General features: G+C 45.5%; 3 protein-coding genes across 3 annotated transcripts; 1 reads left to right on the top strand and 2 right to left on the bottom strand.

The window, feature by feature from the left end:
- Positions 1-20,992: 20,992 nt before the first annotated feature.
- On the bottom strand, positions 20,993-22,421 carry LOC123120164 (uncharacterized). Its single transcript, XM_044540191.1, has one exon. It carries the CDS (start codon positions 22,371-22,373, stop codon positions 21,435-21,437), a length of 939 nt encoding a protein of 312 aa, XP_044396126.1. The 5' UTR covers positions 22,374-22,421; the 3' UTR covers positions 20,993-21,434.
- Positions 22,422-33,922: 11,501 nt separating this feature from the next.
- LOC123046696 (vacuolar protein sorting-associated protein 52 A) lies at positions 33,923-54,828 on the bottom strand. Its single transcript, XM_044470112.1, has 19 exons — positions 54,758-54,828; positions 54,449-54,506; positions 53,902-53,997; positions 52,927-53,028; positions 49,477-49,560; positions 49,150-49,230; positions 46,323-46,466; positions 46,062-46,153; positions 45,346-45,427; positions 44,191-44,373; positions 43,892-44,007; positions 43,760-43,818; positions 39,212-39,312; positions 36,439-36,489; positions 36,177-36,356; positions 35,205-35,339; positions 35,046-35,120; positions 34,429-34,486; positions 33,923-34,336 (listed from the first exon to the last, which is right to left on the bottom strand). The coding sequence occupies exons 1-19, from the start codon at positions 54,826-54,828 to the stop codon at positions 34,035-34,037; spliced, it is 2,070 nt and encodes a 689-aa protein (XP_044326047.1). The 3' UTR covers positions 33,923-34,034.
- Positions 37,113-39,178, top strand: LOC123046687 (formin-like protein 16). The gene is made up of 2 exons (XM_044470101.1): positions 37,113-38,395; positions 38,679-39,178. The coding sequence occupies exons 1-2, from the start codon at positions 37,497-37,499 to the stop codon at positions 38,746-38,748; spliced, it is 969 nt and encodes a 322-aa protein (XP_044326036.1). The 5' UTR covers positions 37,113-37,496; the 3' UTR covers positions 38,749-39,178.
- Positions 54,829-72,089: the final 17,261 nt, after the last annotated feature.

Consider the following 72,089-nt stretch of genomic DNA (forward strand, 5'->3'; position numbering starts at 1 on the left):
CATCAGCATCATGGCTGGAGGTAGCGGTACTACCGCTCCCTTGAGCAATACTACTGCACGCCACAGAGGCTTTAGCACTTGGTTGCCTTCAAATCATAGAGACATGGATAAACGGATGATGCTCCATCAAAGTGAAGGAAAGGTGGTGCAAAGGAACATATGTGTACGTGTTGATTCCACCCTAATCTTTCCGAAGTGGACCCCCTCTTAATAGTACAGCTTTCCTACGACTCAAATCCATGGAAAAAGAAACGTAAAGAACAACCGTCTTCGATAGGCTCCGAGGGGCACCGAATCGTCTTGTGCCTAGACTTGAGATATCTAAAATGCTCAATGCACACGATTAGTCCGCAAATGCATTGTCATCAATCATCAAAACCACTTAGGGAGAAATATGCCCTTACAGAGGCGGCATGCTCGAGGCGGCAAGCAGAAGGGCAGCGGTGGCTCCTGGTCGGCATGCGCTCCCGACTGGTGAGCTCGAGGCGGCGAGCTGCAGCCAGCAAGAAGAAGGGAAGTGGTGGCTCCACCCCATGTCGGGACGAGCAGAGGACGAGCATGCAGAGGAGTGGCGGTGGCCGGTGGCGGCAAGCTGCATGGAGTGGTTGCAGCGGCGAGCTCGAGGTAGGACGAGCAGAGGGAGCGGAGCGAGTCGGAAGATTCATGTGGCAGTTGGTCTTCGCGCGTCGTCTCCAGATTGTCCAGCGCACTATATGCCGCACACCAAATATCCCGCGTGAGATGCAGAAATTCCCAGCGCGCTGGATGGATTTTGCACCGTGCTGGATTTTGTAGCGTCTATTGGAGAGCTTTTTTCCTCCCCCGCGCTAAATTAGCGGTTTTTTCAGCACGGGCTACTTTTAGCGCCTTTGTTGGATATGCTCTAAGGAAGTGGAGATCTGAAAGTGCAACTATCCCTGGGTGGTTTTGGTAATTGCTAACAACATATAACTCATTGAGCTAATGCTACTTAAAGATAAACATTTCAGGAAAGCTCAATGATTGGCATGGATGAGAAAAGTGGATCCTTCAAAATTATAAGGACAAAGAATTGGCTCAAGCACAAAGCTCGGGACTCTACATCTTCTCATTTAAGTGATCCAAGATCATATTGAGTCCATAGGAAAAGCCAATACTATTAAGAGGGGATGAGGTGTTGCCTAATGGCTTGCTTACCCAAAGTTCTTAGTGATATGCTCCAAAAGCCCTCAACTACTTTCTCACATCCACATATGTCCCAAACCAAAAGTCAAACTCGGCCCCACTGAAACTTTATATCTGGCGCCACCGAGTTCAGATGACATAGCCACTGCCAGAAACCCTAGTCTTTTCGTTCCCACCGATAGGATCTCGATCTCACTGAGATGGGATTGTAATCTCTTTGTTTCCCTTTGTAACATTTCGATCCAACCGAGATGAGCGATCGGTCCCACCGAGATTGCAATGTAAACTCTATGTTTCCCTTTAGTAATGTTTCGGTCCAACCGAGATGAGCGAATTGGTCCCACCAAGTTTGCCTGACCACCTCTCTGTTAGTCCATTACCAAAATCGGTCTCACCGAGATTACGTTATGACCTAACCCTAACAAAATCGATCCCACCGAGTTGACATGTCGGTCCCACTGAAACTAACATTCACATTTTGAACTAAATCGGTCTGACCGAGTTTCATGATTCGGTCCCACCGAGTTTGGTGATTTGTGTGTAACGGTTAGATTTTGTGTAGAGGCTATTTATACCCCTCCACCCACTCTTCATTCATGGAGAGAGCCATCAGAACATGCCTACACTTCCAACATACATTTTTTGAGAGAGAACCACCTACACTTGTGTTGAGGTTAAGATATTCCACTCCAACCACATAAATCTTGATCTCTAGCCTTTCCCAAGTTGCTTTCCACTCAAATCATCTTTCCACCAAATCCAAATCCTGTGATAGAGAGTTGAGTGTTGGGGAGACTATCATTTGAAGCACAAGAGCAAGGAGTTCATCATCAACACACCATTTATTACCTCTTGGAGAGTGGTGTCTCCTAGATTGATTAGGTGTCACTTGGGAGCCTCCGTCAAGATTGTGGACTTGAACCAAGGAGTTTGTAAGGGCAAGGAGATCGCCTACTTCGTGAAGATCTACCCGAGTGAGGCAAGTCCTTCGTGGGCGACGGCCATGGTGGGATAGACAAGGTTGCTTCTTCGTGGACCCTACGTGGGTGGAGCCCTCTGTGGACTCGCGCAACCATTACCCTTCGTGGGTTGAAGTCTCAATCAATGTGGATGTATGATAGCACCACCTATCGGAATCACGCCAAAAATCTCCGTGTCTTCAATTGCGTTTACACACTCCAAACTCCTCCCTTTACCTTCACATGCAATTGTTTTACTTTCCGCTGCTATACTCTTAGAATTGCATGTGTAGGTTGATTGCTTGACTTGTGCTAAGTTGCTAAAATCTGCCTAGAACTAAAATTGGGAAAAGGCTAGATTTTTATTTGGTCAAGTAGTCTAATCACCCCCCTCTAGACATAATTTCGATCCTACAAGTGGTATCAGAGCTTTGGTCTCCATTTGCTTTGATTTCCATAGATTTTGGTGGTCATAGCCTTGGTTTCACAACCTAGGAGAGTATGGCGTCTAGCGAGGGAAATTACCACCGTAGAGGTCCTTGCTTTGATGGTACAAATTTTGCTAGTTGGAAGCATAAGATGAAAATGCATATTCTTGGACATAACCCCACCGTTTGCGCTATTGTGTGTATTGGCTTGCAAGGTGAATTCTTCGATGGGAGAGAACCAAATCGTGAAGCTACCGCGGAAGAGTTGAAGATGTTGCAATACAATGCTCAAGCTTGTGATATTATCTTCAACAGATTATGCCCTGAAGAATTCAACAAAATTAGCCGTCTTGAGAATGCAAAGGAAATTTGGGATACTTTGATTGATATGCACGAAGGTACCGAATCTGTCAAGGAATCCAAATTGGATGTGCTTCAAAGTCAACTTGACAAGTTCAAAATGAAGGATGGTGAAGGCGTCGCTGAAATGTACTCTAGGCTTGCTCTCATCACAAATGAGATTGCCGGCTTAGGAAGTGAAGAGATGACCTATAGATTCATCATCAAGAAGATCTTAAGAGCCTTGGATGGAAAATATGATACCGTGTGCACATTGATCCAAATGATGCCCAATTACAAAGATCTCAAGCCAACGGAAGTAATTGGAAGAATTGTTGCTCATGAGATGTCACTCAAGGATAAGGAAGAGCTTCACAACAAGTCAAGTGGTGCTTACAAAGCCACGTGTGATGCTCCCACATCATCAAGTGAGAAGCAAATCTTCAATGAAGAATTGAGTCTAATGATTAAGAACTTCAACAAGTTCTACAAAAGTAGAATCAAGGAAAGAAGTTCCAAGTCAAGGTCCTACAATGACAGAAGATCTTCTAGTCGTGAGCGTAATTGCTACAATTGTGGAAGACCCGGACACTACTCCAATGAATGTACAACCTCCTACAAAAGAAGAGAAGATTCTCCCAAGAGAAGGAGTAGAAGAGAAGAATCACCATCAAGAGAGAGAATGAGTAGAGATGATCGTTATGAACGAAGACCCTCTCGGAGAAGCAAGGACTCGGAAAGAAAGGACAAGTCATCAAGGAGCTACACAAAAAGAAGACATCAAGCTCATGTTGGTGAATGGGTATTCGGTTCCGACTCCGACAATCACTCCGAAAGAAGTTATCACTCCGACTCCGAATATACTCAAGATGGAGGTGTTGCCGGACTAACACTTGTGACAACCAACTCCTTTGACATATTTGACTCACCAAATGAAGGAATTGGGAGATGCTTCATGGCTAAAGGTACAAAGGTAACACACCCCGAGTATGTTGATTTCAATAGTGATGAAGATATTTGCTAGGAGATGATGATTTACTTGTTGACAACTCGAGTTATGAAAACTATGATGAGCTTGCTATTAATCATGATAATCAAGATAAAACGAATGACGATGATAAGAAGGAGATTGAGTGCCTAACTAAAGAACTAAACACTCTTAAGTTAGCTCATGAAACTACCTTGGAAGATCATCAAGAACTTTTAAAGATTCATGATAAGCTACGCTTTGAAAAGCTCAACCTTGAGCAAGAACATGAGTTTTTAAAGGCAATCAATGATGATCTTCGCAAGAAAAGTTATTCTTACATTGCCAAGCATTTACTCTTGTCTACTTACATGCCACAAGTTAAATCTAGCAACAAGAACAAGAAAGATTCTTCATCTAGTAATAACAACAATCATGCTAAATCCAATGTTGTTGCTTCTAGTAGCTCTCTTGATTCCACTAATGATTATCTTAGCCAAGTTACACTTGAACAATAAAATAGCTTATTGAAGGGAATTATAGTAAAGGTGTTTACAAGAGCCTTGCCAGAAGTAAGCAATTTTAGGAAATTGTACGCAAGCAAGGAAGACACCGGAAGAATCAAGGTGTTGGTTTTGAACGAAAGTTCAATGCCAATGGAGTTGAGTGGGAAGAAGATCAATACCCCAAGACGAAGTTTGTTCCTCAACAAGAGAAGTATGATCCTACTTCTTTCAAAGGAACACAATCCCAAGATGATCTTCCACCACAAGACCACAAGGTAAAAGGCAAGGGCAAGCTTCAAGAGGAGATTGATGCATTTGAAGAAGCTCCCAAAGCCTTGGTCAAGTGGGTTCCCAAGACTACATCAAGTTCTACTTCATCAAGTACGACTACAACTCCAAGGATTCCCATCAAGATGGTGTGGATCCCGAAGAAGAAGAACTAGAGAGTTCTTGAGGGTGACTCCGCCAACATACTTCACTCGTATCATTTTGGCAAGGACAAGTACAAACAACTTTCATATCTTGCACTAGTTCAAGGAGTCACAAACCCTCTTCTTGGTAAGACAAGGGACAAGGTAACCTAATGCTTCCATGGACATCATCTTGTGTACATGTCACTCTATGTCTATGGATATCCTTGTTTGTTCCTTGTGGGACTAACCAATGTAGGTATTGAAAGTGCAACTCACTCCAAAGGATTGCTCCGAATGATCTACATCAACATTGAGCATCCACATCTTCAACACCTACATGAAGTCATCATCGACAAAACCCAAGGATAGTTGATCCCTCTTAGGGGGATATCACATCTAGGGGGAGCTTTACCCTAATCAATTGAGCTAAAGCAATTCTAATGGTGTGAGTACAATAATGCTCTATGTAAAAGTGGTAACCCCACTTGTGCTTAAACGATAAGTATGACCTATGATCAAATGTTCTCATTTGACTCCTAAGTCAATATACTCATCTATAGATGACCTAGTCATCGTCAATTGCTTGATAGATGCTAGAGTGTTTGTGCATGCTTTGTCACATATTTATTTTGCCATCTTATTGTGTGAGCATGTTGGTTGCATATTTTACTCATTCGGGGACATCCATTTGTTGCTTTGATTGTTTGGCCTTTTCTCTTTTGCCAAATGGATGGACAAGAATGCCTAAGAACTCCCTCTAGCTATCTATGATTTTCTCGTCTCAAACTCTATTCATGCTACATCACAAAGTTTGATCAAGTTAGATTCGAACCACTCTGTGTGAGGAGCACTCGGAGTTCCCGATTCGTCATAGACTTAAACTTCCAAAACCTCTTTGTGCATTTCGGTCTGACCGATTCATCCTTTTCGGTCCTACCGAGATCACTTAGTTGATCTAGGTTTTCAATCTCGGTAAAACCGATTAGAACCTTTCGATCACACCGAGTTGCAGTAATTGCCTGTAGTTTTGCATCTCGGTGCCACCGAGTTGTTCCACTCGGTCACACCGACAGGGTCAGGTTATATATACTGACGGGCCAAAATTTGGAAAATTTTCCGAAACCCTTCGCCCGCGCATAACCTACTCTCCCTCCTCGGGTCTCCGGATCATCCTCTCACCGTCAGCGACCTCCCGCAGCTGGTCTCCGCCGCTGTCAACGGCAATCTGCCCCGCCGTTGCCGCCGTAACAAGTTCGCCGCCGAACTAGGGTACGAACTTGATCTTTGTGCTAATCCATAACTCTGATTCTTAGCACATTGCTTTGCCGTGATTCTTGCCACGAATGAAATCATCCTGTCCAGCGAAAACGCCCCGTAGATTAGGTTTGATTTGAAAATTTAGGGTTAGGTCTCCGCCGAACTCATCTCGGACCGACCGAGTTGTGGAAATCGGTCTCACTGATTTGGCTTAGGCCATTGCACATGCGTTTTCGGTCTGACCGAAAATTGCAAATCGGTGTGATCGAGTTCAATTCTCTATGAAACCCTAGCAGTCTCGGTGCCACCGAACTGTGACTCGGTCTGACCGAGTTCACTAGTTTAGGTCCCAAAAGCTGCTTCGGTATCACCGAGTTTACAAATCGGTAGATCCGAAATGCTTTCTGTGAAGAACTAAAACTAAGTTTTTGGGTCAATTATTTTGCAAAACTCCTATACTTTGTGATGCTCATCTTCTCTACCTCATCTATAATCCATTCACAGGGTCTGCTGATAGTTTGCCTGCAAGATGTCTGATCAAAGTGATAGCCAGAACAAGTCTGAGGAGCAGGTTCAACTGAGTGAGGGCACTAATCCCTCTACTTCTTCTGATGATGGCAGCAGGAGCACACCAAGAAACTTGCCAAAGGCAGCTACCAGGACAAGGAAGAAGAAAACTTCTGATTTAGAGGATGAAGATTATGTGGCTGTTGAGGATGAGGCTACTTCAAGGAAAAAGATGCTGAAGAAAGAGTATGACACAGTTGCATCTGTTGGGTTTCGTAGTAATTTCAAAAAAATTCCTACGCACACGCAAGATCATGTGATGCATAGCAATGAGAGGAGAGAGTGTTGTCTACGTACCCACGCAGACCGACTGCGGAAGCATTGACACAACGTAGAGGAAGTAGTCATACGTCTTCGCAATCCAACCGATCAAGCACCGAAACAGCGGCACCTCCGAGTTCGAGCACACGTTCAGCTCGATGACGATCCCCGGACTCTGATCCAGCAAAGTGTCGGGGAAGAGTTCCGTCAGCACGACGGCGTGGTGACGATCTGATGTACTACAGCAGCAGGGCTTCGCCTAAACTCCGCTATAGTATTATCGAGGACTATGGTGCCTCTGCCTCAGTATATAAAGGACTAGAGGGGGGAGGCTGGCCGGCCAAGGTGTGGCGCGCCAGGAGAGTCCTACTCCCTCTGGGAGTAGGATTCCCCCCCCCCCCCAATCCTAGTTGGAATAGGACTCCCTGAGGGGGGGGAAAGAGAGAGAGGGGGCCGGCCACCTCTCCTAGTCCTAATAGGACTAGGGGAAGGGGGGAGGCGCACAGCCACCTTGGTCTGCCCCTTTCTCCTTTCCACTAAAGCCCACTAAGGCCCATATAGCTCCCGGGGGGTTCCGGTAAAATCCCGATTTCACCCGGAACACTTCCGATATCCAAACATAGGCTTCCAATATATCAATCTTTATGTCTCGACCATTTCGAGCTCCTCGTCATGTCCGTGATCACATCCGGGACTCCGAACAACCTTCGGTATATCAAAATGCATAAACTCATAATATAACTGTCATCGTAACCTTAAGCGTGCAGACCCTACGGGTTCGAGAACAATGTAGACATGACCGAGACACGTCTCCGGTCAATAACCAATAGCGGGACCTGGATGCCCATATTGGCTCCTACATAGTCTATGAAGATCTTTATCGGTCAGACCGCATAACAACATACGTTGTTCCCTTTGTCATCGGTATGTTACTTGCCCGAGATTCGATCGTCGGTATCCAATACCTAGTTCAATCTCGTTACCGGCAAGTCTCTTTACTCGTTCTGTAAATACATCATCCTGCAACTAACTCATTAGTTGCAATGCTTACAAGGCTTATGTGATGTGCATTACCGAGAGGGCCCAGAGATACCTCTCCGACAATCAGAGTGACAAATCCTAATCTCGAAATACGCCAACCCAACATCTACCTTTGGAGACACCTGTAATGCTCCTTTATAATCACCCAGTTACGTTGTGACATTTGGTAGCACCCAAAGTGTTCCTCCGGCAAACGGGAGTTGCATAATCTCATAGTCATAGGAACATGTATAAGTCATGAAGAAAGCAATAGCAACATACTAAACGATCGGGTGCTAAGCTAATGGAATGGGTCATGTCAATCAGATCATTCTCTTAATGATGTGACCCCGTTAATCAAATAACAACTCATTGTTCATGGTTAGGAAACATAACCATCTTTGATTAACGAGCTAGTCAAGTAGAGGCATACTAGTGACACTTTGTTTGTCTATGTATTCACACATGTATTATGTTTCCGGTTAATACAATTCTAGCATGAATAATAAACCTTTATCGTGATTATAAGGAAATAAATAATAACTTTATTATTGCCTCTAGGGCATATTTCCTTCAGTCTCCCACTTGCACTAGAGTCAATAATCTAGATTACACCGTAATGATTCTAACACCCATGGAGCCTTGGTGCTGATCATGTTTTGCTCATGGTAGAGGCTTAGTCAACGGGTCTGCAACATTCAGATCCGTATGTATCTTGCAAATCTCTATGTCTCCCACCTGGACTAGATCCCGGATGGAATTGAAGCATCTCTTGATGTGCTTGGTTCTCTTGTGAAATCTGGATTCCTTTGCCAAGGCAATTGCACCAGTATTGTCACAAAAGATTTTCATTGGACCCGATGCACTAGGTATGACACCTAGATCGGATATGAACTCCTTCATCCAGACTCCTTCGTTCGCTGCTTTTGAAGCAGCTATGTACTTCGCTTCACATGTAGATCCCGCTACGACGCTTTGTTTAGAACTGCACCAACTGACAGCTCCACCGTTTAATGTAAACACGTATCTGGTTTACGATTTAGAATCGTCCAGATCAGTGTCAAAGCTTGCATCAACGTAACCTTTTATGATGAGCTCTTTGTCACCTCCATATACGAGAAACATATCCTTAGTCCTTTTCAGGTATTTCAGGATGTTCTTGACCGTTGTCCAGTGATCCACTCCTGGATTACTTTGGTACCTCCCTGCTAGACTTATAGCAAGGCACACATCAGGTCTGGTACACAGCATTGCATACATGATAGATCCTATCGCTGATGCATAGGGAACATCTTTCATATTCTCTCTATCTTCTGCAGTGGTCGGGCATTGAGTCTTACTCAATTTCACACCTTGTAACACGGGCAAGAATCCTTTCTTTGCTTGATCCATTTTGAACTTCTTCAAAATTTTGTCAAGGTATGTTGTTTATGGAAGTCCAATTAAGCGTTTTGATCTATCTCTATAGATCTTTATGCCTAATATGTAAGCAGCTTCACCGAGGTATTTCATTGAAAAACTCTTATTCAAGTATCCCTTTATGCTATCCAGAAATTCTATATCATTTCCAATCACTAATATGTCATCCACATATAATATCAGAAATGCTATAGAGCTCCCACTCACTTTCTTGTAAATACAGGCTTCACCGAAAGTCTGTATAAAACCAAATGCTTTGATCACACTATCAAAGCGTTTATTCCAACTCTGAGAGGCTTGCACCAGTCCATAAATGGATCGCTGGAGCTTGCACACTTTGTTAGCTCCCTTTGGATCGACAAAACCTTCTGGTTGCATCATATACAACTCTTCTTCCAGAAATCCATTCAGGAATGCAGTTTTGACATCCATCTGCCAAATTTCATAATCATAAAATGCGGCAATTGCTAACATGATTCGGACAAACTTAAGCATCACTACAGGTGAGAAGGTCTCATCGTAGTCAATCCCTTGAACTTGTCGAAAACCTTTTGTGACAAGTCGAGCTTTGTAGACAGTAACATTACCGTCAGCGTCAGTCTTCTTCTTGAAGATCCATTTATTCTCAATTGCTTGTCGATCATCGGGCAAGTCAACCAAAGTCCATACTTTGTTCTCATACATGGATCCCATCTCAGATTTCATGGCTTCAAGCCATTTTGCAGAATCTGGGCTTACCATTGCTTCTTCATAGTTCGTAGGTTCATCATGATCTAGTAGCATGACTTCCAGAACAGGATTACCGTACCACTCTGGCGCGGATCTCACTCTGGTTGATCTACGAGGTTCAGTAGTATCTTGATCTGAAGTTTTATGATCATTATCATTAGCTTCCTCACTAACTGGTGTAGGTGTCACTGAAACAGTTTTCTGTGATGTACTACTTTCCAATAAGGGAGCAGGTACAGTTACCTCGTCAAGTTCTACTTTCCTCCCACTCACTTCTTTCGAGAGAAACTCCTTCTCTAGAAAGTTTCCGAATTTAGCAACAAAAGTCTTGCCTTCGGATCTGTGATAGAAGGTGTATCCAATAGTTTCCTTTGGATATCCTATGAGGACACATTTCTCCGATTTGGGTTCGAGCTTATCAGGTTGAAGCTTTTTCACATAAGCATCGCAGCCCCAAACTTTCAGAAACGACAACTTTGGTTTCTTGCCAAACCACAGTTCATAAGGCATCGTCTCAACGGATTTTGATGGTGCCCTATTTAACGTGAATGCGGCCGTCTCTAGAGCGTATCCCCAAAACAATAGCGGTAAATCAGTAAGAGACATCATAGATCGCACCATATCTAGTAAAGTACGATTACGACGTTCGGACACACCATTACGCTGAGGTGTTCCGGGTGGCGTGAGTTGCGAAACTATTCCACAATTTTTCAAATGTACACCAAACTCGTAACTCAAATATTCTCCTCCATGATCAGATCGTAGAAACTTTATTTTCTTGTTACGATGATTTTCAACTTCACTCTGAAATTCCTTGAACTTTTCAAATGTTTCAGACTTATGTTTCATTAAGTAGATATACCCATATCTGCTTAAATCATCTGTGAAGGTGAGAAAATAATGATATCCGCCACGAGCCTCAATATTCATCGGACCACATACATCTGTATGTATGATTTCCAACAAATCTGTTGCTCTCTCCATAGTACCGGAGAACGGTGTTTTGGTCATCTTGCCCATGAGGCACGGTTCGCAAGTACCAAGTGATTCATAATCAAGTGGTTCCAAAAGTCCATCAGAATGAAGTTTCTTCATGCGCTTTACACCGATATGACCTAAACGGCAGTGCCACAAATAAGTTGCACTCTCATTATCAACTCTGCATCTTTTGGCTTCAACATTATGAATATGTGTGTTACTACTATCGAGATTCAACAAGAACAGACCACTCTTCAAGGGTGCATGACCATAAAAGATATTACTCATATAAATAGAACAACCATTATTCTCTGATTTAAATGAATAACCGTCTCGCATCAAACAAGATCCAGATATAATGTTCATGCTTAACGTTGGCACCAAATAACAATTATTTAGGTCTAATACTAATCCCGAAGGTAGATGTAGAGGTAGCGTGCCGACTGCGATCACATCGACTTTGGAACCGTTTCCCACGCGCATCGTCACCTCGTCCTTAACCAATCTTCGCTTAATCCGTAGTCCCTGTTTCGAGTTGCAAATATTAGCAATAGAACCAGTATCAAATACCCAGGTGCTACTGCGAGCATTAGTAAGGTACACATCAATAACATGTATATCACATATACCTTTGTTCACCTGGCCATCCTTCTTATCCGCCAAATACTTGGGGTAGTTCCACTTCCAGTGACCAGTCTGCTTGCAATAGAAGCACTCAGTTTCAGGCTTAGGTCCAGGTTTGGGTTTCTTCTCTTGAGTAGCAACTTGTTTGCCGTTCTTTTTGAAGTTCCCCTTCTTCTTCCCTTTGCGCTTTTTCTTGAAACTAGTGGTCTTGTTGACCATCAACACTTGATGCTCCTTCTTGATTTCTACCTCCGCAGCTTTCAGCATCGCGAAGAGCTCGGGAATAGTCTTGTTCATCCCTTGCATATTATAGTTCATCACGAAGCTCTTGTAGCTTGGTGGCAGTGATTGAAGAATTATGTCAATGACGCAATCATCTGGAAGATTAACTCCCAATTGAATCAAGTGATTATTATACCCAGACATTTTGAGTATATGCTCACTGACAGAACTGTTCTCTTCCATCTTGCAGCTATAGAACTTATTGGAGACTTCATATCTCTCAATCCGGGCATTTGCTTGAAATATTAACTTCAACTCCTGGAACATCTCATATGCTCCATGACGTTCAATACGTCGTTGAAGTCCCGATTCTAAGCCGTAAAGCATGGCACACTGAACTATCAAGTAGTCATCAGCTTTGCTCTGCCAGACGTTCATAACATCCGGCGTTGCTCCTGCAACAGGCCTGGCACCCAGCGGTGCTTCCAGGATGTAATTCTTCTGTGCAGCAATGAGGATAATCCTCAAGTTACGGACCCAGTCCGTGTAATTGCTACCATCATCTTTCAACTTTGCTTTCTCAAGGAACGCATTAAAATTCAACGGAACAACAGCACGAGCCATCTATCTACAATCAAACATAAACAAGCAAGATACTAATCAGGTACTAAGTTTCATGATAAATTTAAGTTCAGTTAATCAAATTAATTAAAGAACTCCCACTTAGATAGACATCCCTCTAATCCTCTAAGTGATTACGTGATCCAAATCAACTAAACCATAACCGATCATCACGTGAGATGGAGTAGTTTTCAATGGTGAACATCGTTATGTTGATCATATCTACTATATGATTCACGCTCGACCTTTCGGTCTCCGTGTTCCGAGGCCATATCTGTATATGCTTGGCTCGTCAAGTATAACCTGAGTATTCCGCTTGTGCAACTGTTTTGCACCCGTTGTATTTGAACGTAGAACCTATCACACCCGATCATCACGTGGTGTCTCAGCACGAAGAACTTTCGCAACGGTGCATACTCAGGGAGAACACTTCTTGATAATTTAGTGAGAGATCATCTTATAATGCTACCGTCAATCAAAGCAAGATAAGATGCATAAAAGGATAAACATCACATGCAATCAATATAAGTGATATGATATGGCCATCATCATCTTGTGCTTGTGATCTCCATCTCCGAAGCACCATCGTCACCGGCGTGACACCTTGATCTCCATCGTAGCATCGTTGTCGTCTCGCCAAGCTTATGCTTCTACGACTATCACTACCGCTTAGTAATAAGGTAAAGCATTACATTGCGATTGCATTGCATACAATAAAGCGACAACCATATGGCTCCTGCCAGTTGCCGATAACTCGGTTACAAAACATGATCATCTCATACAATAAAATTCAGCATCATGTCTTGACCATATCACATCACAACATGCCCTGCAAAAACAAGTTAGACGTCCTCTACTTTGTTGTTGCAAGTTTTACGTGGCTGCTACGGGCTTAAGCAAGAACCAATCTCACCTACGCATCAAAACCACAACGATAGTTTGTCAAATAGACTCCGTTTTAACCTTCGCAAGGACCGGGCGTAGCCACACTTGGTTCAACTAAAGTTGGAGAGACAGTCGCCCGCAAGCCACCTATGTGCAAAGCACGTCGGGGGAACCGGTCTCGCGTAAGCGTACACGTAATGTTGGTCCGGGTCGTCTCGTCCAACAATGCCGCCGAACCAAAAGTATGACATGCTGGTAGGCAGTATGACTTATATCGCCCACAACTCATTTGTGTTCTACTCGTGCATATAACATCAACATAAATAACCTAGGCTCGGATGCCACTGTTGGGTTTCGTAGTAATTTCAAAAAAAATTCCTACGCACACGCAAGATCATGTGATGCATAGCAACGAGAGGAGAGAGTGTTGTCTACGTACCCACGTAGACCGACTGCGGAAGCGTTGACACAATGTAGGGGAAGTAGTCGTACGTCTTCGCAATCCAACCGATCAAGCACCGAAACAACGGCACCTCCGAGTTCGAGCACACGTTCAGCTCGATGACGATCCCCGGACTCCGATCCAGCAAAGTGTCGGGGAAGAGTTCCATCAGCACGACGGTGTGGTGACGATCTTGATTTACTACAGCAGCAGGGCTTCGCCTAAACTCCGCTACAGTATTATCGAGGACTATGGTGGCTGGGGGCACCGCACACGGCTAAGGAATAGATCACGTGGATCAACTTGTGTGTTTCTGGGGTGCCTCTACCTCAGTATATAAAGGACTAGAGGGGGGAGGCTGGCCGGCCAAGGTGTGGCGCGCCAGGAGAGTCCTACTCCCTCTGGGAGTAGGATTCCCCCCCCCCCAATCCTAGTTGGAATAGGACTCCTTGAGGGGGGAAAGAGAGAGAGGGGGCCGGCCACCTCTCCTAGTCCTAATAGGACTAGGGGAAGGGGGAGGCGCACAGCCACCTTGGGCTGCCCCTTTCTCCTTTCCACTAAAGCCCACTAAGGCCCATATAGCTCCCGGGGGGTTCCGGTAACCTCCCGGTACTCCGGTAAAATCCCGATTTCACCCGGAACACTTCCGATATCCAAACATAGGCTTCCAATATATCAATCTTTATGTCTCGACCATTTCGAGACTCCTCGTCATGTCCGTGATCACATCCGGGACTCCGAACAACCTTCGGTATATCAACATGCATAAACTCATAATATAACTGTCATCGTAACCTTAAGCGTGCGGACCCTACGGGTTCGAGAACAATGTAGACATGACCGAGACACGTCTCCGGTCAATAACCAATAGCGGGACCTGGATGCCCATATTGGCTCCTACATATTCTACGAAGATCTTTATCGGTCAGACCGCATAACAACATACGTTGTTCCCTTTGTCATCGGTATGTTACTTGCCCGAGATTCGATCGTCGGTATCCAATACCTAGTTCAATCTCGTTACCGGCAAGTCTCTTTACTCGTTCTGTAAATACATCATCCTGCAACTAACTCATTAGTTGCAATGCTTGCAAGGCTTATGTGATGTGCATTACCGAGAGGGCCCAGAGATACCTCTCCGACAATCGGAGTGACAAATCCTAATCTCGAAATACGCCAACCCAACATCTACCTTTGGAGACACCTGTAATGCTCCTTTATAATCACCCAGTTACATTGTGACGTTTGGTAGCACCCAAAGTGTTCCTCCGGCAAACGGGAGTTGCATAATCTCATAGTCATAGGAACATGTATAAGTCATGAAGAAAGCAATAGCAACATACTAAACGATCGGGTGCTAAGCTAATGGAATGGGTCATGTCAATCAGATCATTCTCTTAATGATGTGACCCCGTTAATCAAATAACAACTCCTTGTTCATGGTTAGGAAACATAACCATCTTTGATTAACGAGCTAGTCAAGTAGAGGCATACTAGTGAAACTTTGTTTGTCTATGTATTCACACATGTATTATGTTTCCGGTTAATACAATTCTAGCATGAATAATAAACCTTTATCATGATTATAAGGAAATAAATAATAACTTTATTATTGCCTCTAGGGCATATTTCCTTCAGCATCAACTAAGCCTGGCTTGCACAAGAAGCCCCCTGCCAAGAGGGTTCCAACCTTAAAGGTTAGAGCCTCAACTGCTGAAACCTCCAAGCAAACTGAAGAGGCTATTGGAGAAGGACAGAAAAGGAAGGAAATGGTCAAGAAGACCATTGCCAGAGTGCTTGACAGATCATCAATAATGAGAGGCTTAGATGAAGAGGAAGAGGATGTTGCACCAGTTCCTAAGGCTCAAAAGCACATGGGAGATGCAATCAGATCAGGGGTTATTCCATCTAAGCCCAAAGCTTCTCCCAAGGATACTACTCCATCTCAGAAGCCTAAACCCAAGAGAAGCACTAGAAACATTCCTGCTGAGGAGAAAAACAAGGCCCCGGTGCCTGAAGCTGCTGAAGAAGAAGAAGATGACTCAGTTGTGTTGAGAAAGCTGAAGCCTAAGATCCCTGACCATAATGATGCTCACCCTGTGGCAGAAAACATGAAAATCAGGAAGGATGCAGGACTGAGGTTATGGAGACAGTCTGATCCATATGATGTCAAGAGGAGGACTGCTGTGGACTACAGGTTTCACACCAAGGAAGAACAAGATTTTTATGAGACAGTGTTGCTTGAGAAGAAGCCCATTGTGTGTGACATGAAATGGGTTGACTGGGAGTACATCCAAGAGAATGAAGATCACTATCCAGGTGTATATGACAGCTTCAAGGCATGTGGAGTTGATGTCTTTGTGGCCCAGAAGCTCACCAAGTGGAACGATGAGTTGATCATGCAGTTTTACTCCACTGCCCACTTCTACCCAGATGGAAAGATCATTTGGATGTCCGAAGGTACAAGGTACCAGTCTTCTGTTGATGAATGGGCTCACTTGATCAATGCCCCTGCAGAGCATGAAGATGACTTGGATGTATATGCTGAGAAGAAGAAAGACCACAACACAATGGCCAACATGTACAAAGAGATCCCAGATGCTGCTTTGGATACTCACAAGTTTGGATCTGTCCACTACTTGTTGTCTGGTCTGCCTACTATAAATTGGATCCTCAGACACACACTGCTACCCAAGTTAGGTGATCACAAGATGATCAGAGGACATACCATCAACTTGCTACATTTGTTTGATGTGCCTCAAAAATTCAAAGTCATGAGTCTGATTGTGGAGACAATCAAAAGGACAGCAGCTGATCAGAAGAGGAGTTGTGGGTATGCCCCACACGTTCAGGAGCTCGTCAACTCAAAGATGGGCACAGGCAAGTATCTTTTGGATAAGGAGCACCTGCCCATCTACCCTGATTTTGAAGACAATACTATTGTCATGAATGAAAATGAACCATCTTCAGCTCAAGCACATGAGAAGAGAGAGAGAAGGCAAGGGCAGAGAAAGCTGCAAGGATGCCAACTGCTGAAGAGGCATCTCAAGTATTCCTGAAGAGCAAGCAAGATCAGCTTGGATATCCGATTCAAGCTACACTGAGGATTGAGAAGGGCTTGGCCACCCTGACTCAGAATCAGGAGAGCTTGGAGAGGATCGTTGAGCAGAAGTTCTATGATCTGGATGTCAAGGTAACTGAGATCCAAACTGCAGTTGAGCAGCTTTAGGAGGAAGCATAGGAGAAGAAGGACAAATCAACTACTGATGCTTTCAAGCGTGTGCCACGAGGTACAATGTCTGTTGCAGTGCCAGTCTCAGATACTCGAGCTTCAGTGTCAGCACCAGCAGCCACAGCTCCAGTGCCACCTCTAGCACCCACTCCATTAGCTCCAACTACTTCATCGGAAGCCTTCGTCCTTGGAGTTCTCTCTACACCACCTCCCGAAGATCAAGCCTGAGAGTTGCTTAGCACTATGCATTTTTGAACTTTTTGGTAACTTGTTGCCAAAGGGGGAGAAAAATGTATAGATCATAAGCTTCGAGAGAGAGAGTGTTGTTCTTTTTATCTCTCTTGCTATTTTGGTTGAACTTCTTTATTGAGTGCTTGTGTGAGATACTTTATGTCCTTGTGAGATACTTGTTGATCATGTGTTTGATCATATGCTACCCTTAATGCTTGGTTGAATGATGCTATCTCTTATATCCTTATATGATCATTCACTTGCTTGGTGATGAGTGCATGCTTTTAATCTCTATCATTTTGAGCGCTCCACCAAGATGTATGTGACATGGAAGAGTAACCCATGATCCTAATCGATTGTGCATTTGCATTCACAAGCAAATTTTAAATAATGCACAAATTTAGGGGGAGCTCTTACTTATCACATACTTCTCAAAGCGACAATGTTTTTTTCAATCTTATTTATCATTTGTTGAAGCTTTGATCTATATGTTGTCATCAATTACCAAAGAGGGGGAGATTGAAAGTGCAACTATCCCTGGGTGGTTTTGGTAATTCCTAACAACATATAACTCATTGAGCTAATGCTACTTAAAGATAAACATTTCAGGAAAGCTCAATGATTGGCATGGCATGGATGAGAAAAGTGGATCCCTCAAAATTCTAAGGACAAAGAATTGGCTCAAGCACAAAGCTCAGGACTCTACATCTTTTCATTTAAGTGATCCAAGATCACATTGAGTTCATAGGAAAAGCCAATACTATTAAGAGGGGATGAGGTGTTGCCTAATGGCTTAATTGCTCAAAGTGCTTAGTGATATGCTCCAAAAGCCCTCAACTACTTTCTCACATCCACATATGTCCCAAACCAAAAGTCAAACTCGGCCCCACCGAAACTTTCTATCCGGCGCCATCGAGTTTAGTTGACATAGCCACTGCCAGAAACCCTAGTCTTTTCGGTCTCACCGATAGGGATCTCGGTCTCACCGAGATGGGATTGTAATCTCTTTGTTTCCCTTCGTAACGTTTCGGTCCAACCGAGATGAGAGATTGGTCCCACCGAGATTGCAATGTAAACTCTATGTTTCCCTTTCATAACGTTTCGGTCCAACCGAGATGAGCGAATCGGTCCCACCGAGTTTGCCTGACCAACTCTCTGTTAGTCCATTACCAAAATCGGTCTCACCGAGATTACGTTATGCCCTAACCCTAACAAAATCGGTCTACCCAGTTGACATGTCGGTCCCACAGAAAATCCTAACGTTCACATTTTGAACTAAATCGGTCTGACCGAGTTTCATGATTCGGTCCCACCGAGTTTGGTAATTTGTGTGTAACAGTTAGATTTTGTGTGGGGGCTATTTATACCCCTCCACCCACTCTTCATTCGTGGAGAGAGCCATCAGGACATGCCTACACTTCCAACATACATTTTCTGAGAGAGAACCACCTACAATTGTATTGAGATCAAGATATTCCACTCCAGCCACATAAATCTTGATCTCTAGCCTTCCCCAAGTTGCTTTCCACTCAAATAATCTTTCCACCAAATCCAAATCATGTGAGAGAGAGTTGAGTGTTGGGGAGACTAACATTTGAAGCACAAGAGCAAGGAGTTCATCATCAACACACCATTTATTACCTCTTGGAGAGTGGTGTCTCCTAGATTGGTTAGGTGTCACTTGAGAGCCTTCGTCAAGATTGTGGAGTTGAACCAAGGAGTTTGTAAGGGCAAGGAGATCGCCTACTTTGTGAAGATCTACCCGAATGAGGCAAGTCCTTCGTGCACGACGGCCATGGTGGGATAGACAAGGTTGCTTCTTCGTGGACCCTTCGTGGGTGGAGCCCTCCGTGGACTCGCGCAACTGTTACCCTTCGTGGGTTGAAGTCTCCATCAACGTGGGTGTATGATAGCACCACCTATCGGAACCACGCCAAAAATCTCTGTGTCTCCAATTGCGTTTGCACACTCCAAACTCCTCCCTTTACCTTCATATGCAATTGTTTTACTTTTCGCTGCTATACTCTTAGAATTGCATGTGTAGGTTGATTGCTTGACTTGTGCTAAGTTGCTAAAATCTGCCTAGAACTAAAATTGGGAAAAGGCTAGATTTTTATGTGGTCAAGTAGTCTAATCACACCCCCCCCCCTCCCTCTAGACATACTTTCGATCCTACAAGAGCTCGATGGATCCAAGTGTCCAAGCTCTGAGACTTTAGTGGCGCATCCTGGGATCAGAGCACTTTCTCTATCATTCTGAAGGCAGAGCACTACACCGGCGATGTCGCGGTTAGCTCACCGTCCCCTTGTTTTGCACACTGTCAACCATTGCCTTCTAACAACTAATAACACTTGTGCTTCTATCTTAGGACCGCCCCAAGGGCGCTGAGTTCCTCAACACACCCATCCGAAACTACAACCAGATGCAACACATCTTCTCCTTCGGCCTGGCAACTGGCAAGCAATGCCATCGGCTCCAGCAGACGCATCAAAGACGGATCTGGACAAGGTATGATCCTAAGCATTGTTGCCACCATAGCTATGGTCGAAGTGCCGAAGAACTCAGCAAGCCTAACTAAGGAAAAGAATATCTCCGAAGGCCGAAAGACGGTGGAGGTATCTCCAATGTGAAGCAGTGCTCGCATATGTCGGCTTCTGCTAGTTTCAGTGATATCAAAACATGTATGGTGATTCATGATGACCAAATCCGACCGCGACTAGGGAACGTTGCATGGAGAGAGAAAAAAGTGTTGACCAAAAAAGGAAATATGAAAAGCACATGATTGAAATGTCATGACATCTTGAATCGTAAAGCAAACAAAAATATAAGGAACGTTCCGAAGAACCTTTGGACGATCCGCGGAGAAAAAATATAAAATTTCTAAGATTGTGTGTTACTTGATTAGGAAGAGAATCCAGAGAGAAAGACATAAGATGCACTGGAACTTTAAAGAAAAATCCATTTGGCCTGACCTCATGTTTGGATTCCTCCAAAATCAGGGCCTCTATAGTTCATAGGAGAAGTGGAGGAAACTATAAGTATGTGTTTTCCCCTTTGGTACTACCATTCGTCAATTTGATTCAAAGTAATGGAGTAAATGAAAAAGGAGGAAACATTTCTTTGATCACAGTTTTAAAGAAAAACGCGAGAATTTACAATCTACTCAGACCTCCTTTAGTAATTCGTACGTAAAGGTCTAATAATATCCTAATTATATATTTTCATATGGTTTGACTTTACTTTGATTGTGCTTATTAAGATCAACATGCTTTTCTATTTTTGTGGACCAAATACCCAAGTTTCAAGATTCCCGCATTTTACAATCCTCTTTTTGTGCATGCACTCCTATTATATTCTTGTCTTTTTTCTTCTCATGATCCAATTTGAATTTCACGATCCAAATAGGCTGGCCGCAACTCTTATGCAACGAGGTTTGCAATCCTACGATCAGGGATAGTTAGAAAATTTCCTTACGATTTTAATCCTTTACTCCCTTCAATCAATATTAATTATTATTGATACGGTACAAAGTTATACTAAATCAGTGAAATCCAAAATCCACTTGATGCAAGAGGCCCTTAATCTCAAGCATGCTCACATCTACCTATTCAGCTATCAAGCACACATCCTTTGTGATGAACAAGGCAAGTGAGATGAATTTTCTTGTGGATTTCCTACGAAATTCTTGCGCTACGGACAGGGGTCTCCGAGAATTTGAAACAGCAAAATTGAGCAAAAGAACAAAGAAACGGCTACCGCTCTTCATTTATTTAGAGGTTAAAGTAACTTACATGTAGCGTTGATTCCTCACTCACTCAACCATGATCCTACGTACATACGGATTTAATCTACAACGACCGAAGCTGCAGGACGCGGTGCATGACCAGACCAGTACTGCTTCAGTGTGCTACGTAGCTAGACAGCCATGGCCGGATCCTCCCCCTGTACCTACGTAGTCCTTCCATCGTTCCTTCTAGGCATGCAATGGCGGCAGGCATCTTTGTCTCTTGATGATTATGCTAGTACGGCTAGCTAGCTGACCAACTTCTGTACAGTCTTCCTTCCGTACATGCATGGACGCGTGCATCCATCCATCCTGTGGATGGATTAGCACGTACGTACGCTACGCGTGCATAGGCGATGTGCGATGCATGTCGTGCTGGCCGGCGACTAGACGCGGATGGGAGCAGGGCGGCGGCGGTCGCGCTCCATGGCCTGCCGCTGCTCGGACTCCTGCCGCTGCATGCGCAGGTGCTCGTGCTGCCTCCGGATGAAGCTCTCGGCGCGGCGGAGGAGTTCGTCCTGCGCCATCCCCAGCACGTCCCTGGTGCGCCACCCCTGCCTCTCCGCCACCGGGGACGACGCCGCGGCCGGGTGCGGCGGGGAGGGCGGGACCATCGTGGCTGACTTACGCATCTCCCTCCGCGCGACCACGGCCTTGTCGGCCGCGCGCCGCATGCGCGGCAGCTCCTCGCCGCCCCACGTCTCGCTCTTCCGCACGGCCACCGGCCGCGCCGCGCCGCTCCTCACGATGGACTGCCACGCCGTGTCCATAGACACGTCGTCCACGCCAACGGCCTTGGCCTCGGTCGCGGCGGCCGAGGGCCTCGGCTTCTCCTCCTCGATGTGTTCCTTCTTGCCCTTGGGCTTGGCCTCCGCCACGGCGCCTCCCACCGTGACCGTGCCCTCGCCGGCGAGTTTCTTCCGCACGCGGGGGCGGTCGACCGGCCTCTTAGCCGTTCTCGCTTCCCGCGGCCGGCTCGTCGAGACCGGCGCCGGCGGCGCGACGACGTCATCAGGAGCGGCAGCAAAGACGTCGTGTTCCAACGGAGGGAAGAGCATGCCGCCCATGGCAGCGGATACGTCGCTGGCCGTGGACGAGAGTCCGGCCGCGACGGCTGTTCCGCGGTGGCGGCAGGAGGAAAGGAGCCAGACGACGATGACGTTGGCGGCGATCCACAGGAAGCAGGGAGGGGAGAAGAGGAAAACGGCGGGGAGAGGCGCCACGGAGACGAAGGAGTTTGCGCCGGCCGTGGCCGCCAGAACCGCCACGACCACGGCGACCGCCGCCGCCTTGAGGAAGGAGCAGTTCATCTCGGGCAAGAGCATACTAGACCGCGAGAGGGGGGAGGATGGCTCTCGATGGCGTGCAAGGAGGGGGGGAGCGATGAATGTGTGGGTCGAGTCGCTTATATAGCCGGGGCGGGAGAAGGAGCTGAGGTACTGACGGACTGACCTCTCTCAAAAGCATAAAGCGCACGCTAAAGATATTTTCATCTTTTCTTTATCTTTAAACAAGATATTTTCATCTTCTCAGCCTCAACTGGTAGAGTAATTTCCAAAGTAAATAAGTTTCGAGGAAAAGAACAAAATAAGGAATATCCAACGTTGCACCCGGCCGGTGTGAATACGCTCCGCTCGTGCTGCGACCGTTCTTACCTGAGTGGAACAGGCTACAGCTTAACATATATAGTACTACTACTAACTTGAAAGTAACCCACATAATGCAGGTACTAAATGGTTTGATTAAGGAGGAAGAGAGCAGGTTTAACCGCAGTTGATAGTAGGGCGCGGAGTCCGGTCGTCTCGCGAGGTCAGTCAATCAAACACCCATATACTATCAACTACTAACAGTGCATAGTATGGTGGATGAATACAATATGCAGCACGCATGCCGTGTTTTCGCTGTGAATCATTATTGAGTACTGAACCAGTCGTCGATCCCTTGTACAGAGCGAGTATAACTGCATTTTCTACAGACCATATATACGAAGAAATGGAGACAAGCATGCATGATTCAGCCAAGGGTGGAGCTGGAAATAGGGCGCCATATACACATACGTCAGCTGCATGACGGTGTGTCAATACTCAATACCCACCCACTTGGGTTTTAGTTTTGGTTTTGGTTGGTTGAGACCGCATTATCGCTGCTTGTTTTTTGAGGTATCTATGATGGTTAACACAAGAGATACCCATGACTTGTCCTAAAACAGAGGTACCCATGACTTACGGGCCCTGGGTCTTCTTTAGCGCCAGCATCCTGTGCACCGTGTCATCGTATCACACACACACACCAAGAAAGAAAGCTACTCCCTCTGTAAAGAAATATAAAAGCGTTTAGTGTTAGAAATATTAGCACTTTTCCAATTAGACTTATCCACAAGTAAGCAGTAAGCATGGCATAAAAGGTATGCATCTCATAGCAATACCTAAGCATACTGGCACATACAAAACATAAAATCGAACATTCTATGAGCAGCACATATACGGCTAGTATAAGTACGAGTAAACGAGGGATGAACAGATCATACCCTCCGGTTGGCCAGGCCAACGCGGCGGCTGCAGTGGCAGCCTCGGCGTCGTCCGTGGCCTTCTTCTTAGCGGCGGCGTCGTCGGCCATGGTGTCGATGCCGAGGAAGTAGTGGAAGTAGAGGCGAACAGAGTTGGGGACGGATCGGGAGCAGTCGCGTCGAGACGCTTCCCAAAAACCTTATTGTCGTTCTCCCGGGCAGGATCTCGAACGACAAGGTTCCGGAGGCACCTGTTCTCCCGACCAGCCGTGCACTCGGTCGTCGGGATGGGATCGCCGGAGGCAGCACAGAGTGAGGAACAGTAGATGACGGCTAGGTCACGCGAGAGGGAGTGAGTGAACCGAACTTGGTTACTTCACTGGCCAGAGCCTTCTTATATAGTCCGTAAGGAAGAAAGTCGTGGGCCTTGCGGAGGGCCATGACCGAGTCGACCCACTTCCGGCAAGGGAGTCATTGTTCCCGGCAAGCGTCGCACCCCGGCAAGGGGTCGACGAATCCCGGCAACGCAAGTGAGCCCACATTCCAACGTCTTGGACAATGGCTCACATGTTAGCGGCTCGTTAATTAATCCCTGATTAATTAATTCATTCCTGAGTGGCAAAAATAAGCTTCGGCTCGGCTCATTCCCGCAACCCGCGCGCGTCATGACGAGGCGAAGCGTGGCGAGGCGGGCGGCGGAGGAGGAGGAGCGCGCGTGTACCACTCCTTTTTTCAAGCTCCCAATGGCAAGTGGTAGAGCAGTCCTTATAAAGGGGTCTCAACTCTCCTCAACTAGCAAGGTGGGACTAAACTTCCCACCACCTGCCATCTCATACATGGGCCTCAAGATTAACCAGGGATTAGTGTCTTATATGGGCCTAAGCCCATCCATAATCCAACAATCCCTCACCAAATCTCAAGGCACATAAGTTTGTCAACTGTTCCAAACAATGTTTGATATACCAGAATTTTCAGTGGAGACTGTTAAGTTGAACTTCCACCTAGAGCAACAGGATTAGACTTATTCACAACTGAACAATGGACTATGCCTTGAATTGTCAGTTTGGCGTGCAGAAGTTTCGCCTATTGTCAGCTGATACATGGCTGCCGAAGGCTAAACCCCACGGGTGGAGCTTATTAGTCATACTCCGTACCTTCTCATGAGCTTACTAGAGATTACCCAATCTCATAGACTGTGACCAGCAGTCGGGCTCACATAGGTGTGTTCCTCCAAAGAATGCTCTGTAGGTTAGCATCTTGCTTACACAAGCTTTGGAACACATTAAAACAAAAGTCAGCCTGCCTTACAGAATTGAGAGTATTGTGCATCTCCAACGGAGTGGGTTAATTAAGGATACTCTCCTCAGTTGACCGCTGGATTGTTTTCCCAGGTCCTAATTCACGGGATCTCCGATCACAAGGTTGGGTTACCTCCATGGCAACTTACGTGGGTCTCATACTCATCTCCCTCGATGCATTTTCTATCACAATCCATGATAGACATTTCGTAAAAGGGTTTGCCAGATTCTTAGCCGTCTGGATATAATCCAACGCTATTACTCCGGAGTTTCTTGATTTTCTGACAGATTTCAATCTTCTTCTTATGTGCTTTGTGGATTTCATGTTGTCCTTTGAACTCTTAGCCTTGGCAATCACAGTTTGATTGTCACAGTTCATAAGGACAGTCGGCACTGGTTTATCAACCACTGGCAAATCCATCAAAAGCTCTCGAAGCCATTCTGCTTCGACGCATGATGTGTCTAATGTTGTGAGTTCTGCTTCCATAGTCGATCTGGTTAAGATCGTCTGCTTGCAAGACTTCCAGGAAACAGCACCACCACCAAGTGTGAAGACATGTCCACTAGTGGCTTTCATCTCATCAGCATCAGATATCCAATTCGAATCACTATACCCCTCAAGTACCGTCGGGTACCCAGAATAGTGAATTCCATAGTTCGCAGTACCTTGCAAATAACGCATCACTCGCTCAACAGCATGCCAATGCACATCTCCCGGATTGGAAACAAACCGGCTCAGTTTGCACACAGCAAATGAGATGTCAGGACGAGTAGCACGTGCTAGGTACATCAGTGAACCAACCACTTGAGAATATCTCAATTGATCTACAGCCGTGCCTTCGAACTTTCGAATCTGCACGCTGGGATCATATGGTGTTGCAGAAGGTTTACAGTCCGAATATCCAAAATTGCTCAAAATCTTCTCAACATAGTGGGATTGCAAAAGTGTAATTCCACCCTCAGAATTTCTCAGTAGCTTGATGTTCAAGATAACATCAGCCACACCTAGGTCTTTCATCTCAAAGTTGTGAGATAGAAAAGACTTGACCTCCTCAATGACCTTGAGGTGGGTCCCAAATATCAGTATGTCATCGACATACAAACACAGTATAACTCCTTCGCCCCCACCATAGCGATAGTATACACATTTGTCAGCTTCGTTCACAACAAAGCCAGCAGATGTCAGAGTAGTGTTGAACTTCTCATGCCATTGCTTAGGCACTTGTTTCAGGCCATACAAAGATTTCACTAGCTTACACACCTTTCTTTCCTGACCATTTACTACAAAGCCATCCGGCTGTTGCATGTAAATTTCCTCGTCTAGCTCTCCGTTAAGGAAAGCCGTCTTAACGCCCATCTGATGAACGAGAAGACCATGCGAGGCAGCCAAAGAGAGTAACACTCGAATGGTTGTCAGTCTAGCCACAGGTGAATAAGTGTCAAAGAAATCCTCTTCTTCTTTCTGGGTATAACCCTTGGCCACAAGCCTAGCCTTGTACTTCTCAACAGTACCATCGGGCCTAAGCTTCCTTTTGAACACCCACTTACATCCTAATGGTCGACAACCATAAGGACGATCAGTGATCTCCCATGTCCCATTAGCCAAGATGGAATCCATCTCACTACGGACCGCATCCTTCCAGTAGTCAGCATCCGGAGATGCATAAGCTTCTGAAATGGAGCTGGGAGTATCATCATCCACGAGGTACACGAGGAAATCATCACCAAAGGACTTTGCAGTCCTCTGTCTCTTGCTCCTAACAGGAGCTTCTCGTCATCCTCCGTGGAACTCTTATCACTTTTATGTTCATAATATTCCATCGGAATAGCAGGTTCAGGAGTCTCATCAGATTCCAGTCTAGAATTGCTTTGCATATCTCTCATGGGGAAAATATCCTCAAAGAATGTAGCATCCCTAGACTCTATAATTGTACCGACCTTCTGGTCAGGTACCTCAGATTTCACCACTAGAAATCTATAGCCAACGCTATGCTTGGCATAGCCAAGAAAAACACAGTCCACGGTCTTTGGTCCCAACTTGCGCTTTTTGATTATCGGCACATTGACTTTCGCCAAACAGCCCCAAGTGCGCAAGTAAGAGAGTGTAGTTCTTTTCTTTTCCCATTGCTCATAGGGAGTAGTCTCATTATCCTTTGTGGGAACTTTATTCAGGACATGACAAGATGTCAATACAGCCTCCCCCACCATGCCTTGGATAAACCCGATGTATCTAACATGGCGTTAACCAAATCAGTTAGAGTACGGTTTTTCCGTTCGGCAACCCCGTTTGACTGGGGTGAGTAGGGAGGCGTCCTCTCATGAATAATACCATGTTCCGCACAGAATAAATCAAACTCATTAGAAAAGTACTCTCCACCACGATCAGACCGGACTCGTTTTATTTTCTTCTCAAGTTGGTTCTCAACTTCAGCCTTATAGACTTTAAAGTAGTGTAGAGCCTCATCCTTAGTATTTAACAAATACACATAGCAGAATCTAGTGGAATCATCAATCAGAGTCATGAAGTATTTCTTTCCACCTTTAGTCAACACACCATTCATCTCACAGAGATCTGAATGTATGAGCTCTAGAGGTGCCAGGTGTCTCTCCTTCGCAGGCTTGTGAGGCTTACGAGGTTGCTTAGCTTGCACACACGCATGGCACTTAGAGCCTTTGGCTAAAGTGAAACTCGGGATTAAATCCATCTTAGCTAGCCGCGTCATACAACCGAAATTTATGTGACAAAGACGTGAATGCCAAACCTCAGATTCGTTCACATTAGAATGAATTTGGTTCACGACTTTATTACAGAAATCCTCCAGGGAAAGGCGGAACAAACCACCACAATCATATCCTTTTCCAACAAATAGTCCATACCGAGATACGACTACTTTGTTAGACTCAAATACTAACTTAAACCCTTCTTTACATAGAAGGGAGCCACTAACGAGATTCTTCTTTATGGCGGGGACATGCTGCACGTTCTTCAGTTGCACGATCTTTCCCGAAGTAAACTTCAGATCTACCGTGCCAACACCATGAACAGAAGCATGCGAGCCATTCCCCATCAGGACGGAACAATCTCGTGCGACCTGGTAGGAAGAAAACAAAGACACATCAGCACACACATGAATATTGGCCCCAGTGTCAATCCACCAATCGGTGGACTGACAAACTGAAAGTATGGTAAACAGATTACCATACCCAGATGCCGCATCATTGTTGCTCAGAGTGACATTCACAGACTTGGAGTCCTGTGCTGGCTTCTTGTACTTGTTTGGGCACTTGTTTGCCCAATGTTCATCTGAACCACAAGTAAAGCAGCCATCTCTCTTTTTGTCTTTCTTCTTACCCTTCTTCTTAAAGGTAGTATTCTGCTGGACAGAGTTCTTTCCCTTGAACTTGTGGAAGTTCTTCTGCACCACATTGGCGCTAGAAGAACCCTCTGCCCCTTTCACGTGTGAGTCCTTTGCTCTCGAGTTCTGCTCAACACTGAGATGACCAATGACATCCTCAACAGAGAATTCACGTCTCAAGTGCTTGAGAGAAGTAGCAAAGTTCCTCCAACTAGGAGGGAGTTTTGCAATAATGCAACCCGCGACAAACTTGTCCGGTAACTCACACTTCAGGAGCTCCAGCTCCTTAGCAATGCACTGTATCTCATGAGCCTGGTCCAATACAGAACGGTTATCAACCATCCTGTAATCATGGAACTGCTCCATGGCATACAGCTCACTGTCAGCATCAGTTGCTCCGAATTTGACTTCCAGCGCATCCCACAAGTTTTTGGCAATCCCCATATGAATACAGGCGTCGACTAACTTGTCTCCAATCACACTCAGAACTGCTCCCAGAAAGATTGTGGTTGCCTCTCTAAACGCCTTCTCCTGTTCAGGAGCAATCGTTTCTGTGAGGGACACACCACCAACCCAGAACACGTTCATCACTGTGAGCCACAAGGTGGTCCTAGTCTGCCAACGCTTAAAATGCGTCCCGATAAACTTTTCCGGTTTCAGAGTAGCAGCAAAGCCTTAAATCGAAAAATGCCTAAAATAAGGTTTTTGGATTGTTGAAAATATTAGTACTTTTCCGATTAGACTTATCCACAAGTAAGCAGTAAGCATGGCATAAAAGGTATGCATCTCATAGCAATACCTAAGCATACTAGCATGTACAGAACATAGAATCGAACCTTCTATGAGCAGCACATATACGGCTAGCATAAGTACGAGTAAACGAGGGATGAACAGATCATACCCTCCGATTGGCCAGGCCAACGCGGCGGCTGCAGCGGCAGCCTCGACGTCGTCCGTGGCCTTCTTCTTAGCGGCGGCGGCGGCAGCCATGGTGTCGATGCCGAGGAAGTAGTGGAAGCAGAGGCGAACAGAGTTGGGGACGGACCGGAGCAGTCGCGTCGAGACGCTCCCCAAAAACCTTATTGCCGTTCTCCCGGACAGGATCTCGAACGATATAGTCCGTAAGGAAGAAAGTCGTGGGCCTTGCGGAGGCCCACGACCGAGTCGACCCACTCCCGGCAAGGGAGTCGTTGTTCCCGCGCGCGCGTCGTGACGAGGCGAGGCGAGGCGAGGCGAGGCGGGCAGCGGAGGAGGAGGAGCGCGCGTGTACCACTCCTCTTCCCAAGCTCCCAATGGCAAGTGGTAGAGCATCCCTTATAAAGGGGTCTAAATTTCCCACCAACTGCCATCTCATACATGAGCCTTAAGATTAACCAGGGATTAGTGTCTTATATGGACCTAAGCCCATTCATAATCCAACATTTAGATCACTACTTTAGTAATCTAAACACTTTTATATTTGTTTACGAAGGGAGTATATACTGATTCCCTAAGTAAGTGCTAAGGAAAAGACACAAACAAAAACCGACATATAGACCATACGAACACTAATCCAGTAGACCATGATGACCCAGTTTATCCAGCCGTTTTTTGGTATATTTTACCCAAAACAAGCTTTTGTTTCTATGTTAGTGTGTATTTAGTTTAATTATTAACCGAGCTGTTTCTAACATGGTGGTCAAAAAATGTGTAAAATAAGGACGAGGCAACCGCAAACTGAACTTAAGAAGTCGCAGCACGCTAACAGTAGCTTCATCAGAAGAATAACAGCGGGGGTTTATTCCACGGCACCTACCTTTTATGCACCCACCAACATGCCTTGTCCGATCCTGCCTTTTATCAATCGGTCGGTCAGTCAGTCAATTGAGACCCAAGGCTGGAGCAGCAACAAGCACACACCGGACGGACGGACGCTGCCTGCGTCGTCGTTGTCGTCGTCGTCGTCGTCGCTTGCTTATCTTAATCTTAATGATGGGTTTGCAAGTCTAGGTCAGCTCGCTCGTTGCTTATCCGTATGCCGGCGCGGGGGAGCGGGGCCCGCCCGTGCTCCCCGAGCACCCACTACCCTGTCTATCTAGTCTACTATATCTAGAAGAAAAAAGAAAGGAAATTAAAGCGCATTCTCGAGGAAAAGCGCATGCAGACGCAATAGACATGTTCCTCCGAGGCTCCGACGAGACGTCCGCCTCGCCACGGGCTCGCAATCCATTGGTCGGAGCAGTTGGGCGCACATGGCTCGCTCGACCCACCTCTCCCGCTAACAGACGAGCCATGCCGCAATCCGTAATCCAGCGGCTTGATTTCGTGCCTCTGCTTTTGCTTTGCTTGCATGGATGCGCAGAAAGCCAGAGAGCAGTCGTACTATAGTAGTGGCAGCAGGAGTATCCAACTGCACAGAGGCTCGGAACCTGGATGCTAAACTGTTTTCTGCTGCTATGTGAGTTTGCTTACACAAGCAGCACTCATGCATACACTTTCTTCTTGCTAGGGGAATCTTGGCCTTTCGCAATAGTGTAGTGTAGTATACATGTTGTTAGCAAACCGCACATACGTTACGACGTTACGTACTGGCTGATGTATTTATGCTCAAGGATCGGCAAATCAAACTCTTCTCCCATTTTACATCAGCTAGACAACATGACAGTGTGTATCTGAAGCTTTTTTCCACCTCCAACACCATAATCGACTGCTACAAGGTCACAATGCAAAGATACTACTGATACAAGTGGTTTAGTGTGCTGTGGAGAAGACACTGCTAGAAATCTCCTCCTTCATAATAGATCTCCCTCCGTTCCTAAATATATAAGTCTTTTTAGATATAGATATTTCTACTCTCTCCGTTCCTAAATATAAGTCTTTCTAGAGATTCCAACAAATGACTACATACGGAGCAAAATGGATGAATTTACACTATAAAATATGTCTACATATATCCGTATGTTGTACTCAATTTGAAATATCTAAAAAGACTTGTATATTTAGGAGCGGAGGGAGATCTATTATGAAGGACGAGATTTGCAAGTACCTCCATCCGTCCGGTCCGACTCTCTTTCACTCCCAGCCGACTATGGCAGGCAGCTGGTGTCTTCCTGGATGGTTTGATATATTCAGTCCACCAGCACCCAAGCAAGCAAACTGGAAAGATAAAAACACAGAGATGGCTAGCCACCAAAACCAAAATGGACAGGCCCCCACGAGGGATGGCCTATCACCAACAACCGCCACCGTCGTACCGGCTGTCTGATGGATGGACGGACGGACGGACGGACGGCGAGGAAAGGATCATGCTCCAGCCGCCCCTCTCTAGCCCAGTGGAGAGGAGTGGTGGGGTCTTTCGCAATGCATGCACCACACCGGCATCTCACTCTCGGAACCTGTCGCAATTTCTGGTTGCTTACAGACCATCTTGTGACAGGCCTTATTTACCTTTACATCCCTCTTAATATATAGGCATAGAGCAGCCAATTCCTCAAAAAAGAAAGATGTGACCATACCTCAAGTAAACAAAAGCAGACCAGTTCGCTCAAAAAAAAAAAGGCAAAACAGCTGAATTGTTGTATGCGGAAAATTGTATACTGTTTCATGCGAATTTCCCAGCCACTGAATCGCCTGGAGCTGCAGCTTTGCAGATAGGCGGACAACGCAGTGCACGAGAATCCGAGTCAGGATGGCACTGGCTGTAGCTGTCTATCTCTGTCCAGTCCACTATGTTCCTCCTGATTCTGCATGAATCGTACAATCGCCACTGTACCACAATAAGTCTGATATCACCATGGCTTAAGAATAGAATAGTCACGTCCATCTTTTGATCCAAAAGAGATCTTGGAGGATCGCGTGAGATCAATGGATAGCATGGATTGGACGATCAAGATGGGGACATGAAGGATGGTTTCTCACCACTTCCATAAGGCGGATTTTGTTTTTCCCTTATGTTTAGCTAGATTGGAACGGTGCTCAAAGGCTGATAAATCTGGGTCCCCGGCTCTGATCCACAACTTCGTCGCCTGCAATAGCGCTGTCATCAGTGACTGTTAACGACTCTATTACAGTACCACTTTTGTGGACATTTATCATGCTGATAGAGACTGTTTGATTCACTGCCAAATTTTACTTTCCACGGTATGCGCTTGGTCCACCATCAAAGTTGTGTTGTGCCGTACCTTCCTAGCCATAAAATCTGCCTGTCATACTCCTTTCCCCTCACTTCTCGACTAAATTGTGGTGGAAGCATTCTTATCCAAAATAAGTTTGGTGTCATGCACTCTGCCACGATTAGGCGGCAAAGAGTAGTAGCCCACCACACACCCATGGAACTGGAGAAGACGGTAAGGGTTAGTAGGCACTTAATCTAGTATAGGCCTTTGTGCTATGCAACTAGGGCATCTGTCTAGTATCCGTGCATATAGCTGAACAATTGAGAAACACATGGTGTCTAACCACAGAAACAGCTTCAATCTTAGAAACCAAGAAATCCTAGCTTTTGTTTATTCTAACTCTAATCAAGCAAAAATTAGAAGTAACACGAACCAAGCAGAAGTTTGATAATGGATGAATGACAGAAAGTAATAGGGTGGAAACTTAAAAACCCTACAATGTGGAATCATAAGTCACAGTGATGTAACATTAAGCTTTAGTATTTCAATAGTACTTTATACTCATAACAAACTTCAATCCTTCAACTGTTCGTCGCACACATATTGGTGAAATCATAGCAGCAGCGCTCCTTGGTTATTTTGTGATTTATTTAGTCCAATGTGCAATTATGTAGTTTACCACACATAGTTACAAAATAAATATTGAAGATGCAGAAGAAATAGCATGCAATCGATTTCTGCCAATTTGCAAGCAGGAGCTACATGCACAGGGCTGCCCTTTTTTTCAAGCAATCTTAATTTAAATACTGAATTTATTGCATTTAGTTAACATAAGCCGATAAAAATGGTTTCACATAAGCATATTGAATTTCAATTGGATCACCTCCAGCTAGGAAGCTACAGACCTACAACAGTTCCATTATAACATTATCTAAATCCAAAAAAGAAAATGTAAGTGCCTGCGGAAAAGTAGGGAAAAGATAAGATAAGGCACTTACCTTCACCAATCGACAATGATACGTCAACTGAAACTAGTGGAAATGTAAGCCCAAGGGTATCGCACCAAATACCTTGTCCCCTAGATAGCTGGAGCCAGGATTTGATGGACCCTGTATCACACTATGGTAGTTCAATCATACAAGCAAGCTTCAAGTAATGAGAAGTATATATCAGAAGACTGTACATAAGCTTGATTTTGTTTCACATTTTCCTGTGACCAATCATAAAAGAATAAATTCATAATTAAAACAGGAGAATCTATTATGCTATTAATGAAGTAGAAGAGCAAATTTAATAAAAAAAAATCTTACCCGTCATTTTAACTTTGATCTGTACCTACAGCAATGATTTCTCTTCATGAAAAACTGATATAACTACAGCCCCAGTAAGTAAAACAAATTCAGGAATAAACTGTGACTAGGACATAATTGACGAGTATCATTTTGTCCACAACTTTCAGCAACAGTATATCCAATAAAATAAGCTATAATAAAAAATACATAATATCCAAATTTGCACTATTGCCTAATGTTGAAATCCAACTACAAATGACATTATTTGGTAGAAGGATTAAAAAATATCAACACTGATGTATTTTTCAGCTCTTTATTGCTTGACAGAGCACAAGTTCCTCTCCAGCTTTGATACTGAGAGTCCATCCACAATCATTTATTTGAGCCTCAATTACACAGAGGCGTAGGATATGTGCGTGGCTGCCATGCTATTCAAGTAACTAGAGTGTTCTTGAATATTTCCTGATTTCGTATGAAATCGAGGTGATAGAAACCAGATTCCTGTTCAAAGAAGATCCACCTGGGATCATCTTCACACATTCTGAGAGTCTGTTGTAGTCATTAAGCAACTGAGCCATTGCTGCTTTTAGAATCGCCATACCAGACACAAAGTTACTGCAACAAGTTACAACTTCATTGTGCATGAGCTCTAGAGCAGTTCTCCACTTCACGGCGAAGTTCTTCACAACCAGCTCAACATCAGCAATTTTTGGGCACTCAGTGTAAGAAATTAGGTCTTCGGCTGCAAAAGTGATAGTCATTTTCTGCATATTCCCAATTTCCCATGAGTAACAAAAATAACATACTTCGGCAATATAGTTTTGTCCAACTTACAAATGTGGTTCTTCACAAATTTAATTAAATCGCCAAAATACTCCATGAGCAATTCATCCTGTAAACCAGCAAAGGTCAAGAAAGTCAAAAGCTATCCATGGGTGTAAATTCAGTCGATCCATTTCCATTTGAGAAAAGAGGCATTATAAATCTGCTGTCTTTATCTTGATAAGGAAACTAACGGCCTAACCATATTCATCTGCCATCTGCTAAGCTGGCGATTTTTTTAAATAATTTGGCATATGATATGCAATGATGATATGCAACCTTCTATAACATTGATCGGATCTTAGCGGACAGACCGATACATCAAAAGCAAAAGTCATGAAGACACTGAGATTAGTTCTATGCCATATTATGTGCATGACTTTTTGATGACACTATTAATTTGATTTTGCAGAATTTTATTTGAGTGTATCATGAAGGCTACAATCAGCCATTTAGTGATTGACACTGAAATCATGTCTAAATGAGATCCCACTGTAGTTCAGACTCCAGCCGGGTTCCACTGTAGTTCCCTAAAATCATGTCAAAATGAGATCCCACCAAAAGTCAAGAAATGCTCTAACATTTAATTTTTTACACCGCGGTTGGCATGGGGTGATAGGACATTTTACCACAAATGAAACCAGGTTACTTTCCAGCTTCTCTTCAAAATATCTCCGCAGTTCTTTTGCTTCTTCACCAGCTTCCTGAAATACATAGGCATGGTAAACCCCAATAGGCTGAAAGGAGCACAAGATGAATAGTTATTTGCATGAAAGCACAAACCTAACCTTCAGGATAGAGATGGCCATGTCACAATTATTCAAAAGAAACAGGTGTTGCAGTTTCTGAGTTGCAAACTTTTCGGCAAATCTAACAAGTAGATCATCAACAGCTAAACGCAACCGTTTCAAGCTCATATCAAGCTACATAAATGATATTAGATATACTATAAGAAAAACATTAAAACAAATCAGGGTATTTTACTGAACCAACAAAGCTATTGGGAGAAAAACAGACACTGGCAAGATGATATTGCTAAAGCAGGAACAGAAATGCTGCTTTCCCTTAAAGACTGTTACAGTATATGTGGATTGCACTAACCCTTTCCATCAGTTCGGAATTTTGGTTGCGTTGGCTAGTGCATGAAGCTTAACATGGTATCAGAGCTAAGGTCTTGAGTTCAAGTCCTTGTTTGTGCAATTTATCTAAAAATTGCCGATGCCCCCCTTTGTGTCCACGTATAGGCCTCTTGAGTCATACGTGAGTTTCGCGCGCCGTCGCTCTCTTCCGGTTGCACGTGTTGACTTGTCTTCCCCGTCACACGTGAGAGGGGGTGTTACAGTATATGTGGATTGCACTAACCCTTTCCATCAGTTCGGACTTTTGGTTGCGTTGGCTAGTGCATGAAGCTTAACAAAGACGTCTTCCATGGTATAAATGATTTTATTGGAACGAAATGCATGTACTTAAGTACATCATATGCACCAACAATCATGAGAAGTCCATGAAATATATATTTTGAATGACGCTACTTAGTTAATCCAAAATTCAATAGAATGGGACACAGGTGCATGATTAAATAAGTGCAAATAGGTGATCAGGGCCATTGACTACAAACATACTGTAGAATATAGATATAGCGCTTTCCAATAAAAATCAAAACATTTATTTGTTTAGAAACACAGCAGATTTGCATTCAAAAATGAAATAAGCTAATGCTAGCAGAATCTGATGCTGGCTATTTATGTAACTGAACTAACCTGACCATCTCCACATTCAGCATTAAGTTGAATAAGAGATGCTGTGAACTCCATGTAGCACCTTACAATGTGGTGTGGATGGGTCCCATCCACCCATGACATTTTCGCATCACATTGGTACAAGCTTTGAATATACATGTCAAACACTATCTTGAAACGTGGCCAGAGATAGATGAGAGCCTGAAGAGAAAAGGACGGGATGCAATTTATTAAGAACAGAGTTAACGGGGCATTCAGAATAAATTGATGCCTCATCACAAACCTTATCCAAATATGTATCTAGACAAGGAAGCCGCCTGTTGGACATAACCAGCTGAAATGACAAAATAAGGGGAAAACAATTTTTGTTATCTTATTTTGCAAACATTTGACGGAGGTATGACACAGTAGATTAACAGGCAAAATCTATTTCATTGAGAAGAACCAACCTGCAACATAAGCACCACTGATGTAGTTTTTAAAGCACCTAAATTTGTGCTATTATAGCTAGGATGTCTGTTGTTATTGTGTCTTACTTGAAACAACTACTTACCGAAAAAGGCTTTCGCCCCGCTTTATATATAAAGCACCGATCAACAAGCACCCAGTACAAACGCACACCACCGCAACACACGCACACACCCAGGGCAGGATACATAGGTGCTGAGCGCAGCAACACCACCCCTAGCACTACCACCACGAAGAGATGAAGCTACGTATGACGAACCATGTGCTCCAAGGCGGCGCCTTCAGGAAGGGTACGACACCGGAGAGCCGCCACTGCCCGATCCAAGGATCAGAGTTTCCCCTGGTGCCGCATGACAGGCAATGAGAGCCGCGACGACGCCTTCAAGAAGGGAACAATCTTCGCCGCCGCCGGTCCGTCCAAAGATAGAACAGGTTTTCACCTCGGCCAACACTCACCGCCACCGAACGCCGCACCCCGGCAACCACGCCGCCCACACGGCCATGGTGACCGGGCAGCACCAAGGCACGGGCTCTGCCCAAGAGCACCGCGCTACCACCACCAGGGCCGCCGCAACGGCATCCAAGATCTTGACACCACCTCACCCAAAACCCACCGCAACCCCAACGAAAGAGACGAGCGGAAGGTCCCACCTTTCGCACCCCCGGGCAGCCCCCGGCGCCAAGACCCAATAGGCTGGCCAGAACTGGCATCCACCGACCCGTCATGCTGCCCCGAGCGCGAGACGAGCTCCGTCCTGCTGCACCATGCACGAGATGAGCTCGATCCTGCAGCACCGGGCGCGAGACAAGCGGTGGACCGTAGCTGGGAGAGGACCAGCCCTTTGATGGGAGTAGCGCCCGGGCAATGAGGAGATGGGGCGAAGGCTGAGACGATCCGAACGCAGACGAGCCGACGCCGGAGAAGCCGGCCGCTGCCGCGGGCAGATCCGTCGTGCCACCATGAAGCCGCCACGACACCGGGAGGCCACCACCACCGCACCTCCCCACGCCGCCGCCCACAGCCGGAGCAACGGCCACGCCCGACCGCTACCCTACCCGCGTCACCCGGCGAGCTCCAAGCGCCGGAGCCGCCGAGCACGCACAATTGGGTGCCACGCGCCGTCGGCCGACCCCCAACGCCAGATCCGGCCAGCACACATCGCCACCACCGCCACCAACCACGCCGTTGTTACCTCCGTCGAACCGCACGGAGGTCCCAGCCGACCGCAGCCCAAGCCAACCGAAGCCGGCACCAAGGAGCAACAAAAGCCACCGCCAGATGCAGTCGGCCGCCGCCCCCGCCACCACCACGCCTCCCCTATCCCCACCAGCAGCAGGGAGGAGACGATCGTGGGCCTTGTTGCCCGCAGCCCCGGCCAGCCAACGGCCGTCGGCGCCAGACCCGGCCAGATCTGGACGCGGACGACCCCCGCGCCACCACCCAAAGGACGCCGCCCCGCAGCCACCGCGCGTCGACAAGGAGCTAGAGCGCCGCCACCCGCTGCCAAGCAGAGGAACGGCCGCCCCGCCCGCCCGCCAACTCGCCGCCAGGCCCCGCGGCAGCCTGACGCCCCCGCGCGCCGTTCGGACCCTCGTCCTGCGCCGCACGCGGCGAGAGGGAAGAGCGCCCCGCCGCCACCTATGTCGGCTGGGCTTTGCCCGGCAGCGCCGAGCGGCGGCGGCGGGGGAGGAAGGCCGGAAGGGGAGGCCCGAGCTGCGGCGGCTAGGGTTTGCCCCCGAGGACCCGAGACTTCTTTTTTTTCTTCTTGCAGGTATTGTATATCAAATAACTACTTTCACTCTGGAGTATAGATCTACATTAAATTCTGAAGGATAGCAGAATAGTATACCTCGTTAAAAGTTAAATGTCTCAACTTTGACAAAAGTTGGTTTCATATCACCAAAGAAAGCAAAGTTCATATTCCTGGTAAGAACGATAATGTTGAAATTACTACCAGTTATGCATTTATTTATGAGTGTCTAGGTTGTACTTGAGTATTTTTTTTTCTTAGCCATGAGATCTCCATGATCCCCTATTAATTCCAGGTTTAACAGGAAAATTATGTGGATGGAAATTCATGTACTCTCAACTCTCAAGGTGAAAAAACACTCGAGTACCTATTAGCACCATTTATTTACATATAATGCAATCGTCGATTTTTCTGTTATCTTTAGATTGAATAGTGTTGGGGGTTGTCTGGACTCCAGGTTTTGTGTTGACCAAATTTTCATATGTGAGGGCATTGCTTCGTGCTCCCACCAATGTCATCTAAGAATTGGGTGTCTGATAGTTGGTATGGAAAAACAAATGTAAGGGTTCTGTTATTTCTTTAATTGATTCCAAAGTGGTTTGCTTTAGCGAAAATAGTTCTGAACAAATAATGAAATATGGAAATGTGGATGTCGCCAGACATGCATCATCATTAAACCGAGTATACATGTGGCTTGCCTTGTGCTATTGGACGTATGTGATTGGTCAATTTATTTTGTTTTACTCACTCCTTGTCCGTATTGTGCGGGAAGAAAAAACGGAGACATAAGTTCTGTTTTCCTCCCTAGCAAAGGGAAAATAGCAAATACCTTCCTACCTGGTGCTTTTTAGTTATGCAGATCATGAGCATCAGGCATATTGCATCATGACTATTTGCAAGAGTAAGCTTCATGTTTTCATCAATTACTGCAAAAGGTCCTGAAAATTACAAGGATAAAGAAGGTTGTGAGGTTTTGCAACATCATCTGAAGCATATGCCTTATGAATTATGATGCTCCACATTAAATTTGGGCTGTTAGCAATAGGCGGCTAAATAGTAACTCATGTGGCTCCTGTGATAGAAGCATCGACTTCCACCGGTGATGTGCAGATTGGCACACCGGCACCGGCTCAGATCCGCCGAGGTGGACATCAGAATAAGAGGAGCAGCTAAAGGTGTATTCACGGAAGCGAGCGTCGGCTAAGATCTGTACTGTGCCAAGGTGGACAGGAAAGCAAGAGGAGTAGCTAAAGGTGTATTCACAAAAGCGAGGTGAGGGTGTTGCACATCAGGGGAGCAACTAGATCAGCCACAGGAGTCAGTGGCCTTAAGGAGAACTACTCAAGCAACAACAGGGATACCAGAGAAGAGGTATGGATTTGATGTCAGTGATATTTGAAATTATGTTTCCTATGAAGCATTATCTCCAGCTCACAAAGCATGTGTTGCTTCTCTTTAGTCTGTGTCAATTCGGACTAACTGGAATAAGGTAAAGGAGGACTCAAAGTGGCGGGTGGAAGAGCTAGAGACTTTGTGTAAGAACAAGACATGGGTACTAACACCCCTTCCAGCAGGAAAGAAGGCAGTCAGCTGCAAGTGGGTATACACTGTGAAGCAGAATGCAGAAGGAAAGGTTGAAAGGTACAAAGCAAGGCTTGTGGTGAGGGGATGTAGACAGACATACGGCACTGACTACGATGAGACCTTTGCTCTAGTAGCAAAGATGAACACTGTGAGGATTCTGATCTCTTGTGCAGCAAATTTCGAGTGGCCTTTACACCAACTCGATGTGAAGAATGCCTTCTTTCATGGGGACTTGCAGGAGGAGGTATACATGGAGATTCCACCTGGGTTCTCGATTCCTGAGACTGTTGGGAAGTTATGCAGGCTAAAGAAAGCTCTTTACGAACTGAAGCAGTCTCCAGGTGCTTGGTTTGATAAGTTTAGACGGGTTGTGTGTGACATGGGGTATGGACACTCTAAAGGGAAAATGACCATCCTTGCAGTTTATGTTGATGATATCATTATCACCGGCGAAGATGACATAGAGATAACAAGGTTAAAGGGGTGTCTGAGTAAGGCATTTAAAGTTAAAGATCTTGGTCGACTCAAGTACTTCCTTGGTATAGAAGTGGCAAGGTCTAGAAAAGGAATAGGTCTTTCTCAAAGAAAGTATAATCTGGGCCTCCTCTGTGATGTTGGCATGTTGGGTTATCAAGCTGCTTCAACCACAATTGATCAAAACCATAAATTGACTGCCCAATCAGGTGATCTGGTGGATAAAGAAAAATATCAGCGATTGGTGGGAAGATTGTTATACTTGTGTCATACACGACCAGACATTGCATTTGCAATAAGTGTTGTGAACAGATATATGCATGAACCTAGAAGTGAACATCTCGAGGCAGCATATAGAATCCTGAGATACTTGAAGGGTTCTCCTGGGAAAAGACTGATATACAAGAGTCATGGACATCTAGTGTTTTTGTAGGAGGAAATCTAGTGTCTTGGAGAAGCAAGAAACAACCTGCTGTTTCCAAATCAACTGCAGAGGCTGAATAAAGAGCCATGTCTCAGGGATTGAGTAAGTTGTTATGGACAATAAATCTATTAGAAGAGTTGATGATATTGAAGACCAGTTGTATGAATGTATGGTGCGACAACAACTCGGCAATTAACATAGCAAGCAACCCAGTTCAACATGATAGAACCAAACATGTGGAGATTGACAGATTCTTTATCAAAGAAAAACTAGATGCTGGGATTACCAAGACAAGAGTATGTGAGTTCACAACAACAAATTGCAGATTACTTGACTAAAGGACTGGGAACTAGAAAATCCAGTTCAGCGTGTGACAAGATGGGAATGACATATATCTATCCCTTCTTGAGGGGGGGTGTTGTAAGTGTGGCCCATCCTGTTGGCCCATGTGGCCCAGGCCCATCCGTGACTGACCTAAAGGGGATGTGTTCATCCCTGTTATCCCCGAGCGCTGCAATACGAGAGAAAGCATATGCTGCTGCTGGTACGTCTCTCTCTCATCCCTACATATAGTAACCATTGTGTGTTGTGAAGGTATTTACAGGATGTTCAATATTGGCATAAACATATATAATTGGCATAAACTGTTATGACCGGCATATTAGGGGCTTAGCCCAGTTAATTGTGGCCCAGCTTATCTTATCATTATTAGGGGCTTAGCCCAATTATCTTATTAGGAGGATTACATAAACTCGTGTAAGGACCCGTTTTGGGATTAAGTAAGAAGCAATCATATTTGCTCGGCTTCCTTAGGGAGCCGGGAGACCTAACCCTAGCCGCCGCCCCTGCTCTCTCTCTCTCTCGCGCGCGCGCGCACGCACGCAACGACGGCGCCCCAGTGCCAGCGACCACGCCTTCCTCCACGCCATCCCTCCTTCCACCCCTACAACCTGAGACCACGCCCTGGTAGGGATCCGGTTCCTACCAATTTGGTATCAGATAGCTTCGGTGCGATCATGTCCTCGCCGCCACCCACCCCTACCCTACCGCGACGACCGCTCTGATGGCCACCACGGCCAGCGCCCCGCTCATGCCGGTGCCGGTTACCTCCGCCGCGCCCGTTCCCGTCGTCTTCACCCCGGAGGAGATGACGGCTGCCATCCGGGATCTCACCCAGGCGGTCACGGGCATCTACACGTTCCTCGCAAGATCCTATGGGCCGCAGCCGCCTGTGCCCTTCGCCACCGCCCCGCCGCCGCAGCAGCCGCCATCCTCGGCGACCCCCATCGCCGCCACCATGCAACAGCTGTCGGTGGCAGCCGCCACCAGCGACGAACCCCAGCGCCTCCACCATACAACGGGGGCAACAGCTGCAGCCGCCGCCACCGGCGACCGTGGCCCTGGGCATCCCGATGATGGGCCCGGGGGTGCCCATCCACCAGGTCCGGTTTCCCCCGTCGCTGTCTCCGTTACCGGCCTGGTTCGCTGGGTCCCTTGAGCCGGTCTACACGATGGCCTCGGTCGGGCCGCATGTGCTGCCCCTCCGGCGACGAACCCGGCCATGCAGTTTGGCAGGTCCTCGGGCTCCGCCGAGCCCTTTGCCAGCGTCGATGGGCCCCTGTTCCAGGGCGGCACCCTGAGGCCCGCCTACTCGGCCCCGTCATCCTCGCTGCTCCGTGCTGACGAGGCGCACCCGCCCGTCGTCCACGTCCAGACGCCACTGAGATTCTCCAAGCTGGAGTTCGCGACCTATGACGGCACCGTCGACCCCTTGAATTGGCTCAACCAATGCGACCAATTTTTCAGGGGACAACGCACGCTCGCGTCCGACCGCACCTGGATCGCCTCGTATCATCTCCGAGGAGCCACGCGGACGTGGTACTACGCCCTCAAACAGGACGAGGGCGGCATGCCACCATGGGAGCGCTTCCGCGATTTGTGCCTCTTGCGCTTCGGTCCGCCTATACACGGGAGCCGTCTGGCGGAGCTTGGGCGTCTTCCGTTCCTCACCTCGGTGCAAGACTTCGCCAACCGCTTCCAGGCACTAGCGTGCCACGCCCCTGGCGTTTCGGCTCGTAGCGGGCTGAGCTCTTCGTCGGCGACCTACCAGACCACATCCGCGTGGACGTGGAGATGCGCGGGCCATAGGACCTCCAAACGGCCATGTACTACGCCCGCGCGTTCGAGCGTCGCGCGGTGCCCATCCAGCAGGCGCCACCACCCCGGGCCGCTGGGCCGCCACCCTGGCCGAAAGTTCCTGCGCAGGGTCAGCCTGCCCAGGCTTCCGCGGCACCCCTCGCCGCGGCTGCGGCACGCTCGTTCCGCCGGCTCACCCCGGCCGAGCAACTCGAGCGTCGCCGCCAAGGGTTGTGCTTCAACTGCGACGAGCCCTACGTACCGGGCCACGTCTGCCCACGACTCTTCTACCGGACGCAGAGGTGTTTGGCAACCGTTGATCTTTCCCGCCTTCCAGCTCAAGGACGAGCTGTTTGTGCAGGCGGGGAGAGATGTTATGACCGGCATATTAGGGGCTTAGCCCAGTTAGTTGTGGCCCAGTTTATCTTATCATTATTAGGGGCCTAGCCCAATTATCTTATTAGGAAGATTATATGAACTCGTGTAAGGACCCGTTTTGGGATTAAGCAAGAAGCAATCATATTTGCTCGGCTTCCTTAGGGAGCCGGGAGACCTAACCCTAGTCGCCGCCCCTGCTCTCTCTCTCTCTCGCGCGCGCGCACGCAACAACGGCGCCCCAGCGCCGGCGACCACGCCATCCCTCTTTCCACCCCTACAGACCTGAGACCATGCCCTGGTAGGGATCCGGTTCCTACCATAAACATATATAGCCACTAAAAAGAGGAAACATGAGGCAAATAAGTAAAAAAGAAAACAAAAGACTGCACCTTCAAAAACTTGATAAAACATCGACTCTTCGCGAAAGAATGCTTTGATAAAAATATACCTGAAAATTTTGTTTTACAGGAACCATCAGCACCATTACTGTGCTCAGATTAAATAGATGGATATTCACGTACTCAGAGCTAGCAGTGTCCATCAGAAGCTTTTGTAGGCTCCTAAAAATAACCTCATATGGGTATTTCAAGGAATTAGCTTCAGATATACAAGGTACCAAGCCAGGCTGATCAATCTCCTGCAAAGTGAGGTAACAATATGGCCATGAATCTGCTGCAAATACAAAACAAATGTGCAATTCTGAATACTCAACTACACCCTCTGTTCCTAAATATAAGATGGTTTGGCAGTTCAATTTAAACTGCTAAAACGTCTTATATTGAGAAACAGGGGTAGTAGTTAACAATAATTATGTATGTACCTTCAAAATGTTTGATCGTTCACCTAAAGAAAACATGAAACGATGATTTCTCAGTTGCTCTCTCCCCCTTGGTATAAGGTCTAGGACATTGGCGTCATATCCAATCACATCAGTGGATACACCAATATCTAGCTTCAAACTCTCCAATGATTCTAAGTACACACGAAAATCTTCACTCAGCACCTATTGGAGGGGGGTGGGGGGAGGGGGCAAGGTAATTAGCATGTATGGCCAAATCAAAAAAGAATAAGCTAAGTTAAAATTTTAAGCAACATATACAGCACAGTAGCTGATATAGCACAATTCTGGTGACAGATCACCATAGATTCCACAAAGCAAGACAACAAAACACACCATGAAGCTTCCATAGATAGCAATTGTCAAAATATTCACATACCATATTATGAAATCATGATCGTGCTTTTATGAGTGAGCAATGAACATCAAATGGTGGTCTATAATTTAAGAACCAAGAATCTTATTAGGTCCAATGTGTAATGTGGGCACAGTTGCATCTATACTCTGACCATGGCGAACAAGATAAGAGACCATACAAGCAGACATATCATCATTGCACTATGTGAGTTCAGGTGGCTATTTAGAAGGAACAATGTATCGACATCACAGCAGATAGTCATTGTATTAGTAGTTACGTGACAATGTAATTTAGATGTCTGAAAAGGACAATTCGATTGACACCACATAGAGAAAAAAGGTAAGAGGCAAGTCAAGGACAAGGAAAGGATGAGAGGAATTGATGAATGTTGATGCCAAATGAAAGGAAGCTTGGTCCATATTGCCAGAGTCGCAACTACATGTAGTTCTGAGCATGCAAATTTCCATCTGAATGTTGATATTTCACTAAATTAAAATCCATTCATCAAAAGACAGACAATCAAAAGCAATCGGAGCCTCAGCCTACTGCCATCTATTTCCACCAGAATTCCAACCATGAGGCCTGTCATATTTCATCACCAGCCAAAAGTCATATGTTCAACATGTATGTTGATCTCCCAGTACCTAATAGCTCAGGCATGACACGATAAGTCTTGAAAACTCTCTTCATACTCCTCAGCCAATCATGTAGTCATGGACAGACATGGGAAAACATATTTTCTCTCAAAAAAGAGTGGAAATAATTTCACACAGATTTACCTTGTTCATTTTATCAACATATGCTGCACAGACATCATTATATGTCTCGATTCCATGTTCTTTAAGAAAGAGAACAAGATACCTGAGAGAACCATGCAAGCAATAATCAGCTCCTGTAGGAAATTATCAGAATGCTTACGGTATCTTGCATATGCAACAGTGACATGACTAATTGAAATAAAGCAAATGATGATGTCATGTTGTCTTGTTTTGTTCATTCGTGCAACGACAGGACTAAAGAAGCTAAATTAACTGAAAAAATATACTCCTTCCGTCCGGAATTACTTGTCGCAGACATGGATGTATCTAGACATATTTTTAGTTCTAGATACATCCATTTCTATCCATTTTTGCAACAAGTAATTCGGGATGGAGGGAGTATATCACAGAAAATAATGCTTCCAACTTCTAAATTTTATGAACTTCATCGTAGCAAGTGGCTGTTTATTCTGTGTTTCTTGTTGTCTTTAGCAACCTCAAATGATTTTCCTTACCCCTATCCACTTAGTTCAAAAATCAAGCATGAACTGACTTTAAGAAAAACAAAAATGCATACAGCTTTCAGGCACATATAGTCTAACGTGAATGAGAAGAGTATAGGTACGATTCTTCATACAACCAGGAACATAAGATCTAATACCATGAAGATAACTATTGGGTAGAGAAGACAGAACAGCTAGATATTCCATAGACATTTAATTTTCCACCATGTATACCTATACTTCTGAAGCAAATTTTGTTGAAGTATCTGGATATTAGTTCCAGGCTTTCTCATGGAAGAGAATATCCCAATGACATAGGCGGACACCTGACAAAGTAAATAGTGGTAAATAAATGGTAAGCATCACACCAGTAGTAAATATTTTACAGTAATCAACAGAGGCAAGCAAAATGTAAGAACACAAACAGATTTCTGTTAGCTTGAAAACCAGGGCATAAAGCAATCGTTAATCTATATGAGTGCATTCTTAGGTAACCTTTGATAGTGCCTTTTTCCGAAGCCTTTCCAGTTCTTGCTTAATATCTTTCAGAGCTTTTGATGCATTAAGCAGTGGATCAACTTGAGCAAATCTCAACTTTTTGCTCAACATGTTTAGGCTTTTGATATAATCATCATTTACCTGCCAAAAGGAACTGGAATAGCAAGTCATTGAACTTATTATATTCGTGCATCAGCAAATATGTGATTTAGGAAAGCAAAAGGAGAATGATGTTTCTTTGAAAAAGAGAAACATCTTAAATTCCATTTATTGGGTGGCTTGCTGGTTCCAGTATGCTACTAGATCCATGATGTTTTCTTTGAAAAGGAAAAACATCTGATGGTCTATGTTGTTTTCTTTGGAAAAGGGCCAACACCACATCTATAGAAAGCTTAAACAGCGTCGTACAGATGTTCAACAAAACTTTTAGTGCGTAAAGAAAGCATTGGAATTGCCAACTTAGGCACAGTTTGTGGTTGCTCAAATATGATGTGATGAATTTATTTATAATCTACTGTAGAAGAATAGGAACGGAAGCAGGAAAGGGTGGTTAGTCAACCAATACAACAACAATGAAGCCTTTAGTCCCAAACAAGTTGGGGTAGGCTAGAGGTGAAACCCATAAGATCTCGCGACCAACTCATGGTTCTGGCACATGGATAGCAAGCTTCCACGCACCCTTGTCCATAGCTAGTTCTTTGGTGATACTCCAGCCCTTCAGATCTCTCTTTACGGACTCGTCCCATGTCAAATTCGGTCTACCCCGACCTCTCTTGACATTACCCGCACGCTTTACCGTTTAAATAGCCAACTTTTCCTACTTTTGTGCCTATTTTTCTACAGCAGATTATAGAGTAAGTTCAGCGCAACACAGTTCAGCTGCCACAATCGAACCTTAGAATACAACTACTACACAGAAAACCAGGTAATGTTGGCCAACAATTACGAAAAGGCTGCAACTAAAAAGCATTAACCAAAACATACATAAGAACTCCTGCTAATTCCTTCAAAAGGATACCAGCATACCAGGGTTCAATTTTGTAATGAAAATATGTGCATATCGGAAGGCAGCTTGAGGACAATCTGCGTGTCCAGGAGGGGTGCAATGTTGTTCATGTATTGGACGAGGATAGCAGCATCAGCAGATTGGATAGGTTGTGTTTGAGCTACAGAGCCAAGTTGGACACTCAGGGAGAATCAGGAAATAACAGGATTCGGATAGTCCAGAAATACTAAGAAAGAGTGTACCAGGTGGTAGGGAAAGATATATTTAGGGAGCACAGTTATACTAGGAAAGATCTAATGAATTGGGTCGTGTGTAGGAAATGTCAAGACCAAAGCATCCAGCATATGAGAATGCTCATATTCTTTTGACGCAAGCAGTAAGAAACAAATCTCTGTACACTATCATTTGATCCTCTAGTTCACTTATCCCAACATATGACTACGTAACCACCACCACCACCACCCCCCCCCCCCCCCCCCCCCTTCAACCATGCTGTCTAGCCGTCTTCACTGCGGTAAGAAACAATGTATGTTTGTGGATCCACGAGACCACAACTTTCTTTCTGCACAGCTTGGCATTCATTACTCATCTAAACGGGACAAAATAGATGAGCAAACAACAACAATAAAGCCTTTAGTCTCAAATAAGTTGGGGTAAGCTAGAGCTGACACCCATAAGAATCTCGCAACCAACTCATGGTTCTGGCACATTGGATAGCAAGCTTCCACGCATCCCTGTCCATGGCTAGTTCTTTGGTGATACTCCGTCCTTCGGATTCTTCACGGACTCCTCCCATGTCAAGTTCAGTCTACCCCGGCCTCTCTTGACATTATCTGACGCTTTAGCCGTCCGCTATGCACTGGAGCTTCTGGAGGCCTGCGTTGAATATGCCCAATCCATCTCAAACGATGTTGGACAAGCTTCTCTTCAATCGGTGCTACCCCGACTCTATCACGTATATCATCATTCCGGACCCAGTCCTTCCTTGTGTGGCCACACATCCATCTCAACATGCGCATTTCCGCCACACCTAACTATTGAACATGTCGCCTTTTAGTCGGCAAACACTCGCCGCCATACAACATTGCGGGCCGAATCGTCGTCCTGTACTTGCCGTCTAGCTTTTGTGGCACTCTCTTGTCATAGAGAACGCCAGAAGCTTAGCGCCACTTCATCCATCCGGCTTTGATTTGATGGTTCACATCTTCAGCGATATCCCCATCCTTCTGCAACATCGACACCAAATACCGAAAGGTGCCCTTCTGAGGCACCACCTGCACATCAAGGCTAACCTCCTCGTGCCTAGTAGTACTGAAACCGCACCTCATGTACTCGGTTTTACTTCTACTAAGTCTAAAACCTTTCAATTCCATATGAGCAAACCAAAACAAAAATCCATATGAATATCAATAATTTGATTGAAACTGAGAACAGGATAAGAATAAGATATACTGGATCGTCCTAACTATTGAAGATGATAGTGATGGCCTAGTGGGGTGGTGCTGAACTGAGCATTTAGAAAAAACCATTTTTAGTGCACTTCACCCTTGAACAATCATGTCTAACTAAAACGACAAATATTAGACAGCACATTAACATACAGAGTAAATGGTACAGCAACTGTTTATCACATGCACTGATGCACACATATACTCTCATCTACATGTGCTGATGTGCATGAAGAAAAAATATTGAAGTCACTGGCTCATAGCTACTAAAACTGTCAAGACTTGCAGTGTGGAACAAAAGAATTCAAAAGTAACCTATCATACTGGAAAACCCCCGCATCAAATTGCAGAGTTGTTGTTAGATGCTTACCTCTCCATCAATTATAGCATTCACCAAACCAGGAGGAGCGACAATTTCTTCGACAAATGCTGCAAGCTTTGTCTCAGCCAACTGTACAGCATAAGCTCCCGTATCAGCCCATTAATATTTACTGAACCACTAAAGTAAACATTATGAGTGCATCAAGTATGCTACTGCTGCCAATTAATATTTTACCATTCAATTTTGTATCACGCCAAAACTAAACTTCCGTGTAACTCTTGTTACTCGTAAAGTATTTTGTTAAAGTGAAGAATTTCTGTACCTATATGAGATTATCGCGCAGTCTCAGTAAAAGCCTAACAGGATTGTCCTTACCTTCCGGTTCTTCAGCCTCACACCCAAGTCCAAGGATTTCTCGTGGAGACTTCTAAGTTCCGAGCTTAAAGAACCAATGTGAACCTGTCATGCAACAAGACGTAATTTCAATAATATGATTATGGTCACAAGCTGGTTGTGTGGGAAGCTGGGAGCTAATGTTGGACATCTATTTGCAAATTGTATCACAAAACTAAAAGTTTTAGGGAGCACACACTTCCCCGTCAGGTATGGCCACCCAAGCCTCACCAACCCTCTCCATTTCAGGTCTACTTTGTTGATGCAAGGATTCCTCCCCCTCCAAACGCTGTTGCAAGCCAACACCTGTGGTGAGGGCAAGGATGTCGGTGTTAAGCTTCATGCACTAGCCAACGCAACCAAAAGTCCAAACTGATGGAAAGGGCTAGGCAATCCACATATACACTTCAACACCCCCTCTCACGTGTGACGTGGAAAGTCAACACGTGGATAGACTCAGAGGTATGGCTCAAGAGGCCTATACGTGGACATAGTGATAAGAGGGGGCAGCAGCAATTTTTTGGATAAACTGCGAAAGCCAGGACTTGAACTCAAGATAGGCCCTGATACCAAGTTAAGCTTCATGCACTAGCCAACGCAACCAAAAGTCCGAACTGATGGAAAGGGCTAGGCAATCCACATATACACTTCAACAGTCAGATCAGGGGCAGTGCTGACAGATGGCAACAGTTATTGTGTGATACTCGCCTTGCCTAGCGCTGCCTCACTAGTACCACATCCATAACAAGCACTCTCACTTTCTCAGGCTTTCAAACTTCAGTGCGCTGTGAGCTTACGATGGTTATCATCTAATTGATCAGCTAGTAGTATGGCAATGACAACCCATTTGTCCTGCATTGTCCGGTCAAGTACCAACCCAAAGCCAGGTTAACAGGATTCCCCAGATAGTCTTCTTCCACTAGTGATTGCTCGTTCTGAGCTCAGCGATCTCTGCTCCCAACTCCAGAGGAACTGAAAGAGTGGCAACTAGATGGCAAAGAGTGCATGACAGCCGGTAAGCCTCGTATAATGGCAAAGGACCATGAAAGAATGAACTTCTCAGATCCCACAAATATGGTAGGCGACGGCAACCACAACCATTTGCTGCAATATATAAGTGGGATTGATGGCAAGAAGGTTCATTAGAATGGGCAATCATATGCCTAACACTGGATTAGCGAGTTCTAGATGCACTCCCTCCCCTTGGACCTCCTCTTTCTCTATCATTGTTTTCCCTTTCCTCTCTTTACCATGAGGCATTGAATGAGTGGCAACCAGACCGCAGAAGGCTTGGTTGTAAGTCGCGCAGCGTGGCAAGGCCACGGACCAGCAATCTAAAAGGCATGACGGACAATGATAACCACGGTTGTTGAGCATCAACCAATATACTGAGCCAATGTATTGCCAATCAGAAAGTACCCACCATGTGACAGCATGGGTTAAAAGCATCATGAATCATGGGCAGAAAAATGAATCCGAGACTGCATTGAGAGATATTCATATTGTACTATGCATTCTTCTCTATCTCTCATATTTCTTCATTTGTAACCCCCCCCCCACCCCACCCCCCACCCCACCCATGCACACACACACTCAATCCTGGTAGTACTGAATTGCAACGCTGGGCCTGCCCCACCTAAGCAACATAGAGTTCAGGTGGGCACTGGGCTACTTTGACACGTAACAGGTCTCGTGTATGACCAAATAAATTCTGACAGCCTATCAGTTTAATACAACAACAAAGCCCTTAGTCCCAAACAAGTTGGGGTAGGCTAGAGGTAAAACCCATAAGATCTCGCAACCAACTCATGGTTCTGGCACATGGATAGCAGCAAGCTTCCACGCACCCCTGTCTATGGCTAGTTCTTTGGTGATACTCCACTCCTTCAGATCTCTCTTTAGGGACTCCTCCCATGTCAAGTTCGGTCTACCCCGACCTCTGTTGACACTATCCGCACGCTTTAGCCGTCCGCTATGCACTTGAGCTTCTGGAGGCCTACGCTGAATATGCCCAAACCATCTCCGACGATGTTGGACAAGCTTCTCTTCAATCGGTGCTACCCCAACTCTACCCCGTATCTCATCATTCCGGACTCTGCCCTTCCTTGTGTGACCACACATCCATCTCAACATGCGCATCTCCGCCACACCTAATTGTTGAACATGTCACCTTTTAGTCGCCAACACTCGGCGCCATACAAGATTGCGGGTCGAATCGTCGTCCTATAGAACTTGCCTTTTAGCTTTTGTGGCACTCTCTTGTCACGGAGAATGCTAGAAGCTTGGCGCCACTTCATCCATCCGGCTTTGATTTGATGGTTCACATCTGCATTGATAATCCCCATCCTTCTGCAGCATTGACCCCAAATACCAAAAGGTGTCCTTCTGAGGCACCACCTGCCCATTAAGGCTAACATCCTCCTCATGCCTAGTAGTACTGAAACCGCATCATGTACTCGGTTTTAGTTCTACTAAGTCTAAAACCTTTCGATTCCAAGGTTTGTCTCCATAGCTCTAACTTTCTATTGACCCCCGTCTGACTATCATCGACTAGCACCACATCATCCACAAAGAGCATACACCATGGGATATCTCCTTGTATGTCCCTTGTGACCTCATCCATCACCAAAGCAAAAAGATAAGGGCTCAAAGCTGACCCCTAGTTAGTCCTATTTTAATCGGGAAGTCATCAATGTCGCCATCACTTGTTCAAACACTTGGCATAACATTATCGTATATGTCCTTGATGAGGGTAATGTACTTTGTTGGGACTTTGTGTTTCTCCAAGGCCCACCACATGACATTTCGCGGTATCTTATCATAGACCTTCTCCAGGTCAATGAACACCATATGCAGGTCCTTCTTTTGCTCCCTCTATCTCTCCATAAGTTGTCGAACCACGAAAATGGCTTCCATGGTCGACCTCCCAGGCATGAAACCAAACTGATTTTTGGTCATGCTTGTCATTCTTCTTAAGCAGTGCTCAATGACTCCCTCTCATAGCTTCATTGTATGGCTCATCAGCTTAATTCCATGGTAATTAGTACAACTTTGAACATCCCCCTTGTTCTTGAAGATTGGTACTAATATACTCCGTCTCCATTCTTCCGGTATCTTGTTTGCCCGAAAAATGAGGTTGAAAAGCTTGGTTACCCATACTATCGCTATGTCCCCAAGGCTTCTCCACACCTCAACGGGGATACAGCCTATCAATTTAATAAAATTTGAAAATTAAACGTTCAAATAAGCAGTCACGTCATGCTAGCTAAATCCCCACACTTTACATATTGACATGTATGAAATCTCAACAGTTTGCTTATGACATCAACACCATACATATTTTCCCTCGGAGAAAAAGCTAACCTACTGCAACAGAAAGGTTATCAAATAAATAAGGACCCTACATGTACTAGATAGTAATCAAGAATATACCTGAAATCCACTAAGAAGTGATCCTATTTGAGATAAAACAATGTCACAGTCATGAATCTGATCATGCAACAGAACTAGGCTGTCATTATCTTTTATATAATCCTGTAGACATGAAGAAAGATCCTCTTAAGATCTAGATATTTCCATGCAATTTTGTACATAAAAGTTTAGAAACGTATGGATTGAAATATGCAAAACATCACGGCACAGCTATGTTGAAGATTAAGAAACTATGCAAGAGACCTTCCCTTGGTAATTTCATACATTATAGGAACCACATACTAGTTAGCAAAATATAAGTCACAACACATGGCCCAGACTCATTATAAGTATCAGAATCAATACCTTCTAAAAAATGGTATCATGCCATGTCTAAGCACTGGCACTAATTGTAAATCCTACTTCCCTAGGTCTGTTACACAAAACTTTCTATCACTACTGGTTTGTGACCTTTGCTATGTCCATGTCTACCTGCTAGAGCTTTGAATTGAGTTCTTGAGTAACATGAGAGTCATTCATAAGAGAAAAGCAAGCATCAGTAGATGAGTCATTTTGAACAGATGAGATAGCAGTCCATTGTTTTAAAGTTCAAAACAATATGTGGGTAAACGAAGCTAGGAAAAATATAGATTTAGCTTGTACCATATAGCAAGCAAACAGGACAACAAAGACTCAAAACAAGTTTAATCATGCTCTGCTCAAAGAAAAACTGGCTAGAATCATATCATTAGAAATAATATTTTTCCTAACTCCTCAGTTTGCTGCCATAAACATTGAATCATTCAAATTCCTTCTCTTTCCATGGAATATAGCTCCAGCAAGGAAAATGTAGAATATTTCTAGTCTAAAGAAACAATCAGTAGTACCATGCAATAATCCAATATCCAACGCTTTGGAAGACACACATGTGCCGCACTGTGTGTATAGTTTTATTAGCAGATTGGTGACACAGCTGAAGCTTGCAGAAACACATACTTGAATCAGATCCTGTTCAATATGGCCTAGGTTGCCTTCCACCATGGTTGCCATGTCACGCTGTTTTTCACCGTTGGCTAGAATACTTATTAGCACCTGGAAAACAGCACAGAGAAGCGTATGACACTTGATATTATCATATGAAAAAAGAAAGATCGTGCTTCTAAGAACCTGGGCAGTGTATGTAGCGGTGGAAGCTAATTAATGGCGCATAGCCTAGGTCTCATTTATTTCAGGATTTTTTTTTATTTTTTTATTTTTGTAAAAAGAACATCAGACATCTTTCGGAATGGTAAGGAAATCGGATAACAGGCATTTGGTGGTCCAAAATATAGGATACATGTTAAAACCATCAATAACAAATAAAGACGCTACATACACTGCGCCATTAATATGCAATCAGTACTTCATCAAGTAAAAGTTGCAAATTGTGCAGTCATTAATAACTAAAAATCGTTAAAGTGCAATACTCCAATGGTAAGAACAGTTAATTCAGACCATTGTTATATGGAAATGGAGAATGTGGATCAGTGGGCTTTAGACTCACATCATAGTTCTTGTGCTCCTCAAGTTCCTTGTCCAGCCCATCCAATGATATATCCTTGCTGTTCCAGCAAATAACCAACAATGAAGATTCCATAACTGAAGAAAGTAATCTTCTCTCGCACAAACAAGCAATGCAACACTCTCGACTACAGCAAATATGTTTAGCTAAGGTAACAGGGGAAAAATCATAGTGTCCTACTCCTATACTTTCCTTACAAGCATGCATTGTAAGCTAATGGCATTGCTCCACGGAGCCCAAAGCCTTTGATATACAGTACCTATTTCATCAACGCTACTAGGGTGGTAGTACCTTAACGCATCTTCATCAAAGAAAAACCCACCAAAGAACTCTTCGTATTGCTGTTCCTGGACCCCCGTCATGCAGCTGTTTGCAGTTCCTGTAATAATCGCCCTTCTTTTAGTTCTTGCAAGAAATGGTGAATAAATAACTGATGCAGATTCTGTCATGGGGTAAACTGCATTTCTCGCCTGATACTCAGCTGAGTTAATAAAAATTACAGAAGAATCACCCAAGGCTGAAACATAGTCTTTTTTTTTGCGGGATAAGGCTGAAACATAGTCGAAGACGCAAGGTTTAAAACAGTTGGGACCCTAATTTTGTTCTGAAATAAAAAACGGCTCTTGGTAGCAGTAGTTCGTATATTAATTATTAACAGTGGATCAACAGGATATGGATAAACTGAGACCCACGAAGAGCGGAGATTTGGTCGGATTCGATTGTTAGCGGCAAGGAAAACGAACAAGAACCCAAACGGATTAGGGCATTCTCACCAACAAAAGGAATCGCGCCCCGACGGATCTCCACTGGCCAATCCAGCGGCGGGGAGGGGGAGGAGGACGACTATCAGGAAGAGCTCCCTGGCGTTGCTAGTGGGAGGAAACTAGGAGCGGCTCGGGCCAAGAGGTCGTGGTGGCGAGAGAATTGGGGCGGACGAACAGGCGGGGAAGCCCGCCACGCGTGAGGCTGAGGACCTCGCCCTGCCCCCACGCTCCGACTTCCTCGCTCCGCCGCGGAATCCATCCCGAGCGGCGCTGGGACCTGGGGGGGGGGGGGGGGGGGGGTCCAAGGAGCCCTCGCGCGACGATCCCGGCGAGACCCTAGTGAGCAAAATCGCGATTAGCGCATTGCGCCGGGAGCAGGGCCGTGGCACTTTTCAGCGGGAAAACTTTTTTTTTGGATCATCATCGCCGCCATTTATTAAACGAAGCTAGGAATGTCGTAAAACTTCAGAACGTACTCTAGGACACAGAAAACCACACCTTACATAAATCATCACCTAAACCTGCTTTAGCTAATTTATCGGCGGCACGATTTGCTTCACGGCTCCTCCACGACACCTTCATTTTAGTGAACTCCTGGAGCATATTTTTTTATTTCCTACACAACAGGCCCGAACATAGAGAAATCTCTTTTGCTGCTAGAGATAGCCTGAACAACAGCCACGTTGGCCCTGTTTGGATACTCTAACTTAGAAATTAGAGTTAGATTCTAACCCTAAACTAGTCCTTAATTAATTCTAACCAAAGAGATGTTTGGATGGCAGGGTTAGATTAATAATAAATGGTCTTTCTCAATCATTTGGCTACTTTACACCCTATTTCCTGCCGGATTTGGCAGAGCGAGCCATAGCCGAGGCAGACGGGGACGCGTCCGGCAAGGAGCCGCGCTGGCCTCTCGCGTAGCCCACCGACCGAATATGTCGTCCCTGGCCGAGGCCGGCGGGGACGGGCCGTGCAAGGAGCTGCTTACCGGCGGGTGGACGGGCCGCGGGGAGACGAGGGGGTTGGAACGGGAGGATAGGGCGGGGCTGCTTACCGGCGGCGGACGAGAACGCGGATACGACGAGGCGCCTTCACGAGCGGTGCGAGAGGGAGGAAGGGAGAGGACGAGAAACTTCGAGGAAGTGGGGAGGGATCTGCTGCAAGGAGAATGAGAGAAAAAGATGTTTTTTAGTGGTCCCAAGGAGAACTAACCCAAATAAGCACCTCTTGAATTGATTAGATTTTTTGGATGAGTTAGATGCATCCAACCCAAACTAACCCTCATGTTTGGATATTTTTGGGTTAGTTGAGTCCAAACTAACCCAAACTAACTCTAACTCGTGGAACCAAACAGGGTCGTTATCCAGCTCCGGATGGAGCCTTTGCACATTGATTTCAGCTGCCACTTGAATTGCCCTTTTGCATGCGAGGGCTTTAGCAATCTCGGGGCTCACCATATTCTTGTAGGAGTGGCATGCAGTAGCCAAAAAACCACCATTGTGGTCTCGGAGAACTACTCCAGCCCCTCCCCTTTCCCTTTGGATGGACAGTGCCCCGTCAGCATTGGCCTTCACCCACCCGGCCTCTGGCGCCTCCCATCTGACCTGAGCCCTCTGCTTCGGCTATGGTGGCGAATGCTGATGGACCTACTTCCACTCCTCCGTGAGAGCCACCACCCGGCGAGCAATCGCTGGTGGATCCTCAATGCGCTTCCCTTCACTGGTTTCATTGCGCGCTGGCCACAGAGTGTATACAACTTGGATCACCAATGACCTCTCGTCCTCATGAGCAACGAGAAGCCAATCCAGCAGCCACCGATTGAGTGCACTCTGGGAATCAATTTGACAGGGCGGGATCGCCACCCTCATTCCCATTTCTGAGCACAGCCTCTTCCAGAACAAGGCCGAGTGCGGGCATCTCCAAAAACGATGGAAAATGGTCTTGTCTCGACCGCAAGCAGCACAGAATACACCAACTTTGATGCTCCTCCTCCGCAGCTCATTCCCAACAGCAAGGCCATTCCTCATTAAGCGCCACATGTGTATCTTGGCCTTCCCCAGAGCATCCGAATCCCATAGAGCCAGCCAGCTTTTGTGATTACTCACAGATGAGGACTCTGCCTTATTGTGCCTTGCTTTGTTCATCTCCATCCGCAAGTGGTAGGCCGAGCGGACCGTGAACTGTCTGTTCTTCGTATAGTTCCACGCGAGGCAGTCCTCAACGCCTAGCCCACCCACTGCAATTTGTTTGATATCTCGAGTTGTTGGGTTTCGTAGTAATTTCAAAAAATTTCCTACGCGCACACAGGATCATGTGATGCATAGCAACGAGAGGAGAGTGTTGTCTATGTACCCAACGCAGACCGACTGCGGAAGCGATGACACGACGTAGAGGAAGTAGTCGTACGTCTTCACGATCCAACCGATCAAGCACCGAAACTACGGCACCTCCGAGTTCGAGCACACGTTCAGCTCGATGACGATCCCCGGACTCCGATCCAGCAAAGTGTCGGGGAAGAGTTCTGTCAGCACGACGGCGTGGTGACGATCTTGATGAACTACAGCAGCAGGGCTTCGCCTAAACTCCGCTACAGTATTATCGAGGAATATGGTGGCAGGGGGCACCGCACACGGCTAAGGAATCGATCACGTGGATCAACTTGTGTCAACTTGTGTGTTTAGAGGTGCCCCTGCCTCAGTATATAAAGGAGGAGAGGAGGGGAGGCTGGCCGGCCAAAGAGGGAGGCGCAGGAGAGTCCTACTCCCTCTGGGAGTAGGATTCCTCCCCCCAATCCTAGTCCAACTAGGATTCCTCGGAGGGGAAGGGAGAGAGGGGGGCCGGCCACCTTCTCCTAGTCCTAATAGGACTAGGGGAGGGGGAAGAGGCGCAGCCACCTTGGGCTGCCCCTTTCTCCTTTCCACTAAGGCCCATGAAGGCCCATATGGCTCCCGGGGGGTTCCGGTAACCTCCCGGTAACCCGGTAAAATCCCGATTTCACCCGGAACACTTCCGATGTCCAAACATAGGCTTCCAATATATCAATCTTTACGTCTCGACCATTTCGAGACTCCTCGTCATGTCCGTGATCACATCCGGGACTCCGAACAACCTTCGGTACATCAAAATGCATAAACTCATAATATAACTGTCATCGTAACCTTAAGCGTGCGGACCCTACGGGTTCGAGAACAATGTAGACATGACCGAGACACGTCTCTGGTCAATAACCAATAGCGGGACCTGGATGCCCATATTGGCTCCTACATATTCTACGAAGATCTTTATCGGTCAGACCGCATAACAACATACGTTGTTCCCTTTGTCATCGGTATGTTACTTGCCCGAGATTCGATCGTCGGTATCCAATACCTAGTTCAATCTCGTTACCGGCAAGTCTCTTTACTCGTTCCGTAATACATCATCTCACAACTAACATATTAGTTGTAATGCTTGCAAGGCTTATGTGATGTGTATTACCGAGAGGGCCCAGAGATACCTCTCCGACAATCGGAGTGACAAATCCTAATCTCGAAATACGCCAACCCAACATCGACCATTGGAGACACCTGTAGTACTCCTTTATAATCACCCATTTACGTTGTGACGTTTGGTAGTACCCAAAGTGTTCCTCCGGCAAACGGGAGTTGCATAATCTCATAGTCATAGGAACATGTATAAGTCATGAAGAAAGCAATAGCAACATACTAAACGATCAGGTGCTAAGCTAATGGAATGGGTCATGTCAATCAGATCATTCTACTAATGATGTGACCTCGTTAATCAAATAACAACTCATTGTTCATGGTTAGGAAACATAACCATCTTTGATTAACGAGCTAGTCAAGTAGAGGCATACTAGTGACACTCTGTTTGTCTATGTATTCACACATGTATTATGTTTCCGGAAAATACAATTCTAGCATGAATAATAAACATTTATCATGATTATAAGGAAATAAATAATAACTTTATTATTGCCTCTAGGGCATATTTCCTTCAGTCTCCCACTTGCACTAGAGTCAATAATCTAGTTCACATCGCCATGTGATTTAACAACAATAGTTCACATCACCATGTGATTAACACCCATAGTTCACATCGATATGTGATCAACACCCAAAGGGTTTTACTAGATTCAGTCATCTAGTTCACATCGCTATGTGATTAACACCCAAAGAGTACTAAGGTGCGATCATGTTTTTGCTTGTGAGAGAATCTTAGTCAACGGGTATGTCACATTCAGATCCGTAAGTATTTTGCAAATATTTATGTCAACAATGCTCTTCACGGAGCTACTCTAGCTAATTGCTTCCCACTTTCAATATGTATCCAGGTTGAGACTTAGTGTAACTTTTACAACAAACTCTTTTATCACCTCCATAATCGAGAAACATCTCCTTAGTCCTTACTAAGGATATTCTTGACCAATGTCCAGTGATCTACTCCTAGATCACTATTGTACTCTCTTGCCAAATTCAGAGTAAGGTATACAATAGGTCTGGTACATAGCATAGCATACTTTATAGAACCTATGACTGAGGCACAGGGAATGACTTTTCATTTTTTTTCTATTTTCTGCTGTGGTCGGGATTTGAGTCTTACTCAATTTCATACCTTTGCAACACAGGCAAGAACTCTTTCTTTGACTGTTCCATTTTGAACTATTTCAAAATCTTGCCAAGGTATGTACTCATTGAAAATCTTATCAAGCGTCTTGATCTATCTCAATAGATCTTGATGCTTAATATGTAAGTAGCTTTTACTGAGGTTTTTTCCTTTTAAAGAACTCCTTTAAAACACTCCTTTATGCTTTGCAGAAAAATTCTACATCATTTCTGATCAACAATATGTCACTCACATATACTAATCAGAAAGGCTGTAGTGCTCCCACTCACTTTATTGTAAATACAGGTTTCTCAATAAGTCTGTATAAAACCATATGCTTTGATCAACTCATCAAAGCGTATATTCCAACTCCGAGAGGCTTGCACCAGTCCATAGATGGATCGCTGGAGCTTGCACATTTTGTTAGTACCTTTAGGATTGACAAAACCTTCTGGTTGCATCATATACAACTCTTCTTTAATAAATCCATTTAAGGAATGCAGTTTTGTTTATCCATTTGCCAGATTTCATAAAATGCGGCAATTGCTAACATGATTCGGACAGACTAAAGCATAGATACGAGTGAGAAAATCTCATGTAGTCAACACCTTGAACTTGTCGAAAACCTTTTTGCGACAATTCTAGCTTTGTAGATAGTAACACTACTATCAGCGTCCGTCTTCCTCTTGAAGATCCATTTATTCTCAATTGCTTGCTGATCATCGGGCAAGTCAACCAAAGTCCATACTTTGTTCTCATACATGGATCCCATCTCAGATTTCATGGCTTCAAGCCACTTTGCGGAATCTGGGCTCACCATCGCTTCTTCATAGTTCATAGGTTCATCATGATCTAGTAGCATGACCTCCAGAACAGGATTACCGTACCACTCTGGTGCGGATCTTACTCTGGTTGATCTACGAAGTTCAGTAGTATCTTGATCTGAAGTTTCATGATCATTATCATTGGCTTCCTCACTAACTGGTGTAGGTGTCACTGAAACAGTTTTCTGTGATGAACTACTTTCCAGTAAGGGAGCAGGTACAGTTACCTCGTCAAGTTCTACTTTCCTCCCACTCACTTCTTTCGAGAGAAACTCCTTCTCTGGAAAGGATCCATTTTAGCAACGAATGTCTTGCCTTCGGATCTGTGATAGAAGGTGTACCCAACAATTTCCTTTGGGTATGAAGACGCACTTCTCCGATTTGGGTTCGAGCTTATCAGGGTGAAACCTTTTTCACATAAGCATCGCAGCCCCAAACTTTAAGAAACAACAGGTTAGGTTTACTGCTAAACCATAGTTCATACAGTGTCGTCTCAACGGATTTAGATGGTGCCCTATTTTAAAACGTGAATGCAGCTGTCTCTAATGCATAACCCCAAAACGATAGTGGTAAAGAGATATCATAGATTGCACCATATCAAATAAAGTGCGGTTACGACATTCGGACACACCATAACAATGTGGTGTTCCAGGTGGCGTGAGCTGTGAAACTATTCCACATTGTTTTAATTGAAGACCAAACTCGTAACTCAAATATTTGTCTCCGCGATCAGATCGCAGAAACTTTATTTTCTTGTTACGATGATTTTTCCACTTCACTCTGAAATTCTTTGAACCTTTCAACTACTTCAGACTTATGTTTCATCAAGTAGATATACCCATATCTGCTCAAATCATCTTGTGAAGGTCAGAAAACAACGATGCTTGCCACGAGCATCAGCACTCATTGGATTGCATACATCGGTATGTATTATTTCCAATAAGTCAGTAGCTCGTTCCATTGTTCCGGAGAACGGAGTTTTAGTCATCTTGCCCAAAAGGCACAGTTCGCAAGCATCAAATGATTCATAACCAAGTGATTCCGAAAATCCATCTTTATGGAGTTTCTTCATGCGCTTTACACCGATATGACCCAAACGGCAGTGCCATAAATAAGTTGCACTATCATTATTAACTTTGCATCTTTTGGCATCAATATTATGAATATGTGTATCACTACGATCGAGATCCAATGAACCATTCTCATTGGGTGTGTAACCATATAAGGTTTTATTCATGTAAATAGAACAACAGTTTATTCTCTTACCTAAATGAATAACCGTATTGCAATAAATATGATCAAATCATATTCATGCTCAACGCAAACACCAAATAACACTTATTTAGGTTCAACACTAATCCCGAAAGTATAGGGAGTGTGTGACGATGATCATATCAATCTTGGAACCACTTCCAACACACATCGTCACTTCACCCTTAACTAGTCTCTGTTTATTCTGCAACTCCCGTTTCGAGTTACTAATCTTAGCAACTGAACTAGTATCAAATCCTGAGGGTTTGCGATAAACACTAGTAAAGTACACATCAATAACATGTATATCAAATATACTTATGTTCACTTTGCCATCCTTCTTATCCGCCAATCACTTGGGGTAGATCCGCTTCCAGTGACCAGTCCCTTTGCAGTAGAAACACTTAGTCTCAGGCTTAGGATCAGACTTGGGCTTCTTCACTTGAGCAGCAACTTGCTTGCTGTTCTTCTTGAAGTTCCCCTTCTTCCTTCTGCCCCTTTTCTTGAAACTAGTGGTCTTGTCTACCATCAACACTTGATGTTTTTCTCGATTTCTACCTTCGTCAATTTCCGCATTACGAAGAGCTTGGGAATCGTTTCCGTTATCCCTTGCATGTCATAGTTCATCACGAAGTTCTACTAACTTGGTGATGGTGACTAGAGAATTCTGTCAATCACTATCTTATCTGGAAGATTAACTCCCACTTGATTCAAGCGATTGTAGTATTCAGACAATCTGAGCACATGCTCACTAGTTGAGCGATTCTCCTCCATCTTTTAGCTATAGAACTTGTTGGAGACTTCATATCTCTCAACTCGGGTATTTGCTTGAAATATTAGCTTCAACTCCTGGAACATCTCATATGGTCCATGACATTCAAAACGTCTTTGAAGTCCCGATTCTAAGCCGTTAAGCATGGTGCACTTAAACTATCAAGTAGTCATCATATTGAGCTAGCCAAACGTTCATAACGTCTGCATTTGCTCCTGCAATAGGTCCGTCACCTAGCGGTGCATTAAGGACATAATTCTTCTGTGCAGCAATGAGGATTAACCTCAGATCACGGATCAAATCCGCAACATTGCTACTAACATTTTTCAACACAATTTTCTCTAGGAACATATCAAAATAAACACAGGGAAGCAACAACGCGAGCTATTGATCTACAACATGATTTGCAAAATACTACCAGGACTAAGTTCATGATAAATTTAAGTTCAATTTAATCATATTACTTAAGAACTCCCACTTAGATAGACATCCCTCTAATCCTCTAAGTGATCACGTGATCCAAATCAACTAAACCATGTCCGATCATCACGTGAGATGGAGTAGTTTCATCGGTGAACATCTTTATGTTGATCATATCTACTATATGATTCACGCTCGACCTTTCGGTCTCCGTGTTCCGAGGCCATATCTGCATATGCTAGGCTCGTCAAGTTTAACCTGAGTATTCTGCGTGCGCAACTGTTTTGCACCCGTTGTATTTGAACGTAGAGCCTATCACACCCGATCATCACGTGGTGTCTCAGCACGAAGAACTTTCGCAACGGTGCATACTCAGGGAGAACACTTCTTGATAATTTAGTGAGAGATCATCTTATAATGCTACCGTCAATCAAAGCAAGATAAGATGCATAAAAAGATAAACATCACATGCAATCAATATAAGTGATATGATATGGCCATCATCATCTTGTGCTTGTGATCTCCATCTCCGAAGCACCGTCATGATCACCATCGTCACCGGCGCGACACCTTGATCTCCATCGTAGCATCGTTGTCGTCTCGCCAATCTTATGCTTTCACGACTATCACTACCGTTTAGTAATAAAGTTAAGCATTACATCGCGATTGCATTGCATACAATAAAGCGACAACCATATGGCTCCTGCCAGTTGCCGATAACTTGGTTACAAAACATGATCATCTCATACAATAAAATTCAGCATCATGCCTTGACCATATCACATCACAACATGCCCTGCAAAAACAAGTTAGACGTCCTCTACTTTGTTGTTGCATGTTTTACGTGGCTGCTACGGGCTTAAGTAAGAACCAATCTCACCTACGCATCAAAACCACAACGATAGTTTGTCAAATAGACTCCGTTTTAACCTTCGCAAGGACCGGGCGTAGCCATACTTGGTTCAACTAAAGTTGGAGAGGCAGTCGCCCGCAAGCCATCTCTGTGCAAAGCACGTCGAGGGAACCGGTCTCGCGTAAGCGTACGCGTAAGGTTGGTCCGGGTCGTCTCGTCCAACAATACCGCTGAACCAAAATATGACATGCTGGTAGGCAGTATGACTTGTATCGTCCACAACTCACTTGTGTTCTACTCGTGCATATAACATCAACATCATTAACCTAGGCTCTGATACCACTGTTGGGTTTCGTAGTAATTTCAAAAATTTTCCTACGCGCACACAGGATCATGTGATGCATAGCAACGAGAGGAGAGTGTTGTCTACGTACCCAACGCAGACCGACTGCGGAAGCGATGACACGACGTAGAGGAAGTAGTCGTACGTCTTCACGATCCAACCGATCAAGCACCGAAACTACGGCACCTCCGAGTTCGAGCACACGTTCAGCTCGATGACGATCCCCGGACTCCGATCCAGCAAAGTGTCGGGGAAGAGTTCTGTCAGCACGATGGCGTGGTGACGATCTTGATGAACTACAGCAGCAGGGCTTCGCCTAAACTCCGCTACAGTATTATCGAGGAATATGGTGGCAGGGGGCACCGCACACGGCTAAGGAATCGATCACGTGGATCAACTTGTGTCAACTTGTGTGTTTAGAGGTGCCCCTGCCTCAGTATATAAAGGAGGAGAGGAGGGGAGGCTGGCCGGCCAAAGAGGGAGGCGCAGGAGAGTCCTACTCCCTCTGGGAGTAGGATTCCTCCCCCCAATCCTAGTCCAACTAGGATTCCTCGGAGGGGAAGGGAGAGAGGGGGGCCGGCCACCTTCTCCTAGTCCTAATAGGACTAGGGGAGGGGGAAGAGGCGCAGCCACCTTGGGCTGCCCCTTTCTCCTTTCCACTAAGGCCCATGAAGGCCCATATGGCTCCCGGGGGGTTCCGGTAACCTCCCGGTAACCCGGTAAAATCCCGATTTCACCCGGAACACTTCCGATGTCCAAACATAGGCTTCCAATATATCAATCTTTACGTCTCGACCATTTCGAGACTCCTCGTCATGTCCGTGATCACATCCGGGACTCCGAACAACCTTCGGTACATCAAAATGCATAAACTCATAATATAACTGTCATCGTAACCTTAAGCGTGCGGACCCTACGGGTTCGAGAACAATGTAGACATGACCGAGACACGTCTCTGGTCAATAACCAATAGCGGGACCTGGATGCCCATATTGGCTCCTACATATTCTACGAAGATCTTTATCGGTCAGACCGCATAACAACATACGTTGTTCCCTTTGTCATCGGTATGTTACTTGCCCGAGATTCGATCGTCGGTATCCAATACCTAGTTCAATCTCGTTACTGGCAAGTCTCTTTACTCGTTCCGTAATACATCATCTCACAACTAACATATTAGTTGTAATGCTTGCAAGGCTTATGTGATGTGTATTACCGAGAGGGCCCAGAGATACCTCTCCGACAATCGGAGTGACAAATCCTAATCTCGAAATACGCCAACCCAACATCGACCATTGGAGACACCTATAGTACTCCTTTATAATCACCCATTTACGTTGTGACGTTTGGTAGTACCCAAAGTGTTCCTCCGGCAAACGGGAGTTGCATAATCTCATAGTCATAGGAACATGTATAAGTCATGAAGAAAGCAATAGCAACATACTAAACGATCAGGTGCTAAGCTAATGGAATGGGTCATGTCAATCAGATCATTCTACTAATGATGTGACCTCGTTAATCAAATAACAACTCATTGTTCATGGTTAGGAAACATAACCATCTTTGATTAACGAGCTAGTCAAGTAGAGGCATACTGGTGACACTCTGTTTGTCTATGTATTCACACATGTATTATGTTTCCGGAAAATACAATTCTAGCATGAATAATAAACATTTATCATGATTATAAGGAAATAAATAATAACTTTATTATTGCCTCTAGGGCATATTTCCTTCACGAGCATCATCACTTGAAAACATAGCAGCCAGCTTCTGATCGTCCCACCGTGCCCCTGACTGATCCAGTAGGTGGCTAACTTTTGTCAAACCCGGGATGAACTCAGCACCCAACGGTGTCAAACTCCCCTTCCTCGGGATCCATTGATCATGATGGATATTGACCTGCATTCCATCTCCGATCCTCCACACTAAGCTAGCTCACGGCAAATCACGCCCATGGATAATGCTCCTGAATGTGTACGATCCACCCGTTGGGCAAGTAGCATTCAGAATGCCCCTATCATTGTAATACCGAGCCTTCAAAACCTGGGCGCATAATGAGGACGGCAACTGAAGTAGATGCCAAGCTTGTTTTGCTAGAAGGGCCTGGTTGAACACTTCAGGATCACGAAACCCCATGCCACCCACTCGCTTAGCAGTACACATCTTGTCCCAAGCAATCCACTGTACCTTGCGTTCACCATTGATAGCACCCCACCAGAATTTAGAGGAGATTGATGACAAATTCCGGCACATCTTCTTTGTGAGGTGGAAGCAACTCATGGTAAACGTGGGAGTAGACTGCAGTCCCGATTTCACTAAGACCTCCCTAGCTTTCTTGGATAGGCCCTGCCCCTTCCATCCCGTAGCCTTCTTTTTCGAGCTTTCCGTGACATATTTAAACACACCATCTTTAGCTCTCCCAACCACCGTTGGTAGGCATAAATAACGCTCACTCAAGGCCTCTGACTCAATCCCAATAGCCCTCTTTAGAACCTCCTTTTGCCCCTCCGGGCATCCTTCCCGAAGAAGATAGAGGACTTGTTCATATTCACTTTTTGCCTCGAAGCCACCTCGTACACCTCCAAAATGGCTTTCAGCTTCTCAAGATTATCCGCTGACCCCTGAAGAAAGACGATACTATCATCAGCAAACAGAAGATGTGTCACTTGGGGGCTAGTGCTCCCAAACGACACCCCCTTCAACTCATTCTCCTCCTGAGCCCGCTTCAACAAGGCAGAGAAACCTTCCACGCAGAACAAGAACAAGAACAGGTAAAGGGATAGGGGGTCCCCTTGCCGCAATCCTCTGGATGGGCAGAATCTCCTGGAGTAGCCACCGTTAAGCTTCACAACAAATTTAGCTGAAGTGACACATCGCATAATCATGGCTATCCAACCAGCCTCAAAGCCAAAGCGTGCCAGTATCTGCTCAAGAAAACTCCACTCAACCCTATCATACGCCTTCATCATGTCTAGTTTGACAGCGCAAAGTGGTCTCTTCCTTTTCCTTGTTCTGATCGCGTGAACACATTCATAGGCCATAAGAACGTTATCAGTAATAAGCCGCCCGGGAACAAAGGCGCTTTGTTCTTCATAAATGAGAACCGGCAGAATCAAACTTGAGCCTATTGGCAAGAACCTTGGACGCGATCTTGTACAAGACATTACACAGACTAATAGGGCGAAATTGTGAGAGCGGCTCCGGTGAGCTAACTTTCGTATCATAACAATCACCGTAGCATTGAAAGCATCCGGTGCAGCCACGCCAGCAAGGAAGTCCTTGACAACACGGAAAACATCATCCTTGATAAGCGACAGTGTCGCTGGTAGAACATCGCCGGAAGGCCGTCCGGGCCCGGCACCTTCGTCGGCCCCATTTGGAACAAGGTCGTCTCCACCTCATCATCAGAAACCAGGGCGGTTAGCTTTGCATTCATCTCAGCCGAGACCACTTCATTAATATTTTCAAGAACAACTTCAGCATGATTAGACCCTTCTGAGGCGAAAAGCTGCTCATAGAAACCAGCGGCCAACTCTCTCATTTCTTCATTTACCTTGCACTTGGAGCCATCCTCGCGTTGAAGCGTCCGTACAGTATTCTTCCTCCTCCTGTGAGACGCCCTCCCTTGGAAATACTTCGTGTTCATATCACCCGCCTGCAGCCAATCCACTCGGGAGCGTTGATGCTGGAGCAACTCCTCCCTGGCGTATGTCTCGCGGAGTTGTTCCTCAATCGCTCGAACCTTCGAAGAGTTCTGTGATGCCCCGAGACCGTTGCGCTAGGTGTCTTCCAGTTATTTGCTATTGTCGTTGTTGGAAATATGCCCTAGAGGCAATAATAAAATGGTTATTATTATATTTCTTTGTTCATGATAATTGTCTATTGTTCATGCTATAATTGTGTTATCCGAAAATCGTAATACATGTGTGAATACATAGACCACAACACGTCCCTAGTGAGCCTCTAGTTGATTAGCTCGTTGATCAAAAGATAGTCATAGTTTCCTGACTATGGACATTGGATGTCATTGATAACGGGATCACATCATTAGGAGAATGATGTGATGGACAAGACCCAATCCTAAGCTTAGCTCAAAGATCATGTAGTTCGTTTGCTATAGCTTTTCTGAATGTCAAGTATCATTTCCTTAGACCATGAGATTGTGCAACTCCCGGATACCGTAGGAGTGCCTTGGGTGTGCCAAACGTCACAACGTAACTGGGTGACTATAAAGGTACATTACAGGTATCTCCGAAAGTGTCTGTTGGGTTGGCACAAATCAAGACTGGGATTTGTCACTCCGTATGACGGAGAGGTATCTCTGGGCCCACTCGGTAATGCATCATCATAATGAGCTCAATGTGATCAAGTGGTTGATCACGGGATCATGCATTACGGTACGAGTAAAGTGACTTGCCGGTAACGAGACTGAACAAGGTATTGGGATACCACGATCGAGTCTCAGGCAAGTAACGTATCGATTGACAAAGGGAATTGTATACGGATTGATTGAATCCTCGACATCGTGGTTCATCCGATGAGATCATCGTGGAGCATGTGGGAGCCAACATGGGTATCCAGATCCCGCTGTTGGTTATTGACCGGAGAGTCGTCTCGGTCATGTCTGCATGTCTCCCGAACCCGTAGGGTCTACACACTTAAGGTTCGGTGACGCTAGGGTTGTTAGGAAGACTTGTGTGTGATTACCGAATGTTGTTCGGAGTCCCGGATGAGATCCCAGACGTCACGAGGAGTTCCGGAATGGTCCGTAGGTAAAGATTTATATATGGGAAGTTGTCATACGGTCGCCGGAAAGGTTCGGGGGCATATCGGTATTGTACCGGGGCCACCGGAGGGGTTCCAGGGGTCCACCGGGAGGGGCCACCTCTTCCGGAGGGCCTTATGGGCTGTATGGAGAAGGGAACCAGCCCAAGTGGGATGGGGTGCCACACCCCCCTAGGGCCCATGCGCCTAGGGTTGGGGGAAAACCCTAAGGGGGGCGCCCCCTTGCTTGGGGGGCAAGCCCCCCTCCCCTTGGCCGCCCCCCCTCTAGATCTCATCTAGAGGGGGGCGGCCCCCTTCCCCCTTCCCCTATAAATAGAGGGGTGAGGGGAGGGCTGCACACAACATCCAAGGCGCAGCCCCTCCCCTCCCCAACACCTCTCCTCCTCCGTAAGAGCTTGGCGAAGCCCTGCCGGAGTACTGCAGCTTCACCACCACCACGCCGTCGTGCTGCTATTGGAGCCCTCTTCCTCAACCTCTCCCTCCTCCTTGCTGGATCAAGGCGCGGGAGACGTCCTCGCTCCGTACGTATGTTGAACGCGGAGGTGTCGTCCGTTCGGCGCTAGGATCTTCGGTGATTTGGATCACGACGAGTACGACTCCATCAACCCCGTTCTCTTGAACGCTTCCGCTCGTGATCTACAAGGGTATGTAGATGCACTCCTCTCTCCCTCGTTGCTAGATGACTCCATAGATTGATCTTGGTGATGCATAGAAAATTTTAAAATTCTGCTACGTTCCCCAACAGTGGCATCATGTCTATGCGTAGTTACTATGCACGAGTAGAACACAAAGCAGTTGTGGGCGTCGATATTGTCAATTATCTTGCCGTTACTAGTCTTATCTTGCTTCGGCAACATTGTGGGATGAAGTGGCCCGGACCAACCTTACACGTACGCTTACGTGAGACCAGTTCCATCGACTGACATGCACTAGTTGCATAAGGTGGCTGGCGGGTGTCTGTCTCTCCCACTTTAGTCGGATAGGATTCGATGAACAGGGTCCTTATGAAGGGTAAATAGAAATTGGCAATTCACGTTGTGGTTTTGGCGTAGGTAAGAAACGTCCTTGCTAGAATCCTATAGCAGCCACGTAAAAACTTGCAACAACAATTAGAGGACGTCTAACTTGTTTTTGCAGCAAGTGTTTTGTGATGTGATATGGCCAAAGGATGTGATGAATGATATATGTGATGTATGAGATGATCATGTTCTTGTAATAGGAATCACGACTTGCATGTCGATGAGTATGACAACCGGCAGGAGCCATAGGAGTTGTCTTTATTTATTTATGACCTGCGTGTCAACATAAACGTCATGTAATTACTTTACTTTATTGCTAAAGCGTTAGCCATAGTAGTAGAAGTAATAGATGACGAGACAACTTCAAGAAGACACGATGATGGAGATCATGGTGTCATGCCGGTGACAACGATGATCATGGAGCCCCGAAGATGGAGATCAAAAGGAGCAAATGATATTGGCCATATCATGTCACTATTTGATTGCATGTGATGTTTATCATGTTTTGCATCTTATTTGCTTAGAACGACGGTAGCTTAAATAAGATGATCCCTCGAAATAATTTCAAGAAAGTGTTCCCCCTAACTATGCACCGTTGCGAAGGTTCGTTGTTTCGAAGCACCACGTGATGATCGGGTGTGATAGATTCTAACGTTCGAATACAACGGGTGTAAGCCGGATTTACACACGCAATACACTGAGGTTGACTTGACGAGCCTAGCATGTACAGGCATGGCCTCGGAACACAGAAGACCGAAAGGTCGAGCATGAGTCGTATAGAAGATACGATCAACATGAAGATGTTCACTAATGTTGACTAGTCCGTCTCACGTGATGATCGGACACGGCCTAGTTAACTCGGATCATGTTATACTTAGATGACTGGAGGGATGTCTATCTGAGTGGGAGTTCATTGAATAATTTGATTAGATGAACTTAATTATCATGAACTTAGTCTAAAATCTTTACAATATGTCTTGTAGATCAAATGGCCCACGTTGTCCTCAACTTCAACGCGTTCCTAGAGAAAACCAAGCTGAAAGACGATGGCAGCAACTATACGGACTGGGTCCGTAACCTGAGGATCATCCTCATAGCTGCCAAGAAAGATTATGTCCTAGAAGCACCGCTAGGTGACGCACCTGTCCCAAAGAACCAAGACGTTATGAATGCTTGGCAGTCACGTGCTGATGATCACTCTCTCGTTCAGTGCGGCATGCTTTACAACTTAGAACCGGGGCTCCAAAAGTGTTTTGAGAGACACGGAGCATATGAGATGTTTGAAGAGCTGAAAATGGTTTTTCAAGCTCATGCCCGGGTCGAGAGATATGAAGTCTCCGACAAGTTCTTCAGTTGTAAGATGGAGGAAAATAGTTCTGTCAGTGAGCACATACTCAAAATGTCTGGGTTGCATAACCGCTTGACTCAGCTGGGAGTTAATCTCCCGGATGACGCGGTCATTGACAGAATCCTTCAGTCGCTTCCACCGAGCTACAAGAGCTTTGTGATGAACTTCAATATGCAGGGGATGGAAAAGACCATTACTAAGGTATATTCAATGCTGAAATCAGCAGAGGTAGAAGTCAAAAAGGAACATCAAGTGTTGATGGTGAATAAAACCACTAAGTTCAAGAAAGGCAAGGGTAAGAAGAACTTCAAGAAGGACGGCAAGGGAGTTGCCGCGCCCGGTAAGCAAGATGTCGGGAAGAAGCCAAAGAATGGACCCAAGCCCGAGACTGAGTGTTTTCATTGCAAGGGAAGTGGTCACTGGAAGCGGAACTGCCCCAAATACTTAGCAGACAAGAAGGCCGGCAATACGAAAGGTATATGTGATATACATGTAATTGATGTGTACCTTACCAGTACCCGTAGTAGCTCCTGGGTATTTGATACCGGTGCAGTTGCTCACATTTGTAACTCAAAGCAGGGGCTGCGGAATAAGCGGAGACTAGCAAAGGACGAGGTGACGATGCGTGTCGGGAAT

This window comes from Triticum aestivum, chromosome 1A, assembly GCF_018294505.1.
Source record: "Triticum aestivum cultivar Chinese Spring chromosome 1A, IWGSC CS RefSeq v2.1, whole genome shotgun sequence".
Taxonomy (NCBI): Eukaryota; Viridiplantae; Streptophyta; class Magnoliopsida; order Poales; family Poaceae; genus Triticum; species Triticum aestivum.

What these genes read in the sequence shown, in the direction of transcription:
- LOC123120164 (XM_044540191.1), bottom strand. Translation starts at nt 22,373, where the DNA reads ATGCTCTTGCCCGAGATGAACTGCTCCTTCCTCAAGGCGGCGGCGGTC.
- LOC123046687 (XM_044470101.1), top strand. Translation starts at nt 37,497, where the DNA reads ATGGGGCGAAGGCTGAGACGATCCGAACGCAGACGAGCCGACGCCGGA. An exon ending in TCTTTTTTTTCTTCTTGCAG is followed by an intron (nt 38,396 to 38,678) that starts GTATTGTATATC and finishes CAGGTTTAACAG; the next exon opens with GAAAATTATGTGGATGGAAA.
- LOC123046696 (XM_044470112.1), bottom strand. Translation starts at nt 54,828, where the DNA reads ATGACGGGGGTCCAGGAACAGCAATACGAAGAGTTCTTTGGTGGGTTT. An exon ending in GGAAAAAGGCACTATCAAAG is followed by an intron (nt 46,154 to 46,322) that starts GTTACCTAAGAA and finishes TTACTTTGTCAG; the next exon opens with GTGTCCGCCTATGTCATTGG. An exon ending in CTGAATGTGGAGATGGTCAG is followed by an intron (nt 35,340 to 36,176) that starts GTTAGTTCAGTT and finishes TCATTTATGTAG; the next exon opens with CTTGATATGAGCTTGAAACG.